At 33.2% G+C, this 72,089-nt stretch overlaps 6 protein-coding genes across 10 annotated transcripts; all 6 read right to left on the bottom strand.

Annotated features, from left to right (window-relative positions):
- Positions 1-38,019: 38,019 nt before the first annotated feature.
- Positions 38,020-39,395, bottom strand: LOC139862352 (uncharacterized). Of its 5 annotated transcripts, none has more exons than XM_071850954.1 (4): positions 39,108-39,395; positions 38,748-39,021; positions 38,493-38,617; positions 38,020-38,393 (listed from the first exon to the last, which is right to left on the bottom strand). In XM_071850954.1, exons 2-4 carry the CDS (start codon positions 38,842-38,844, stop codon positions 38,205-38,207), a joined length of 411 nt encoding a protein of 136 aa, XP_071707055.1. In that variant the 5' UTR covers positions 38,845-39,021; positions 39,108-39,395; the 3' UTR covers positions 38,020-38,204. The 5 variants fall into 5 exon arrangements, with proteins under 5 accessions (XP_071707055.1, XP_071707062.1, XP_071707065.1 ...); XM_071850961.1 differs by having other exon boundaries at positions 38,748-39,011; XM_071850964.1 differs by having other exon boundaries at positions 38,748-38,976.
- Positions 39,396-39,827: 432 nt separating this feature from the next.
- Positions 39,828-40,763, bottom strand: LOC139886372 (transcription factor TGA2.3-like). The gene is made up of 3 exons (XM_071870158.1): positions 40,569-40,763; positions 40,068-40,313; positions 39,828-39,977 (listed from the first exon to the last, which is right to left on the bottom strand). Exons 1-3 carry the CDS (start codon positions 40,761-40,763, stop codon positions 39,828-39,830), a joined length of 591 nt encoding a protein of 196 aa, XP_071726259.1.
- Positions 40,764-42,347: 1,584 nt separating this feature from the next.
- Positions 42,348-43,735, bottom strand: LOC139886361 (uncharacterized). The gene is made up of 6 exons (XM_071870150.1): positions 43,580-43,735; positions 43,204-43,471; positions 43,004-43,100; positions 42,747-42,877; positions 42,526-42,610; positions 42,348-42,429 (listed from the first exon to the last, which is right to left on the bottom strand). The coding sequence occupies exons 1-6, from the start codon at positions 43,733-43,735 to the stop codon at positions 42,348-42,350; spliced, it is 819 nt and encodes a 272-aa protein (XP_071726251.1).
- Positions 43,736-44,148: 413 nt separating this feature from the next.
- LOC139886353 (uncharacterized) lies at positions 44,149-51,266 on the bottom strand. The gene is made up of 14 exons (XM_071870138.1): positions 51,131-51,266; positions 50,823-50,918; positions 50,653-50,745; positions 50,400-50,555; positions 50,095-50,199; positions 49,752-49,949; positions 49,531-49,647; positions 49,309-49,398; positions 49,060-49,194; positions 48,498-48,936; positions 47,409-48,361; positions 46,930-47,284; positions 45,962-46,833; positions 44,149-45,800 (listed from the first exon to the last, which is right to left on the bottom strand). The coding sequence occupies exons 1-14, from the start codon at positions 51,264-51,266 to the stop codon at positions 44,149-44,151; spliced, it is 5,397 nt and encodes a 1,798-aa protein (XP_071726239.1).
- A 1,101-nt stretch (positions 51,267-52,367) lies between these two features.
- LOC139886345 (replication protein A 70 kDa DNA-binding subunit A-like) lies at positions 52,368-55,042 on the bottom strand. The gene is made up of 10 exons (XM_071870128.1): positions 54,887-55,042; positions 54,483-54,753; positions 54,284-54,380; positions 54,003-54,136; positions 53,847-53,931; positions 53,583-53,724; positions 53,304-53,476; positions 53,058-53,178; positions 52,674-52,910; positions 52,368-52,547 (listed from the first exon to the last, which is right to left on the bottom strand). The coding sequence occupies exons 1-10, from the start codon at positions 55,040-55,042 to the stop codon at positions 52,368-52,370; spliced, it is 1,596 nt and encodes a 531-aa protein (XP_071726229.1).
- A 3,050-nt stretch (positions 55,043-58,092) lies between these two features.
- On the bottom strand, positions 58,093-60,507 carry LOC139862343 (uncharacterized). Its single transcript, XM_071850938.1, has 3 exons — positions 60,183-60,507; positions 59,155-59,303; positions 58,093-58,362 (listed from the first exon to the last, which is right to left on the bottom strand). Exons 1-3 carry the CDS (start codon positions 60,366-60,368, stop codon positions 58,224-58,226), a joined length of 474 nt encoding a protein of 157 aa, XP_071707039.1. The 5' UTR covers positions 60,369-60,507; the 3' UTR covers positions 58,093-58,223.
- Between the last annotated feature and the right edge of the window lie 11,582 nt (positions 60,508-72,089).

The raw sequence follows: 72,089 nt of genomic DNA, 5'->3' as shown, positions 1-72,089 counted from the left end.
ACCACTCAAACTTCTTGCCCTTATGAGTCAATGCGGTTAATGGTCGGGCGATCTTAGAGAATCCTTCAATGAATCTCCGGTAGTAACCAGCTAGACCCAAAAATTGCCTAATCTGCGTTGGCGTCTTTGGAGTTTCCCAATTCTTAACCGACTCAATCTTTGCTGGATCGACCTGTATTCCATTGGCCCCTACAACATGGCCAAGAAATTGTACTTCTAGTAACCAAAAGTCACACTTAGAGAACTTTGCATACAACTGCTCTTCTCTAAGCATAGTCAATATCGAACGTAGATGCTGCTCGTGCTCTTCTCTGTTCTTGGAGTACACCAATATATCATCAATGAACACAATGACGAATTTATCTAGGTATGGCTTACACACATGGTTCATGAGGTCCATGAACACTGCTGGTGCGTTCGTCAAACCAAACGACATTACTGTAAACTCATAATGTCCATAACGTGTTCTAAACGCTGTCTTCGGGACATCAGCTTCTTTGACTCTCAATTGATGATACCCAGATCTCAAATCAATCTTCGATTAGCAGCTGGATCCCTGCAACTGAAATTTCCCGTTCATATTGATTAAAAATGTTCCATATTAATTGATTTCGTTGCGAGGTTTTGACCTCTATATGAGACGTTTTTCAAAGACTGCATTCATTTTAAAACAAACCATAACCTTTATTTCATCAATAAAGGTTTAAAAAGCTTTACGTAGATTATCAAATAATGATAATCTAAAATATCATGTTTACACACGACCATTACATAATGGTTTACAGTACAAATATGTTACAACAAAATAAGTTTCTTGAATGCAGTTTTTACACAATATCATACAAGCATGGACTCCAAATCTCGTCCTTATTTAAGTATGCGACAGCGGAAGCTCTTAATAATCACCTGAGAATAAACATGCTTAAAACGTCAACAAAAATGTTGATGAGTTATAGGTTTAACCTATATATATCAAATCATAATAATAGACCACAAGATTTCATATTTCAATACACATCCCATACATAGAGATAAAAATCATTCATATGGTGAACACCTAGTAACCGACATTAACAAGATGCATATATAAGAATATCTCCATCATTCCGGGACACCCTTCGGATATGATATAAATTTTGAAGTACTAAAGCATCCGGTACTTTGGATGGGGTTTGTTAGGCCCAATAGATCTATCTTTAGGATTCGCGTCAATTAGGGTGTCTGTTCCCTAATTCTTAGATTACCAGACTTAATAAAAAGGGCATATTCGATTTCGATAATTCAACCATAGAATGTAGTTTCACGTACTTGTGTCTATTTTGTAAATCATTTATAAAACCTGCATGTATTCTCATCCCAAAAATATTAGATTTTAAAAGTGGGACTATAACTCACTTTCACAGATTTTTACTTCGTCGGAAAGTAAGACTTGGCCACTGGTTGATTCACGAACCTATAACAATATATACATATATATATCAAAGTATGTTCAAAATATATTTACAACACTTTTAATATATTTTGATGTTTTAAGTTTATTAAGTCAGCTGTCCTCGTTAGTAACCTACAACTAGTTGTCCACAGTTAGATGTACAGAAATAAATCGATAAATATTATCTTGAATCAATCCATGACCCAGTGTATACGTATCTCAGTATTGATCATAACTCAAATTATATATATTTTGGAATCAACCTCAATCCTGTATAGCTAACTCCAACATTCACATATAGAGTGTCTATGGTTGTTCCGAAATATATATAGATGTGTCGACATGATAGGTCGAAACATTGTAGACGTGTCTATGGTATCTCAAGATTACATAATATACAATACAAGTTGATTAAGTTATGGTTGGAATAGATTTGTTACCAATTTTCACGTAGCTAAAATGAGAAAAATTATCCAATCTTGTTTTACCCATAACTTCTTCATTTTAAATCCGTTTTGAGTGAATCAAATTGCTATGGTTTCATATTGAACTCTATTTTACGAATATAAAAAGAAAAATTATAGGTTTATAGTCGGAAAAATAAGTTACAAGTCATTTTTGTAAAGGTAGTCATTTCAGTCGAAAGAACGACGTCTAGATGACCATTTTAGAAAACATACTTCCACTTTGAGTTTAACCATAATTTTTGGATATAGTTTCATGTTAATAATAAAAATCATTTTCTCAGAATAACAACTTTTAAATCAAAGTTTATCATAGTTTTTAATTAACTAACCCAAAACAGCCCGCGGTGTTACTACGACGGCGTAAATCCGGTTTTACGGTGTTTTTCGTGTTTCCAGGTTTTAAATCATTAAGTTAGCATATCATATAGATATAGAACATGTGTGTAGTTGATTTTAAAAGTCAAGTTAGAAGGATTAACTTTTGTTTGCGAACAAGTTTAGAATTAACTAAACTATGTTCTAGTGATTACAAGTTTAAACCTTCGAATAAGATAGCTTTATATGTATGAATCGAATGATGTTATGAACATCATTACTACCTTAAGTTCCTTGGATAAACCTACTGGAAAAGAGAAAAATTGATCTAGCTTCAACGGATCCTTGGATGGCTCGAAGTTCTTGAAGCAGAATCATGACACAAAAACAAGTTCAAGTAAGATCATCACTTGAAATAAGATTTTTATAGTTATAGAAATTGAACCAAAGTTTGAATATGATTATTTCCTTGTATTAGAATGATAACCTACTGTAAGAAACAAAGATTTCTTGAGGTTGGATGATCACCTTACAAGATTGGAAGTGAGCTAGCAAACTTGAAAGTATTCTTGATTTTATGTAACTAGAACTTGTAGAATATATGAAGAACACTTAGAACTTGAGGATAGAACTTGAGAGAGATTAATTAGATGAAGAAAATTGAAGAATGAAAGTGTTTGTAGGTGTTTTTGGTCATTGGTGTATGGATTAGATATAAAGGATATGTAATTTTGTTTTCATGTAAATAAGTCATGAATGATTACTCATATTTTTGTAATTTTATGAGATATTTCATGCTAGTTGCCAAATGATGGTTCCCACATGTGTTAGGTGACTCACATGGGCTGCTAAGAGCTGATCATTGGAGTATATATACCAATAGTACATACATCTAAAAGCTGTGTATTGTACGAGTACGAATACGGGAGCATACGAGTAGAATTGTTGATGAAACTGAACGAGGATGTAATTGTAATCATTTTTGTTAAGTAGAAGTATTTTGATAAGTGTATTGAAGTCTTTCAAAAGTGTATAAATACATATTAAAACACTACATGTATATACATTTTAACTGAGTCGTTAAGTCATCGTTAGTCGTTACATGTAAGTGTTGTTTTGAAACCTTTAGGTTAACGATCTTGTTAAATGTTGTTAACCCAATGTTTATAATATCAAATGAGATTTTAAATTATTATATTATCATGATATTATCATGTATGAATATCTCTTAATATGATATATATACATTAAATGTCTTTACAACGATAATCGTTACATATATGTCTTGTTTAAAAATCATTAAGTTAGTAGTCTTGTTTTTACATATGTAGTTCATTGTTAATATACTTAATGATATGTTTACTTATCATAGTATCATGTTAACTATATATATATCCATATATATGTCATCATATAGTTTTTACAAGTTTTAACGTTCGTGAATCACCGGTCAACTTGGGTGGTCAATTGTCTATATGAAACATATTTCAATTAATCAAGTCTTAACAAGTTTGATTGCTTAACATGTTGGAAACATTTAATCATGTAAATATCAATCTCAATTAATATATATAAACATGGAAAAGTTCGGGTCACTACAGTACCTACCCGTTAAATAAATTTCGTCCCGAAATTTTAAGCTGTTGAAGGTGTTGACGAATCTTCTGGAAATAGATGCGGGTATTTCTTCTTCATCTGATCTTCACGCTCCCAGGTGAACTCGGGTCCTCTACGAGCATTCCATCGAACCTTAACAATTGGTATCTTGTTTTGCTTAAGTCTTTTAACCTCACGATCCATTATTTCGATGGGTTCTTCGATGAATTGAAGTTTTTCGTTGATTTGGATTTCATCTAACGGAATAGTGAGATCTTCTTTAGCAAAACATTTCTTCAAATTCGAGACGTGGAAAGTGTTATGTACAGCCGTGAGTTGTTGAGGTAACTCAAGTCGGTAAGCTACTGGTCCGACACGATCAATAATCTTGAATGGTCCAATATACCTTGGATTTAATTTCCCTCGTTTACCAAATCGAACAACGCCTTTCCAAGGTGCAACTTTAAGCATGACCATCTCTCCAATTTCAAATTCTATATCTGTGACAACCCGGAAATTTCCAATCAAATTTAAACTTTATCTTTATATTATTCCGACACGATAAGCAAAGTTTGTTAAGTTAAATCTCAAGAATTTTAAATTGTGTTCATACATTCATTATAACCTCGACCAAATTTAGACGATTCACGAACCGCTATATATAAATAAATATGTATATATATGTATATATATATATATATTATAACTTGAGAATATTAATAAAGTATTAACCGTATAATACTTTACATGATCGTATTTTTTTCAATATGTTTATCGGTAGAATTAGAAGATAATATCAAATTGTTGATTTATCAGATACATTATGATATGATTACGGGTCTATGTTATGAGGTCCACTGTGATTTAAGAAATCTATTCTTTTTGACAACATTCAGAAAATGGTAAAGTGATTTATATGTAAGAACGTGAAGTGTAAATAACTTCGATGTTGGATATCGACAAGTTAAGTAACTCGACATTTTTCATTAAGATGATTTCATACGTTTATTTAACCTTTGAACTTTATCCCATGCTTCACCAACAAACTGTAATTTAAAAACTTGAAACCTATTATGAATATATATGATTCTACTTTTTTAAAACATTTTATGATATAACAATTTCCATTATTTTAACCTTTAAACAAAATGATTCTTAAAAATATATTTGGTTTTGGAAAACAAAATTATTATATTTATTTGATTTAGTTTCAAACGTACAAAAACGTTTTCAGTTTAAAAAGAACTTTATTATTAAAACGTATATAACTTTTATAAATATCTAGAACCACTTTTGACAACTCATTACTTAACCAGTATGATAAAGATAACGATATTTATATTTTATTTTATTAAATATATATAACGATTTAAATTAATATTATATATATTTATACGCGTATTATACGTACATAGTTTTATACTTTTACTATACTTAAACTTTACCTTTACTTTATTTTTACTTTACTTTAACTTTAATAATTCACTTTAATAATTCATACTTTAATAATTCACTTTAATAATTCATACTTTAATAATTCACTTTAATAATTCATACTTTAATAATTCACTTTAATAATTCATACTTTAATAATTCACTTTAATAATTCATACTTTAATAATTCAAAAATCTATTATAAATAAAATTCAATAGGATTTATTAAAGGATTTATTATCGTCGTTCTAGTTTTATCTTATTATTATTATTATTATCTTTATCAATAAAAGGATTTATCATTAAAAATTGTTATTTTTTTTATTATTACTATCGTTATTATCGTTAAAGTTATAATTAGTATTATTATTATTATCCAATTATTATTATTATTATTATTATTATTATTATTATTATTATTATTATTATTATTATTGGTATTATTATTATTATTATCATTATTAATATATATATCATTATTTAAAAATGGTTATTGTTATTGTTATTATTATTATTACTATATTATCATTAAGATAATTATTAGTATTATCGTTAATAATGTTATAGTAACTATCATTATTAATATTAGTATAATTAAAACAAATATTTGTAACACATAATTATTTTGATTACTATTATTATCATTATTACGAACACGATATAAAAGACGATTAAAAGCTATTAAACGAAACGATTAGGAAATAATGGGTAAGAGTATCATGATGAAATTAAATATTATAAGATATTGATTAAGATAAAATTATCGTTCTTATTATTTTTATCATTACTATTATTATTAAAATTATCGTTAGTATTAAAACTATCATTTTAACAAAAATTATCATTTTAATAGAAATGTCATTGTTACTATAAAATATCATTATTATTATTATTATTTTAAATAAAATTATTATTTTAAAGATAACATTAAAAATTATTGTAAATATTAAAGTTATCATAATTAGAATTATCGTTTTATCATAATGTCATCTTAGTAATTATAAATATTGATATTTTTATAATAATAATTATTATTACAAAATAATACAACTTTTACTTACTATCATTATAGATATTATTTTATCAAATAAATATTTGATACAAACATATTTTACTACGTGTAATAACTTACTTTAATAATACGTATCATATTATCTTTATAATATTAAATGAACCCTATAAATTTTATTACTTAATATATATAAAAGTATATTTTATTATATAAATATAATATAAAATTTTATTTATTAATAAATAAATTATATTATTTACTCTAATAAATCTTTTAAAAATATTTAAAAATATAAAACGACGATATTTAAACTATATATTAATCATGTATAAATTTTTGGAAATTATTTTGAGTCAAATTTACTTTTGTTGACTTTTGCATATTAGTCTCGAGCATTAGGATTGTGGTACACTATGACTTGACCTAATTTGTTAGACAAATATTGACCAACACATAAATATATATAATTAATTTAGGTTCGTGAATCCGAGGCCAACCTTGCACTTGTTCAATGACGTTATATGTATTTTTACTACGAAATACAGTATGGTGAGTTTCATTTGCCTTTTTACCCTTTATATTTTTGGGACTGAGAATACATGCGCTTTTATAAATGTTTGACGAAATAGACACAAGTAATTGAAACTACATTCTATGGTTGAATTATCGAAATCGAATATGCCCCTTTTTTATTAAAGTCTGGTAATCTAAGAATTAGGGAACAGACACCCTAATTGACGCGAATCCTAAAGATAGATCTATTGGGCCTAACAAACCCCATCCAAAGTACCGGATGCTTTAGTACTTCGAAATTATATCATGTCCGAAGGAGGATCCCGGAATGATATGGGATATTCTTATATGTATCTAGTTAATGTCGGTTACCAGGTGTTCACCATATGAATGATTATTTTTTGTCTCTATGCATGGGACGTATATTTATGAGAACTGGAAATGAAATTCTTGTGGTCTATTAAAATGATGGAAATAAATGATTATGATAAACTAATGAACTCACCAACCTTTTGGTTGACACTTTAAAGCATGTTTATTCTCAGGTGTTAAAGAAATCTTCCGCTGTGCATTTGCTCATTTTAAAGATATTACTTGGAGTCTTTCATAGCATATTTCGAAGAACGTTGCATTCGAGTCATTGAGTTCATCAAAGATTATTATTAAATCAATTTATAGTTGGATAGTGGATATTATGAAATGGTATGCATGTCTGTCAATTTTTGATGTAAAGAAAGATTGTCTTTTAAAAACAAATGCAATGTTTGTAAAATGTATCATATAGAGGTCAAATACCTCGCAATGTAATCAACTATTGTGAATCGTTTATAATGTATATGAACGGGTCCTTTCAGTTGGTATCAGAGCGGTGGTCTTAGCGAACTAGGTCTGCATTAGTGTGTCTAACTGATAAGTCGTTAGGATGTATTAGTGAGTCTGGACTTCGACCGTGTCTGCATGTCAAAAGTTTTGCTTATCATTTCTAGTCGGAAATCATCTGCTTATCATCCATAGGAAATTACCTGCTTATCATTATTAGTCTAGACACGTCTTGCTACATTAATTGCATGAGTAGTGTATAGACAAACTTCATATCTTAGCGTATCTGCTAAATCATATCTTATCGTATCTGTTACTTTAAACTTTACCTGACATACCCCGCAAATTCCTCCGTAATCTATGAAATCTTTTGATCTCTATATATAGATATCCTATGTAAATAGAATACCACCCGATAGCCGAAAAATCATTTTTATATCGAAAATCCTTTATCCAATCGTACGAAATGGAATTTGTCATCAGTTCAAGTCACTCGGATTCTGAAATGGAATCTCACTCAAGCTCCGAAAGCAGTGTGACCGGAATGGATCAACCAATCAGTCATCACCTATTCTGGATGAATTGGGGATGGGTTCGTAGCCTCCTCAATCATTGGAAACAAGAAGAAGGCGATCCTTTCCATCCACCACATTGCCCTCTTGGCGAAGAACCTGAAGCACTTACCGGCGAACCTGTTCGAGACACCATTTTCTCTCTCATTTCCAGGGTATCTCGTCACGATTATATACTACATCAAATTCTAGATTTTATTTATCCGCTCGTTCCAACCGACAATCATCATGGAATAATAGAAGAAGTTAACGAACTTCGCGCTCGGGTAGTGGCTTTGGAGAATATGGTGCAGAGATTACAAACACCAGCAGCAGCACCAGCAGCATAACCAGTACCACCATCATCAACGCCAACAGTACCATTACCACCTCCAACCACAACCGCCTTGTAAACCTCAACTTCACAATCTGTCCCACGAGCATCAACGTCATACGCACCATAGATACCAAGGAGTACCAACAACAATAACTGACGAAGTATTAATTCATAGCTTCATTGGAGAAACATTCCGTGGCGATTATATAATCTCTAAAGTCTTAGAGATTATCTAATCTAGCCCTAACCATAAATCAGTTAAGCGAACCAAAATGATAGAAGGAAGAGTAGAAACCCTGACAAAAATGGTGTGTGATTAACAAGTTAAACTTGTTTTACCAACAGCATCAACAGTACCGTCAACATCACCAGCATCGTCAGTACAGTCAACATCAGAATCAACAGCACCTATAACATCACAAACTCCGTCAGTTCAAGAATCACTGTGGACATCATTACGAATCAATAACGTGTATATTGTATCAACAAGTTATGAAGAATTAACTCATTCCCTCTGAAGAAATTATATATATATTTATATATATATATATATATATATATATATATATATATATATATATATATATATATATATATATATATATATATATTTGAAATAAAAAATAAATCTTTCCGTGCTAAGCTATTGTGTGAGAATCTTAACTACTCAGTTAATTCATATTACAAATATGCAATAATGTACGTCCCTCACCCGCGACTTAACCATCGTTAACTACAATCTCTGTCTCAATTCAACAAATTCCAATTCCTAATAAATCAAGTATATATTTGATTTTACACTTCATCATTGATGTAACCGAAACTTTTCAGATAACATCATTCGTACTTTGCGAAGTTCACAAGAATTTAACGAAAACCAACATCACATCTCAACAAATAACGAAGTATTGATTCATAATTTCAATATTATTGAAGAAATACTTATGTAACCTCTAAACCTTCAAGGAATTATTCAATTCTAGTTCCAACCGTAAATCGAATGAGTTTAATTTAGTATTAACTCATTAAAATCTATGTTACATCTGAGAAGAATATATACATATATATTTTCATAAAGACTGTAATAAAATTCTTATGTACAAAATATTAATTGTGAAAATTTTTTAACGGGTAGGTAATACTCGAGAGATATATATAAATTCACAATTAATATGTTACATTCTTCGAATCAGATTAAGCAAATTATCAATTATACTTCCTACTTTCACAATAATATACATTCTTTCATAGAAATCAAAACAACCATACTCATTCAAACCCAATTAAGTATTCTGATTTTAAAATCTCAGAATTCAATTCGAGATATAACCGGTACCATTACTTTTAGATTCCTACATCTTTCAAAGCTATACTTTGACTTCAAAAGTGTGTTAGAACATCAAATGTATACAAACGATTACAATCTATGTTCAAACCCTTCGAAAATCTCTGAAGACACTTCAAATAATGAGCAATCGAGATGATGATCCAACCACATATTACCCACAGTTATGTACTTAAAAAGCTCTCGAAACCAAAGTCATAATTCAACACATATCTGTGTCAGATCTTTTGGCATTTATTAGCAAAAATAACCTTGCAATTCCTTTGCAAAGTAGCAAATTATATCACAGCTCCAGCAAGACAACTTCGATTTTTTCATTCGGAGTAGCCTTATCATAATTTTGATATATGTGATTACCCTTTTGTTACCGGAGAACCTTTCATATTCCACCACATTAGCAATAAACTTACCAACAACTTCACTGATCTTGGGCATTCAGAAGAATCTTTATATTTATCGAAACCTCATCATTTACTCATCTGCCTCTTGTAACAAGAATTGTCATACGAATCATTGGGAGTTAGCAATCAGTATTTTGAAATCTCACAGCATGTTGATGCCAACAGTTATACATAACGTCTATTTCCAAGGCTTACATACTTCGAATGTGAAGTTTCTGAAAAACACTCTGAACCGCGAACTAGTTCTCGAAATGCTGATGAAGCAACAAAAATTGTAAATGACCTTTGCAGTAAAAAGTTTGATGATAAAGATTAGTGTATTAACAAAGCTCAGAAATAGAGAAGTTTTGGAACTGGAAAACGGATTGAGCAAAGTATGAAGGAGGCTATGGACAAATCACAAAGACTGAACCTGCCTTCAAAGAATCCAAATGATTCAGTGTCTGCTGAAGTCATTAACGAATACCTTGCTCCTGACACTAAACCCTTACAGACAATATTCTTCATCATCCTCTGATATTAGAAATTCTAAGATATCATCGTATCTTTCATTATAAATATCCTCCATATTTCTGAAGATATTTCCATAACTATTCTTATCTGGAATCATTTATCTCTTTGCGCTATCTGTATTACATCAAAAAGGAAACTGTTTAGTTCCTATACTCTGTAAACCTTTGAGTTTAAAATATGAATGTTTTTGAAGTAGTGTTGGAAACTGAAGCATGAGTTAGTATAATATAATGACACTTGATCAACGTGACTATATTACAGTAATTCATGCTGAGTTTCTAAATGGAACGTGATGATTCACAGATCATAACATCATCATGTGCCATGTTATACGACTCTTGTATTCTATTTAACCTCTAAAATATCAAGAAAATATTTCTTGATGATTCGGCCTTTTCCAAGGTATTCTAGTAATTTGACAAGTCAAGATCGTGCCATCATAATTTCCTTCCTAGAACATTAACAATGTTCATTCCAAAAATCATATTTGTGAATTCTGGACCATTACAAGCGGTGCTTAATCGCAAGAAGAAGAAACGAAAGGACAAAACTCCGAAATAGAAATTGGGGTATAAATTGCAGCAAATAAAAGAGAGCATTAACTGTGGATGACAATGATTATAGAAGATAGAAACAGAGACTTTGAAATATAAGGGAAGATATAAAGCCCAACGACAAACCAAAAATTATAAACCATATATATCGATGCATATAGCAATATAAAGACACGGGAGAACTAGAAACACTATAAACCCAAGAGTATAGTAGAAGTAAATAGATTCTTCCGGCGGTAGATGAAAAAGAAGAATGACCGATATGAAAGTTATAAGTATATCGAGAATCAGAACTGGATGGAGCATATTGATGAATACTTTAAAATATGAGTTGAGGGGAAAGAATAGAAGGTGATGAAACATGACTAGGAACTTAGAAATCAACAGATTTAACTCACACAATGACAGAATAAGTGAATCAAACCCTCTAGTGAATAGGTTAAGCTTTTTGTGATTAATTTAGTCATACCACAACTAAATCAAGTGTGATTAGATCAACACCTAGAGCTATTATTCACCACCAGGGTGATTTGGGTTGAGAGAGAATCGGAGGAGCTCACCAGATCTGAGTGTGTGTAACAAATGAGAGGCTTAACCTAAAAATGAAGAACATAAGACTTTATATACCCCTGCTGTTGACTCACCCGTACGATTCATCCATCACACATATGAGTTGGCTTCATCAGCCGTACGAGTGATCACTCACCCGTGTCTTCTCATTTAGGTTGTAATTGTGACTTAGCTCAGCATCAATCGTGCGTATGAACCTGTCAGCCGTACGAGTGAGGCTTCACTCGGACGTCTGACTAAGTCTAACATAGTCAAACATCCACATCTCGTTCCTGCAGTTGCTGTAACCACATACAAACACGGATAGGATAATAACGAATGATCATGGTGGCCTGTAAACTGTTGTACCTGCAATGGACGTGGGTAGATGTCTAGGGACTTGCATAAAATGCATCAACAGAAGGTGTGAGTTGTAAGAAAAGGAAGGAGGTGAATTTATAAGAAAATCTCCGACAGAACAATTAAAATGGACGATCGCATTTAAAGCGGATCCTAATTCCTTTTGTTACCTGAGAATCAAACCTTATTACAAAGATTTTCTTCAAATCCCTTGAAATCTGGAAATCAATCATATCTACGTCAAATGATAAGATGAATCTACACTTACTCATTTCACTCTTCTATGTTAGCTTCATTCGTACTCTTCATATAAATGGATTGTTTATCCAAATTATTCACTGATGATAAAACTCTAATTTTCAGCCTGTATGCATCATGAAAACATACTTATTATCATTCACGACCTTTCCACTCAAATTTCGGGACGAAATTTCTTTAACGGGTAGGTACTGTGACAACCCGGAAATTTCCAATCAAATTTAAACTTTATCTTTATATTATTCCGACACGATAAGCAAAGTTTGTTAAGTTAAATCTCAAGAATTTTAAATTGTGTTCATACATTCATTATAACCTCGACCAAATTTAGATGATTCACGAACCGTTATATATAAATAAATATGTATATATATATATATATTATAACTTGAGAATATTAATAAAGTATTAAACGTATAATACTTTACATGATCGTATTTGTTTCAATATGTTTATCGGTGGAATTAGAAGATAATATCAAATTGTTGATTTATCAGATACATTATGATATGATTACGGGTCTATGTTATGAGGTCCACTGTGATTTAAGAAATCTATTCTTTTTGACAACATTCGGAAAATGGTAAAGTGATTTATAAGTAAGAACGTGAAGTGTAAATAACTTAGATGTTGGATATCGACAAGTTAAGTAACTCGACATTTTTCATTAAGATGATTTCATACGTTTATTTAACCTTTGAACTTTATCCCATGCTTCACCAACAAAGTGTAATTTGAAAACTTGAAACCTATTATGAATATATATGATTCTACTTTTTTAAAACATTTTATGATATAACGATTTCCATTATTTTAACCTTTAAACAAAATGATTCTTAAAAATATATTTGGTTTTAGAAAACAAAATTATTATATTTATTTGATTTAGTTTCAAACGTACAAAAACGTTTTCAGTTTAAAAAGAACTTTATTATTAAAACGTATATAACTTTTATAAATATCTAGAACCACTTTTGACAACTCATTACTTAACCAGTATGATAAAGATAACGATATTTATATTTTATTTTATTAAATATATATAACGATTTAAATTAATATTATATATATTTATACGCGTATTATACGTACATAGTTTTATACTTTTACTATACTTAAACTTTACCTTTACTTTATTTTTACTTTACTTTAACTTTAATAATTCACTTTAATAATTCATACTTTAATAATTCACTTTAATAATTCATACTTTAATAATTCACTTTAATAATTCATACTTTAATAATTCACTTTAATAATTCATACTTTAATAATTCACTTTAATAATTCATACTTTAATAATTCAAAAATCTATTATAAATAGAATTCAATAGGTTTCATTATTTCATAGAAACTTGAAAATATTTTTCTCTAAACTCTCTCAATCGATTTACATATATATATTTACTCCGTATTATTTCAATATATTATTAGTATACATAAAATATTACGTCAGAGTGTTGTCCGAGTGATTTCGAAATTGTTTTTCGAGTGGGATTGGATTAAGGAAATTATGGGTTATAGCTATGGAGGTGATTGGTATGGTTCATGGGTATGCTCGTGAGGTCAATATAGTGTTTATCATCTCCGTTGCGTCTACGTACCTTTCCTGCAATATTGAATCTCAATATTGATACGTGAGTACTCATAATTTAACTTTTACATACTAATAGTGTATCCCTGACTAGTGCTCGAGTATATAGGATTATGCATGTTTGTACTTTTGATATTGCCTTTAGTTAGGTTATGTTGAATTCTGAATTAGTTATATATGCGACTGAGATAAGGTATAAGATATGCATGTCGTTGGAGAGCTAGCGAAAAATTAAGAACTTTTCATTTAGATATCGAATGATTTCGATGAACAGATTTGAAGTTACAGTCCATCGAATTTTTGTATTATTATTAAAAATGATTATTATTATCGTCGTTATTATCGTCGTTCTAGTTTTATCTTATTATTATTATTATTATCTTTATCAATAAAGGATTTATCATTAAAAATTGTTATTTTTTTTATTATTACTATCGTTATTATCGTTAAAGTTATAATTAGTATTATTATTATTATCCAATTATTATTATTATTATTATTATTATTATTATTATTATTATTATTATTATTATTATTATTATTATTATTATTATTATTATTATTATTATTGGTATTATTATTATTATTATCATTATTAATATATATATCATTATTTAAAAATGGTTATTGTTATTGTTATTATTATTATTACTATATTATCATTAAGATAATTATTAGTATTATCGTTAATAATGTTATAGTAACTATCATTATTAATATTAGTATAATTAAAACAAATATTTGTAACACATAATTATTTTGATTACTATTATTATCATTATTACGAACACGATATAAAAGACGATTAAAAGCTATTAAATGAAATGATTAGGAAATAATGGGTAAGAGTAACATGATGAAATTAAATATTATAAGATATTGATTTAGATAAAATTATCGTTCTTATTATTTTTATCATTACTATTATTATTAAAATTATCGTTAGTATTAAAACTATCATTTTAACAAAAATTATCATTTTAATAGAAATGTCATTGTTACTATAAAATATCATTATTATTATTATTATTATTTTAAATAGAATTATTATTTTAAAGATAACATTAAAAATTATCGTAAATATTAAAGTTATCATAATTAGAATTATCGTTTTATCATAATGTCATCTTAGTAATTATAAATATTGATATTTTTATAATAATAATAATTATTACAAAATAATACAACTTTTACTTACTATCATTATAGATATTATTTTATCAAATAAATATTTGATACAAACATATTTTACTGCGTGTAATAACTTACTTTAATAATAAGTATCATATTATCTTTATAATATTAAATGAACCCTATAAATTTTATTACTTAATATATATAAAAGTATATTTTATTATATAAATATAATATAAAATTTTATTTATTAATAAATAAATTATATTATTTACTCTAATAAATCTTTTAAAAATATTTAAAAATATAAAACGACGATATTTAAACTATATATTAATCATGTATAAATTTTTGGAAATTATTTTGAGTCAAATTTACTTTTGTTGACTTTTGCATATTAGTCTCGAGCATTAGGATTGTGGTACACTATGACTTGACCTAATTTGTTAGACAAATATTGACCAACACATAAATATATATAATTAATTTAGGTTCGTGAATCCGAGGCCAACCTTGCACTTGTTCAATGACGTTATATGTATTTTTACTACGAAATACAGTATGGTGAGTTTCATTTGCCTTTTTACCCTTTATATTTTTGGGACTGAGAATACATGCGCTTTTATAAATGTTTGACGAAATAGACACAAGTAATTGAAACTACATTCTATGGTTGAATTATCGAAATCGAATATGCCCCTTTTTTATTAAAGTCTGGTAATCTAAGAATTAGGGAACAGACACCCTAATTGACGCGAATCCTAAAGATAGATCTATTGGGCCTAACAAACCCCATCCAAAGTACCGGATGCTTTAGTACTTCGAAATTATATCATGTCCGAAGGAGGATCCCGGAATGATAGGGGATATTCTTATATGTATCTAGTTAATGTCGGTTACCAGGTGTTCACCATATGAATGATTATTTTTTGTCTCTATGCATGGGACGTATATTTATGAGAACTGGAAATGAAATTCTTGTGATCTATTAAAATGATGGAAATAAATGATTATGATAAACTAATGAACTCACCAACCTTTTGGTTGACACTTTAAAGCATGTTTATTCTCAGGTGTTAAAGAAATCTTCCGCTGTGCATTTGCTCATTTTAAAGATATTACTTGGAGTCTTTCATAGCATATTTCGAAGAACGTTGCATTCGAGTCATTGAGTTCATCAAAGATTATTATTAAATCAATTTATAGTTGGATAGTGGATATTATGAAATGGTATGCATGCCTGTCAATTTTTGATGTAAAGAAAGATTGTCTTTTAAAAACGAATGCAATGTTTGTAAAATGTATCATATAGAGGTCAAATACCTCGCAATGTAATCAACTATTATGAATCGTTTATAATGTATATGAACGGGTCCTTTCAATATCTTTTCTTTTAATGTCAGCGTAGCTCTTTTGTCGACTTTGGGCGGTTTTCAACCGTTGTTGAATTTGGATGATCTTCTCGGTAGTTTCTTGTATAATCTCCGGACCCGTAATCTGTCTATCCCCCACTTCACTCCAACAAATCGGAGACCTGCACTTTCTACCATAAAGTGCTTCAAACGGTGCCATCTCAATGCTTGAATGGTAGCTGTTGTTGTAGGAAAATTCTGCTAACGGTAGATGTCGATCCCAACTGTTTCCGAAATCAATAACACATGCTCGTAGCATGTCTTCAAGTGTTTGTATCGTCCTTTTACTCTGCCCATCAGTTTGTGGATGATAGGCAGTACTCATGTCTAGACGAGTTCCTAATGCTTGCTGTAATGTCTGCCAGAATCTTGAAATAAATCTACCATCCCTATCAGAGATAATAGAGATTGGTATTCCATGTCTGGAGACGACTTCCTTCAAATACAGTCGTGCTAACTTCTCCATCTTGTCATCTTCTCTTATTGGCAGGAAGTGTGCTGATTTGGTGAGACGATCAACTATTACCCAAATAGTATCAAAACCACTTGCAGTCCTTGGCAATTTAGTGATGAAATCCATGGTAATGTTTTCCCATTTCCATTCCGGGATTTCGGGTTGTTGAAGTAGACCTGATGGTTTCTGATGCTCAGCTTTGACCTTAGAACACGTCAAACATTCTCCTACGTATTTAGCAACATCGGCTTTCATACCCAGCCACCAAAAATGTTTCTTGAGATCCTTGTACATCTTCCCCGTTCCAGGATGTATTGAGTATCTGGTCTTATGAGCTTCTCTAAGTACCATTTCTCTCATATCTCCAAATTTTGGTACCCAAATCCTTTCAGCCCTATACCGGGTTCCGTCTTCCCGAATATTAAGATGCTTCTCCGATCCTTTGGGTATTTCATCCTTTAAATTTCCCTATTTTAAAACTCCTTGTTGCGCCTCCTTTATTTGAGTAGTAAGGTTATTATGAATCATTATATTCATAGATTTTACTCTAATGGGTTCTCTGTCCTTCCTGTTCAAGGCATCGGCTACCACATTTGCCTTCCCCGGGTGGTAACGAATCTCAAAGTCGTAATCATTCAACAATTCAATCCACCTACGCTGCCTCATATTCAGTTGTTTCTGATTAAATATGTGTTGAAGACTTTTGTGGTCGGTATATATAATACTTTTGACCCCATATAAGTAGTGCCTCCAAGTCTTTAATGCAAAAACAACCGCGCCTAATTCCAAATCATGCGTCGTATAATTTTGTTCGTGAATCTTCAATTGTCTAGACGCATAAGCAATCACCTTCGTTCGTTGCATTAATACACAACCGAGACCTTGCTTTGATGCGTCACAATAAATCACAAAATCATCATTCCCTTCAGGCAATGACAATATAGGTGCCGTAGTTAGCTTTTTCTTCAATAACTGAAACGTTTTCTCTTGTTCATCATTCCATTCAAATTTCTTCCCTTTATGCGTTAATGCAGTCAAGGGTTTTACTATTCAGGAAAAGTCTTGGATGAACCTTCTGTAGTAACCAGCTAGTCCTAAAAACTGGCGTATGTGTTTCGGAGTTTTTGGGGTTTCCCACTTTTCAACAGATTCTATCTTTGCCGGATCCACCTTAATACCTTCTTTGTTCACTATGTGACCGAGGAATTGAACTTCTTCCAACCAAAATGCACACTTTGAAAACTTAGCGTACAATTCTTCCTTCCTCAATACTTCTAACACCTTTCTCAAATGTTCACCGTGTTCTTGGTCATTCTTTGAGTAAATAAGTATGTCATCAATGAAAACAATGACAAACTTGTCAAGGTATGGTCCACACACTCAGTTCATAAGGTCCATGAACACAGCTGGTGCATTAATTAAACCAAACGGCATGACCATAAACTCGTAATGACCGTAACGTGTTCTGAAAGCAGTCTTTGGAATATCATCTTCTTTCACCCGCATTTGATGATACCCGGAACGTAAGTCAATCTTTGAATAAATAGAAGAGCCTTGTAGTTGATCAAATAAGTCGTCGATTCTCGTTAGTGGGTAGCGGTTCTTGATGGTAAGTTTGTTCAACTCTCGGTAGTCGATACACAACCTGAATGTACCATCTTTTTTCTTGACAAACAAAACAGGAGCTCCCCACGGTGATGTGCTTGGTCGAATGAAACCACGCTCTAAAAGTTCTTGTAATTGGCTTTGCAGTTCTTTCATCTCTCTGGGTGCGAGTCTGTAAGGAGCACGAGCTATTGGTGCAGCTCCTAGTACAAGATCTATTTGAAATTCAACGGATCGATGTGGGGGTAATCCCGGTAATTCTTTCGGAAATACATCGGGAAATTCTTTTGCAATGGAAACATCATTGATGCTCTTTTCTTCAGTTTGTACTTTCTCGACGTGTGCTAGAACAGCATAGCAACCTTTTCTTATTAGTTTTTGTGCCTTCAATTTACTAATAAGATGTAGCTTCGTGTTGCCCTTTTCTCCGTACACCATTAAGGGTTTTCCTTTTTCTCGTATAATGCGAATTGCATTTTTGTAACAAACGATCTCTGCTTTCACTTCTTTCAACCAGTCCATACCGATTATCACATCAAAACTCCCTAACTCTACTGGTATCAAATCAATCTTAAATGTTTCGCTAACCAGTTTAATTTCTCGATTCCGACATATATTATCTGCTGAAATTAATTTACCATTTGCTAATTTGAGTAAAAATTTACTATCCAAAGGCGTCAATGGACAACTTAATTTAGCACAAAAATCTCTACTCATATAGCTTCTATCCACACCCGAATCAAATAAAACGTAAGCAGATTTATTGTCAATAAGAAACGTACCCGTAACAAGCTCCGGGTCTTCCTGTGCCTCTGCCGCATTAATATTGAAAACTCTTCTGCGGCCTTGTCCATTCGTGTTCTCCTGGTTCGGGAAATTTCTAATAATGTGGCCTGGTTTTCCACATTTATAACAAACTACATTGGCATAACTTGCTCCGACACTACTTGCTCCGCCATTACTCGTTCCGACACCATTTGTTCCTTTCGTTCTATTAACCCCTGGTCCGTAGACCTCACACTTCGCCGCGCTATGGCCATTTCTTTTACACTTGTTGCAAAATTTGGTGTAGAACCCCGAGTGATACTTTTCACACCTTTGGCATAGCTGCTTCTGATTGTTGTTGTTGTTGCGGTTATTATTGTTGTTGGGATGATTGTTGTAGTTGCTGTTGTTGTTGTTGTTGTTATTGTTGTTGGGCCGTTTGTTGTAGTTGCGATTGATGTTGCGATTGTTGGGATAATTGTTGCAATTATTGTTGTAATTGCTGTTGTTGTTGTATTGGTGATTCTTATCACCGTTTTCCTCCCACTTTCTTTTGACTTGCTTCACATTGGCCTCTTCAGCAGTCTGTTCTTTAATTCTTTCTTCAATCTGGTTCACTAGTTTGTGAGCCATTCTACATGCCTGTTGTATGGAGGCGGGCTCGTGTGAACTTATATCTTCTTGGATTCTTTCCGGTAATCCTTTCACAAATGCGTCGATCTTCTCTTCCTCATCTTCGAATGCTCCCGGACACAATAGGCACAATTCTGTGAATCGTCTTTCGTACGTGGTAATATCAAATCCTTGGGTTCGTAACCCTCTAAGTTCTGTCTTGAGCTTATTGACCTCGGTTCTGGGACGGTACTTCTCGTTCATCAAGTGCTTGAATGCTGACCACGGTAGTGCGTACGCATCGTCTTGTCCCACTTGCTCTAGATAGGTATTCCACCATGTTAACGCAGAACCTGTGAAGGTATGCATAGCGTACTTTACTTTGTCCTCTTCAGTACACTTACTTATGGCAAACACCGATTCGACCTTCTCGGTCCACCGTTTCAATCCGATCGGTCCTTCGGTTCCATCAAATTCCAAAGGTTTGCAGGCAGTGAATTCTTTGTAGGTGCATCCTACACGATTTCCTGTACTGCTGGATCCAAGGTTATTGTTGGTATGTAGCGCAGCCTGTACTGCGGCTATGTTTGAAGCTAGAAAAGTACGGAATTCCTCTTCATTCATATTCACGGTATGTCGAGTAGTCGGTGCCATTTCCTTCAAAATAGTCAAATGGAATAAGTTAATCATACAGAATATTAAGAGTAGTTAATAGTATTTCGTAGCATAATATGAACTCATTTATAAAAGCTTTTTCTTCATATTAGCGTTTTATAAGTTTAAAAGTACCTACCCGTTAAGTTCATACTTAGTAGCTAATATACAATTCAACTACTACAATTCTATATGAAAAACTGATTATAATAATATTTCGCGTTCAAACTTTTATACAATATTTTACAAACTTACAATACCGCTTATTTTACATAAGGCATGAAATATAGCACACAATAACTTTGATACAAGATAGTTGTGAAGATAATTCTAGTTAGTACACAAGTCGTTCAGCAAAGGCAATAAAGACACGTAATTCATACGTCCAGAAACAAGTCATGCATTCTGGTTTTACTAGGACTACTTCCCATCCTTGGTCTTGTGGAACATAACCGTTATGGCCGTTGATAAGACAGCGTGTTGTAACGTCGTCAAAGGGACGAGGGTTACGTAATGTCCAACAGTCCCGTAACAATCTAAAAACCTCATTTCTTACCCCAATTACCGACTCCGTCACTTGTGGGAACGTTTTGTTTAATAGTTGTAGGCCGATGTTCTTGTTCTCACTTTGGTGAGAAGCGAACATTACTAATCCGTAAGCATAACATGCTTCTTTATGTTGCATGTTAGCCGCTTTTTCTAAATCACGAAGTCCAATATTCGGATATATTGAGTCAAAATAATTTCTTAACCCATTGCGTAAAATAGCATTTGGGTTCCCCGCAATATATGCGTCAAAGTAAACACATCGTAACTTATGGATTTCCCAATGTGATATCCCCCATCTTTCGAACGAAAGCCTTTTATAAACCATGGCATTCTTGGAACGTTCTTCGAATGTCTTACAAACTGATCTCGCCTTAAATAGTTGTGCCGAAGAATTCTGACCGACTCTAGACAAGATTTCATCAATCATGTCTCCGGGTAGGTCTCTTAAAATATTGGGTTGTCTATCCATTTTGTGTTTTTATACTGTAAAATAGACAAGAGTTAGATTCATAAAAAAAATACTTATTAATACAAGCAATTTTTACATATATCATAAAGCATAAGCACACTATATTACACATATTACACCACACGAATACAACTATCTAATTCCGACTCGCTTGTTTCTTCTTCTTCGATTTTGGTTCGTTTTGCCAAGTTTCTAGGGATATATGATGTTCCCCTAATACGAGCCGTCGTTATCCACATTGGTTTAGAAAAACCTGGTGGTTTAGAGGTTCCCGGGTCATTGTTACAACTTAAGGACTTCGGGGGTTGACGATACATATAAAGTTCATCGGGGTTGGAATTAGATTTCTCTATTTTTATGCCCTTTCCCTTATTATTTTCTTTTGCCTTTTTAAATTCAGTTGGGGTAATTTCTATAACATCATCGGAATTCTCGTCAGAATCCGATTCATCGGAGAATTGGTAATCCTCCCAATATTTTGCTTCCTTAGCGGAAACACCATTGACCATAATTAACCTTGGTCGGTTGGTTGAGGATTTTCTTTTACTTAACCGTTTTATTATTTCCCCCACTGGTTCTATTTCTTCATCCGGTTCCGATTCTTCTTCCGGTTCCGATTCTTCTTCTGGTTCCGACTCTTCTTCTGGTTCCTCTTCGGGAACTTGTGAATCAGTCCACGAATCATTCCAATTTACATTTGACTCTTCATTATTATTAGGTGAGTCAATGGGACTTGTTCTAGAGGTAGACATCTATCACATAATATCAAACGCGTTAAGAGATTAATATATCACATAATATTCACATGTTAAAAATATATAGTTTCCAACAAAATTTGTTAAGCAATCATTTTTCAAGTAAACACGGTCGAAGTCCAGACTTACTAATGCATCCTAACAAACTCGATAAGACACACTAATGCAAAATTCTGGTTCTCTAAGACCAACGCTCTGATATCAACTGAAATGTCCCGTTCTTATTGATTAAAAACGTTCCATATTAATTGATTTCGTTGCGAGGTTTTGACCTCTATATGAGACGTTTTTCAAAGACTGCATTCATTTTAAAACAAACCATAACCTTTATTTCATCAATAAAGGTTTAAAAAGCTTTACGTAGATTATCAAATAATGATAATCTAAAATATCATTTTTACACACGACCATTACATAATGGTTTACAGTACAAATATGTTACAACAAAATAAGTTTTTTGAATGCAGTTTTTACACAATATCATACAAGCATGGACTCCAAATCTCGTCCTTATTTAAGTATGCGACAGCGGAAGCTCTTAATAATCACCTTAGAATAAACATGCTTAAAACGTCAACAAAAATGTTGGTGAGTTATAGGTTTAACCTATATATATCAAATCATAATAATAGACCACAAGATTTCATATTTCAATAAACATCCCATACATAGAGATAAAAATCATTCATATGGTGAACACCTGGTAACCGACATTAACAAGATGCATATATAAGAATATCCCCATCATTTCGGGACACCCTTCGGATATGATATAAATTTTGAAGTACTAAAGCATCCAGTACTTTGGATGGGGTTTGTTAGGCCCAATAGATCTATCTTTAGGATTCCTGTCAATTAGGGTGTCTGTTCCCTAATTCTTAGATTACCAGACTTAATAAAAAGGGCATATTCGATTTCGATAATTCAACCATAGAATGTAGTTTCACGTACTTGTGTCTATTTTGTAAATCATTTATAAAACCTGCATGTATTCTCATCCCAAAAATATTAGATTTTAAAAGTGGGACTATAACTCACTTTCACAGATTTTTACTTCGTCGGGAAGTAAGACTTGGCCACTGGTTGATTCACGAACCTATAACAATATATACATATATATCAAAGTATGTTCAAAATATATTTACAACACTTTTAATATATTTTGATGTTTTAAGTTTATTAAGTCAGATGTCCTCGTTAGTAACCTACAACTAGTTGTCCACAGTTAGATGTACAGAAATAAATCGATAAATATTATCTTGAATCAATCCATGACCTAGTGTATACGTATCTCAGTATTGATCACAACTCAAACTATATATATTTTGGAATCAACCTCAACCCTGTATAGCTAACTCCAACATTCACATATAGAGTGTCTATGGTTGTTCCGAAATATATATAGATGTGTCGACATGATAGGTCGAAACATTGTATACGTGTCTATGGTATCTCAAGATTACATAATATACAATACAAGTTGATTAAGTTATGGTTGGAATAGATTTGTTACCAATTTTCACGTAGCTAAAATGAGAAAAATTATCCAATCTTGTTTTACCCATAACTTCTTCATTTTAAATCCGTTTTGAGTGAATCAAATTGATATGGTTTCATATTGAACTCTATTTTATGAATATAAATAGAAAAAGTATAGGTTTATAGTTGGAAAAATAAGTTACAAGTCATTTTTGTAAAGGTAGTCATTTCAGTCGAAAGAACGACGTCTAGATGACCATTTTAGAAAACATACTTCCACTTTGAGTTTAACCATAATTTTTGGATATAGTTTCATGTTCATAATAAAAATCATTTTCTCAGAATAAGAACTTTTAAATCAAAGTTTATCATAGTTTTTAATTAACTAACCCAAAACAGCCCGCGGTGTTACTACGACGGCGTAAATCCGGTTTTACGGTATTTTTCGTGTTTTCAGGTTTTAAATCATTAAGTTAGCATATCATATAGATATAGAACATGTGTTTAGTTGATTTTAAAAGTCAAGTTAGAAGGATTAACTTTTGTTTGCGAACAAGTTTAGAATTAACTAAACTATGTTCTAGTGATTACAAGTTTAAAACTTCGAATAAGATAGCTTTATATGTATGAATCGAATGATGTTATGAACATCAGTACTACCTTAAGTTCCTTGGATAAACCTACTGGAAAAGAGAAAAATGGATCTATCTTCAATGGATCCTTGGATGGCTCGAAGTTCTTGAAGCAGAATCATGACACGAAAACAAGTTCAAGTAAGATCATCACTTGAAATAAGATTTTTATAGTTATAGAAATTGAACCAAAGTTTGAATATGATTATTTCCTTGTATTAGAATGATAACCTACTATAAGAAACAAAGATTTCTTGAGGTTGGATGATCACCTTACAAGATTGGAAGTGAGCTAGCAAACTTGAAAGTATTCTTGATTTTATGTAACTAGAACTTGTAGAATATATGAAGAACACTTAGAACTTGAAGATAGAACTTGAGAGAGATCAATTAGATGAAGAAAATTGAAGAATGAAAGTGTTTGTAGGTGTTTTTGGTCGTTGGTGTATGGATTAGATATAAAGGATATGTAATTTTGTTTTCATGTAAATAAGTCATGAATGATTACTCATATTTTTGTAATTTTATGAGATATTTCATGCTAATTGCCAAATGATGGTTCCCACATGTGTTAGATGACTCACATGGGCTGCTAAGAGCTGATCATTGGAGTGTATATACCAATAGTACATACATCTAAAAGCTGTATATTGTACGAGTACGAATACGGGTGCATACGAGTAGAATTGTTGATGAAACTGAACGAGGATGTAATTGTAAGCATTTTTGTTAAGTAGAAGTATTTTGATAAGTGTATTGAAGTCTTTCAAAAGTGTATAAATACATATTAAAACACTACATGTATATACATTTTAACTGAGTCGCTAAGTCATCGTTAGTCGTTACATGTAAGTGTTGTTTTGAAACCTTTAGGTTAACGATCTTGTTAAATGTTGTTAAACCAATGTTTATAATATCAAATGAGATTTTAAATTATTATATTATCATGATATTATCATGTATGAATATCTCTTAATATGATATATATATACATTAAATGTCTTTACAACGATAATCGTTACATATATGTCATGTTTAAAAATCATTAAGTTAGTAGTCTTGTTTTTACATATGTAGTTCATTGTTAATATACTTAATGATATGTTTACTTATCATAGTATCATGTTAACTATATATATATATATCCATATATATGTCATCATATAGTTTTTACAAGTTTTAACGTTCGTGAATCACCGGTCAACTTGGGTGGTCAATTGTCTATATGAAACATATTTCAATTAATCAAGTCTTAACAAGTTTGATTGCTTAACATGTTGGAAACATTTAATCATGTAAATATCAATCTCAATTAATATATATAAACATGGAAAAGTTCGGGTCACTACAGCAACTGATCAAATAAGTCATCAATCCTCGGTAGCGGATACCGATTCTTGATTGTCAGCTTGTTCAATTCTCTGTAGTCGATACACAACCTCATCGACCCATCTTTTTTCTTAACAAATAGGACCGGAGCTCCCCAAGGCAAAGAACTCGGTCTAATAAATCCCTTGTCTAACAACTCTTGCAATTGTCTAGACAACTCTTGAAGTTCTGGGGGTGCAAGTCTGTACGGTGCGCGAGCCACTGGTGCCGCTCCTGGCACTAAGTCTATCTGAAACTCAATTTCTCGATGCGGTGGGAGACCAGGTAATTCCTCCGGAAAAACTTCAAGAAATTCCTTAACTATAGGAACATCTTCGGGTCTCCTTTCTTCTGGTACAATTTGGCTTACATGAGCCAAGAATGCGATACATCCCTTTCTCACATACTTCTGGACTTTCAAGTAATTAATGAGATGTAATTGTGAGCCATTCTTCTCACCATAAACCATCATAGGTTCACCGTCAGCAATAGGAATACGAATAGCCTTTAGGTCACAGACCACCTCGACTTTGTTATCAGCTAACCAGTCCATTCCAACCACAAAGTCAAAACTTCCCAGTTTAATAGGTATCACATTAATGCTAAAAGGCTTACTTTCTAACATCAAAGTACAATCACGATAAATCTTATCAGCTCTCATCAAGTTACCATTCCCTAGTTCTATGGAATACACGTTATTTAGGGGAGAAACAGGTTTCTTAACATTGTGACAAATATCCTTTGATATAAAACTTCTATCAGCGCCAGTATCAAACAAAACATAAACAAGTTGATCATCAAGTGAAAACGTACCCGTGACTAGCTTTGGATCATCATGAGCTTCCGCAGAATTGATGTTGAACGCCCTTCCTCGAGCATTTCCATTATTATTCTTAGGACAGTCCTTCTTGAAATGACCTGGCTGTCCACAACCATAACAGTTCTTACCACCATTAGCATTGTTCGCGTTGCTTGCAGTGCTGTTGTTGTTGGTGTTGCCGTTGAGATTAACCTTGCAATCTTTTGACAAATGACCAAACTTCTTACACTTGGCGCAATCCAGCACTTTGCATTCCCCACTATGGTGCTTTCCGCATCTTCCACACAATGGTAGCTTTCCCTTGTAATTCGTGTTGGACGAAGATCCCTTCTCAAAGTTACGGGGCATCTCTTGCTTCCCTCCTCGATTCTGTGCGAGACTCCCAACAATGTTCTCACTTCGTTTTCTTTTTCCATTAACTTCATTCCCTGTAACAGGAACCTCTTTTCCTTCCGATCGGCTAACTTGCTTCATCCTGTTTATCCCCATGTTGATGACTCCGAGTATTGTCTTTGGTTGATGGGAAAGGACAAAACCAAACACTTCCATCGGCAATCCCGACATATACCTCTCGATTGCTCTTTCCGTTGATGAGACCAAATGTGGGCAAAGCAACGATAGTTCCCGGAATCGGGTAGTGTAACTAGCAATGTCGTTTCCAATGACCCTTAGGTTCAGAAGTTCATTTTCCCATCTTATCCGCTCTCGTCGAGGACAGTATTTCTCAATCGTGCAATCAAAACCTGCAGCTATAAGAGCTTCCGTCACACGCTGGTTAACGAGTTCTTCCAATTGAGCCTCGAGCATTTCCGTAGTAAACATGGTCTCCTTCTACACAAACGATACATCGAGGTAAGATCAATGAAAAACAGAGTTACTAAAAATATACTAGCAACGAGTGTTGAAGACTAGTAATTAATAGTACGAAAAGATTCGCTAGTAGTGAGAAGTAGTGTAAGTAGTGATAGTAGTATTAGTAGTAACACTAGTGGTAGTAGTAGTGGTACTAGTGTTATGTAGTGATAGTGGTGATAGTAACACTAAGTAGTAACATTAATGGCAATAGTAGTAGTATAACATAACACAAGTATTATGATCATACAAGTTACTAAATACAAAATATTACCACATGCAATAAAAGATAATAGTTACCAATAGCATAATCCACCATTAATATAAGTATAATTCAAGAGTGATAAACCAAATTCCAAAGTAATAAACCAAACAATAAACATAATGTGCTAATAGCCCGGTTTATAACACCCGGTAAGTCTTATATAATCAATTAAAGAAGGTATGGCGGATGAAAAAGGAAAGAAGCTCATGGTCAACGACCCTTCACTTCCTCTTCTGTCGGGTACGGAAGGCAGGTCCATCAGCCCTCGGCCTATTACGTTCCGCCTCTAACGCAGCAACCCTGGCAGTTAAGGCTGCTATCAATCTCGCCATCTCAACGAACCTTGCTTCAGCCTCGTACGTATAAGTATTTATACCTGTGACTCTTTCCTCCATCCTCTCTAGATCATCGGGGTGCGGATATGTCCTAGCAATATCGCTCAAGGCGTTAACACGATCAACAATATCCCTGTTACGGTTAGTATGAACCAAATCCAATGCATAAAGGTTCACGGGATGGTTAGGTATCCGATGCGGAGCAGGTACTGGTGCTGGGGTTGGAGCATTCACCTCAGCCACACTGGAGTCGCTGTCACTGCTTCCTGAATCCTGTGACATCTAACTCATAGTACAAGAACACAAACAAAGCAGATTAGTCAAGTAAATAACGTTAGTCACAAAGTACTCATGTAATGACCAAGTCCCGGTCGTAGTCTATACTCATCAAGGCGTCCTAATGACCAAATTAGACACACTAATGCAAGTCCTAGTTTCCCTACGAACCGTTAGCTCTGATACCAACTATAACACCCCGCCAAAATACCATCTGACGGCGTGTTAACTTCGATCCCACAGTTAACAGTTACGCCCTCTATATGAGACGTTTAAAGCAATCGCATTTAATTTTATTTAAATTAATAACTTTCAAAAACAAAAGTCAGAGATCCCAAAATAGAAACACTGTTGTGATCGTAACCACAAGCCAACAGTATTTAAACAGTTATAAAAGTTTTAAATGCGAAAGTAAATAATGTTCTTTAAAATCTAATGCTGACTCCATGGCCAGACATGCAGCAAACACAGCGGAAGCATACCTCTTAAGGACCTGAGAATAACAACACGCAAAAACAGGTCAACAAATAATGTTGATGAATCTACAGGTTTAAAGTAACGTAACAATGTCTGAAAAACAGTTATCAGAAAAATAGTTTAATGTCATTGACCACAAGATTCTATCGCAAGCATAAACCGAGCACCTGAATACTAGCATTAACCCGAGTATAAAAACCACTACACCCGACCTTACCTCATAAAATGTTATACATTGTTCAGATGTATTAAATGTTCAAAGTAATTGTGCCTACCAAATGGTATTAAAAGTATTCAAGCTAGAGGCTTTTTGAACAAACTCAATATGCATATGTGTAGTACTCATGTCAATATAAAGCATTTGAAAATGTAAATATAACAGCGTGTATTCTCATCCCTGAAAACATGTAAAAAGCGGGACTGTAGACTCACCTTTGAATAAGCTCGGAATGAAAGACAAATGACTTGTACGGTTTAGACCCGAGTAATGTAACCTAAGTATACGTATGTAGGTTGGTCAATATATGTATCTTATATAAGTGTGGTTTCATAGTGTACGTTGTCTTATTGCTCGACTCGACGCGATTTAAAGTAAAAGTCAACTATATCATGCAAGTCAAACAAAGTCAACCGAAGTCAAACCAAAAGTCAAACTTGGTCAACTAAAGTCAACATCAGTAGGTTCATGTCAAATATTGGTCAATAAGTCAAACCTAAGTCAAACAATACATTTTAGGTCATGAATAATCATTTTCACAATTTCAGTTTATCGTCATGCACCAAATTTATGAACACGTAGCATATTTAGCACATTACCTCATAGTACAAAATTCATTAAAACATGGAAAGCTCCAGATCATAAATAGACTCAAAATCGATTCCAAAAAGTCTGGCCAGGGACTCAAACGACAATTAAAAGTCAGGAATCAGAAGGAATACATTTGGGGTTTGCCAGGTCAGTTTCTGACCGCGCACTGATTTCATTTCGGCTATAACCGGTGTTAGAAACATGAAATTGATACAAGACCAGTGGCCATAGTTCAAGGACAAATCAAAGTAACACATATAAAAAATCTAGCCACTTTTGTTTAGCCAATTTGTACAGTTTATTCGTGCAAGTTGATCATTCAGTTTTCAGTTCAAATCAGAATTCACATAAAGTATGGCTCTATTGTGCCCAATGCATAAGGTTTCAGAGATTGACATAAACTAAAAATAAGTCACATATCATGTTAAGTTTCATTTTCCAGAAGCATACATTCTCAATCAATATACAAAATTCACAAAGTACAAAACCGTGTTCAATTTACAGATTCGATTCCCATTTCGTTAGTCACATTCGCATACGATTATCCGAAGATCTAGATACAATTAGCCTATGATATCTTCATGAAAGATGAAGTACTTTTTGTCTATTTTTCAAATATGCAAAGCTTCAATCACATAAGTTAACACATTTTATCATGCAAGGTTATTTTCATGCAAGTGCTGTATAAAACTACATTTACACTAATTCTAGCACATCTCGGGCTATACATAAGCAAACGACATGATATCCTAGTCTAACTTGAGTGTTTTTAAATTATCTTTCCAGTGATATAAGTCTCACATGCCAATTCGTTTTCTATCAATACCAGATTTCTGATCAAACAACAAAAACACAACGATAATTCAAATCGACATAACTTAATCATACGGAAACGAAATCAAGCGAATCCAAAGCCTAAACTCAATAGTTTTTCGCAAGGAATCTGATTATAACATAATAATTAACATTTGAAAAACTTAATTTTTCTGATCAAACAAATACAAATTCGTTTTTAAACCCTAGCGCATCAAACAATCAAAATAACGATTACAATTAACACGTACGCGTATGGACTTGAGCAATTGACAACCTAACTATGAAACTTTATAAAAATCAGATTTTTAAGAATTAGGGTTCATGCAATTATACCTTTGATCGCTAAATTAAATACACCAACGCATAGAGGAGATCGAGAATTGCAACTTTCGTGTTCAAGGTTTTATCAAAAGATCAAAAATTGAAGGTGATGATGATGGTGATGTTGGGCGACGATGGGGAAGAGCCAGGGAGAGATCGACAGCAGTTTTTGTGTAAGGGTTTACTAATTTTAGGTTAATACTTCTATTTATACTAACCCTAGTTTCACAAATTAGCACATAAGCCCCTAAACTTACAAAAATTGAAACATAAGGGGGTGAGGGGGAGGGGTCGGCCGAATGGGGCCCACCATGGGTTCCCGGGTTCTCGTTTTGCAATTCCGTGTATTCGTGGTCCGTTTTAAGTGTCATTTAGTCGTACCGAAGGCCCGGAACGCTAATCCGATCGTTAAACGCAACCAATCGCTTAATTTATTAAAAACTCAATAAATTAAATATTTTAAAAAGTTAATAATTAATTAAATTAATTATTAAAATAAACCCGAGCGTTTCGCTGCTCAAAAAGCTATTATCAAGATCGTATCGTTTTTATCGTATTTCATTATCCGAAATATTTATTTGAATTAATATCAACCCATATCAATTATTGAAACCCTCCAAAGGTCAAGTACGCATTTAATACACGTAAACACATAAAAGTTAAATAATCGCCGTTAAATAAACTAACGGAAGGTTAACGAAAGTAACGGAAAAATCAGGGTTGTTACAGAATCTACGAACAGGTCATCTTGGTAAAGTTCGTTTGGCTAATGATCATTTGCTTGACATTACAGGGATTGGAGATTTAGAGCTGAAGACCTCTTTGGGCACTAGTTGGACCTTGGAAAATGTCCGAGTTATTTCTGGCCTAAAGAAGAAACTAATCTCTGTTGGACAACTTGATGATCAAGGATATAGTGTGCTATTTGGTGAAGGTCAGTGGAAAGTAATAAAGGGGAACTTAGTAATAGCCAAGGGTAAGAAGAGAGGCACTCTTTATATGGTAGAAGTTCCAGCTAATGAAGTAAATACAGTTTCCAATGATCGAAGCTTAACCAGTCAGTGGCACCAACGTTTAGGTCACATGAGTGACAAAGGAATGAAAATGCTAGTGTCAAATGGTAAAATTCCTGGTTTGAAGAGAGTTAAATCGGACTTTTACGAGTCATGTGTTCTAGGAAAGAAGAAGAAGGTCACCTTTGCAAAAGCAGGCAGAACATTAAAGGCTTAGAAGTTGGAGCTAGTACACACGGATATGTTCGGGCCTACTCATGTTTCTTCATTGGGAGGAGCACGCTATTATGTTACTTTCATCGATGATTCAACACGCAAGGTATGAGTTTACTTTCTTAAAAATAAATCTGATGTATTTGAATCTTTTAAGAAATGGAAATCTGCTGTTGAATTATCTTGTGATTTGAAGGTAAAATGCTTGAAGTCGGATAATGGAGGAGAATACATCAGCACCGAATTCGTTAACTATTGTGCTGATCATGGTATTTGGATGATCAAGACGGTTCCAGGTATTCCACAACAAAACGGAGTTGCATAAAGAATGAATCGTACTTTAAATGAGAGAGCACGTAGCATGAGACTTAATTGTGGGCTACCAAAGACTCTATGGGCTGATGCAGTAAGCACTGCCGCTTATTTGATCAACCGTTCTCCATCAGCTCCGCTTGATTTCAAAATACCCGAAGAAGAATGGAGAGGTAAAGCAATCAGTTATGAGCATCTAAAAATCTTTGGGTGCAGTGCATATGATATTAATAAAGATGGTGACAAACTTGATGCAAAAGCAAAGAAGTACGTGTTCATTGGTTATGGGGGAGATGACATGGGTTACAGGTTATGGGATAACAAGGAAAAACATGTTATCAGAAGTAAACATGCCACCTTCAATGAAGCAGAATTGTACAAGGATTTCAACTCAACACCAAAAGAAAAAGAATCAGTTGAATTTGAGGTTGACACATAGACAACAAGAGAGGATGAAAGGGAAACTCCAGAGTTTGAACTGAAGTTCCAGTGGGAGTTCCTAACAGTGAAAGCTCGGAATCTGATCACGAGCAGACTTCGGAAAGTGGGAGCTCAGATTCTGATGATGAGCAGCCCCCACAGCCCCCACCACAATCAGACCAGTCCAATTGGTTCAGGAGATCTACACGAGTCACAAGACAGCCAGAGAGGTTTAGTCTAACAGTTAACTATCTTCTTTTGACAGAAAATGGGGAACCAGAAAGTTATTCTGAGGCAATGAAGGTGAAAGATTCGTTCCAGTGGGAGCAGGCTATGAAAAGCGAGATGGAATCTTTATTGAAAAATCAAACTTGGAGGTTAACCAAGTTACCACCAGGAAAAAGGGTCTTACAGAATAAATGGGTTTTCAGAGTCAAGGATGAAGGGGATGGTTCTAAACGATACAAAGCAAGATTAGTTGTCAAAGGATTTCAACAAAAGAAAGGAGTCGACTATGCTGAAATCTTTTCTCCAGTAGTTAAGATGACGACTATCATATTGGTTCTAAGTATGGTGGCAACCGAGAAGTTACACTTAGAACAGTTGGATGTTAAAACAGCCTTCCTGCATGGCAACATTGAGGAAGACATTTATATGTCTCAACCAGAGGGGTTTTGTGTCAAAGGAAAGGAGAATCTTGTGTGTAATCTAAAGAAAAGCTTGTATGGTTTGAAACAAGCTCCTAGACAGTGGTACTTGAAATTTGATAATTTCATGGAGAAGACAGGATTCGTGAGAAGTTCTACAGATTATTGCTGTTATTTGAAGAAGTTCAAGAGCTCCTATATTATTTATTGCTGTTATTTGAAGAAGTTCAAGAGCTCCTATATTATATTGCTTCTTTATGTCGATGATATGTTAATTGCAGGTTCTGATATGATTGAAACTAGTGAAATGACCCGTGGAATCACGGGTTTGTTTAAACGAAACAGTTTAATGATATGTTTTAGGTATTAAGTGAACTTAAATGTTAAAGTTATTTAGTTTAATGACCCGGGAAACCTCATAGTCCGACCAAGAAACTCGTCAGCTGAACATTTCATCAAACACTAAAATGCATATTAAACAATCATCATTCAATCATAAGAGATAATATTGGTTGTCATTTTATTTTAAAAATATAAATTAAAAATGTAAATATAAAATTGATTTCCTTATGCCTAACTTTTATACCTCCTCGTACTCAATTCAAAATAATTAAATACAATAATTTAAAATTATTTAATTTTAATAATTAAAATAATTATTAATAAGATTTAATAATAATAATTAATTAATAAGATTTAATTTAATTCAAAATTATTTAGATTAATGACATCACCCACTATGCTTAGATTTTTTTCTTTTTCTTTTTGATTTTTTCTTAACAAAGGAATTAGCCTAATTATGACATCATCATTTTAGCAATATAATAGAAACTATAGATACGCAATTTGAAGAAGCAATTATCTAGAGAATTTGAAATGAAGGATCTCGGGCCAGCTAAGCAGATTCTCGGTATGAGTATATGCAGGAATAAAGATGGGTCAGTTTCTTTATCTCAAGAAAAGTATATTCGCAAGGTTCTTGAAAAGTTCATAATGAATGGTGAGTCTACAAAGCCAAGAAACACACCGTTGGGAAGTCATATAAAACTTTCTAAACATCAGTCTCCTAAAACTGAAGTAGAAAAAGCAGAAATGGCTAAGGTTCCTTATGCATCCGCAGTGGGTAGTCTAATGTACGCTATGGTGTGTACAAGACCTAGTATAGCACATGAAGTTGGGATGGTAAGTCGCTTTATGTCAGCTCCAGGGAAAGAACATTGGGAAGCAGTGAAGTGGATACTGCGGTATTTAAAGGGTACTCCCAAAGTTGGGTTATGTTTCAAGGGCAGGGATAATACTCTCAGGGGTTATTCTGATGCAGATCTGGGTAGATGCAATAATACCTTCAAGAGCACCACCGGGTATGTATTCACTATAGGAGGAACAGCAGTGAGTTGGATGTCTAGGCTTCAAAAGAGCGTTGCTCTATCTACTACTGAAGCAGAATACATGGCCTTGACTGAAGCCAGTAAAGAACTAGTGTGGTTGAAGACATTCATGAGAGAACTGGGTAGCAAACAGACAGAATTTGTCTTATATTGTGATAATGAGAGCGCAATAAAGTTAGCAAAGAATCCAGTCTATCATGCTAAGACGAAGCACATTGGCATGAAGTATCACTTTATCGGAGAACGGATAAGCAATGGAACATTTAATCTGGAGAGCATTCCAGGTTCAAAGAATCCGGCAGATATGTTCACCAAACCAGTAACGCTGGATAAGTTGAAGCTGTGCATAGCTTCAACTGGCCTTCAGGAACATTGAAGAGAAGGCAGGAACTAGAGAGAGATGAGATGAGCTGAGTCTTGCATTGCAGAAGTACAAGAGTGCAGATCGATGTTATTCGAAGCCTCCAAGTGAGAGATTGTTGAGGTGTAGGCTTCGGTATTTAAGCCCAATAAATCGGCCTGGAGTTTACTTGGTGACCAAGTCAGGGTCTGGCCAACCCTAATTGGTTGGGCCGACTTTATTTGTGTTTCTTAGTCTATGTATAGTCTTTCATTGTACATGTATTGTAACACCCTCCAAATTAATAATATACTCTCTAGTTCCAAAGTGGATGTAGGTTTCACCTAGAAATCGAACCACTATAATTCTCGTGTTCTTTTATTCTGTGTTTATATTTTTCGGTTATTGCTTGTTTGTGATTGCTATTCGATTAGGGTTGTTACTCTGATCAAAGGCAGGTTCAAGCCTTAACAACATTTGTAAGGGTGCAAACCAAAGTCTCACATCGGTCATGGGATAAAACAAATGTATGTATATAAGTCTAAGGGGAAGTCCCTATATCACCAATTGGTTTTAGAAAAGGATGGACTTTTGGGCTTATATTGCAGGACATTGTGTTTGGGCTATACGATCCTTACAAAGTGGTATCAGAACTAGGCTATAGCCCCGATGTGGTGGACGGCGCAGTAGGGCGCACCCATGAGCGCACGCAGCGACGTGGCACACCCCTCGGTCTTGGGCAGCGATGAGTGGACCCAGCTCTCGTTCGAGGGGGACCCTGGCACGATGAGTTGATCCTGGAAGCCTTGTATCAAAATCTCCCTGCCCTCCCACCAGGTTGAGAGTTCCGAGTTGGCGGCGGTAAAGGTTGGATCCAGACTATCGTTGGAGGGGAGGCCTAGATGGACTTAGGTTTGAGGGGAGGTTTGTAAGGGTGCAAACCAAAGTCCCACATCGGTCATGGGATAAAACAAACGTATGTATATAAGTCTAAGGGGAAGTACCTCTATCACCAATTGGTTTTAGAAAAGGATGGACTCTTGGGCTTATATTGCAGGACATTTGTTTGGGCTATACGATCTTTACAGAAGGTGGTGGGTGGGTGGGTGGTGGTGATGGGTGGGTGGTGGTGATGGTTAGTGGTTGGTGGTTGTGGTGGATAATGGTGGTGGTGGTGGATAATGGTGGTGGTTGAAGGTGGTGGGTGGGTGGTGGTGGTTGATGGTGGCGGTTGGTGGTGGGGGTAGGTGGGTGGTGGTGGTGGTTGGTGGTGGTTGGTGTTGTGGTGGTGCTTGGTGGTGGTGGCCGGTGGTTAGTGGTTGGTGGTGGTGGGTGGTGGTGCTGGTTGGTGGTTAGTGGTTGTGGTAGGTGGTGGTTGATGGTGGGTGGTTGGTTGGTGGTGGTGGTTGGTGGTGGGTGTCGATGGTGGTAGTTGTGGTTGGTGGTAGGTGGTGGTAGGTGGTGGGTGGTGGTGGTAGGTGGTGGTGGGTGGTGGTGGTAGCGTTGATTGGTGGTGATGGGTGGTAGCGTTGGTTGCGGTGGTTGGTGGTGATGGTGGTTGGTGGTGGTGGGTGGGTGGTTGGTGGTGGTGGGTGGTGGTGGTGGTTGGTGGTTGGTAGGTAGGTGGGTGGTGGTAATGGTGGTGGTGGTGGATAATGGTGGTGGTTGGAGGTGGTGGGTGGTGGTTGGTGATGGTGGGTGGTGGTGGTGGTTGGTGGTGGTGAAGGGTGGTGGTTGTTGGTGTTGTGGTGGTGGTGCTTGGTGGTGGTGGCGGGTGGTGGTTGGTGGTGGTTGATGGTGGTGGGTGGCGGTTCAGGTTGATGGTGGTGGTTGATGGTGGTTGGTGGTGGTTGGTGGTGGTTGATGGTAGTGGTTGGTGGTGGTTAGTAGTGGTAGGTAGTTGTGGTAGGTGGTGGTGGTTGGTGGTGGGTGGTAGGTGTTGATGGTGGTGGTTGGTGGTAGGTGGTGGTTGGTGGTGGTAGGTGGTGGTAAGTGGTGGTGGGTGGTGGGTGGTGGTTGGTGGTAGGTGGAAGTGGTTGGTGGGTGGTTGTGGTGGTGGTGGTGGGTGGTGAGTGGTGGTGGATGGTGGTGTTAAGTTATTAAATATGTAAATGTAAATTAATATGTGTAATCTTTATTAAATGTTAAAGGACAATAATACCCTTATTAATTTCCAACAATATAAATCGCGAAACATGGGAATATGATAGACTAGCACTTGATTTTTAAGATGAATGGTTGATATCGCTTCTCCCGCTTCCCCCCAAAGTGTTACTTACCCATTGAACATGCCTATATATATATATATACTAGGTTTTGAGCCCGTGCGTTGCACGGCTACTCACAAACCGTCATAAAATAGTTATATATAGTTACATAATTTATATTCTATGAGATAAGCTTTAAAGTTGAACTAATAATGATTTACCAAGGAAACAATATATACATATCATCAACTCTGCCTCAAACGTTTGAAATGATGACAGAAGATGTCTATTATAAATAAAATTCAATCCATTAAAATATAACACATTGCTACTTAGTCAAACCAAACCAACAAAGTACCAGTTAGTCTTTTCTTCCCAGTATTCATAATATATCAAGCGTTGTAGAATTAATGAATTTTAATGTTTAACAACTGAACCATTTTAATTTGCCCAACTCAAGTTTATGCAAGACCTTACCATTTTGACCACCAAAAGTCAAACGATCATTCATATTTTTTTATGCATTATTACGGAAAGTTTTGGATCCATAATCAAAAAATGATAAGTGATAGAAATATACGTTCCAATTAGAATTACATCCAATTGACCACATCCAACGCGTGAAGCCTTTTTATTAATTTGTCAACATGACTTATGGTATTTCTAAAACTACAAATACAACCTGTCATTTCATTGGTTTGTTTGGATTTGCGATTTAAGGATTCATGAATTCAGAACATATTCATTTGTTCTTCTTCAAGTACCTATTGTTTGCACTTCGCAGTTGTTGTCTCTCAGTATCGATTGCTTTGAGTGCCTCATTAGCATGTTGGCGTGTGCAATCAAGCTCTTGTTGTAATTCTGACAACTGCAACGAAGCCTGCTTTTACTTTTTGTTGACTTCACGATACTAAGCCTTAAGGTCATCTTTCTCCTAAAAAAGATCTGTAATAACCAATTTGAGTCAATACACAAAGTCTGACATAAAAATAAAAATTAACCGTATATATACAATCTTATTAGTTATCACTGTAAAGGGCCCACAATTAAAATTAGCTTCTGAAATTTTTGGAATCGTTGTTTTGCTCGCTTGTGAAGCCTGTTCAACTTAGAATCAAGCTTGAAGTATTTCGCATCACGTTCTTTTACTTGTTCCCGACTCTTCTGAGCTGTGTCCATAAACAATAGTATACATTTTACCAAGATCAATAAAGTCAGCAAAACCAATAGCATAGAGTGTGCTCATACATTGAAAAGCAAGATACAATAGTCAAAGGATAAATCGGAATTTAATACAACCTTCGGTCAATTTAGCAGCAAGCTCTTGAGACTTTGAATCAGCTTCCGTGAGTATTCTGCTCGAAGATGCTCCAGAGCTGCCTCTGCAGCACTTCATGTTTGTCTTTCTATTACGAGTTCTCTGTTCAAAGCTTCTATTTTTTCATTCAACTCTTTTGAATATTCACAAGTCCCATTTCAGTCAAATGCTTATGCTTGACTCTCTGTATACGTTCTTCAGGTCCTGGAACTAAGACTTCAAATACTCATTTTGAAACTTGAGATCTACCATCATCTTAAATTAGTAAATTCAAATAATAATATTATGGCAAATATTATTCAAATCAATGATCAATGAATGTAACAATATTTGAATCAAACCTGAAAATTATGCTTCCATCGATATCGTTGTACGCTTTGTTTTTAATAAAGAAGATAAAATCATCGTTCCCATGAATTGGTGGAGAAATTAGAATTGCAGATAAGATCATCTATACGATTGATTAGCTGGGATTGAAATCTTTTGATTACAGCCATTGATTTTCCTTATCCGTTGATCAAAGCTGAAAATACATCTTTAATTTTGTTCGATAATTGTGGGTTGTTAGGGTTTGTTTGGGGAAAGAGTTCGTGGTTATTGTTCTGTGTTTATTATTTTTATTATTATTATTTTCTATATTACCGGGTTGTTAGTTTTAATGTTGAGATACTAATACTTTTAATGTAATACGTATTTTTATTTAATAGATGCCTTTTAATCAAAATTAGTCCTAATTTGACACCTGTAATTAACAGTTGTCATTAATTCCGTTTTTAAAGCATTTGATGACAATTAGGCTAATTAACACTCTCTTTTATATATATACTAGCTTAAGACCCGCAAAATTTGCGGGTTTCGGCAATAAAAATTGAAAAAGTATTATATTAGTTAAGAACACATAAATTGTATAGACCAAAATTTTTGTATAAGATTCAAATGATGCAATTCACGTAGAAGAACTAAATAAGCGCGGTAAATAAAGTATTAAAAACATAATGAATATAAGAAATGTTCAAACAAATAATAAAAGACGACAATTGATAGACTAAGTTTGGATAAAGCTAAATTGTTTTGTGACGAGTTTCCCAAAGGTTAGTTAAAGCAACCAATCGATTGAAGTAGTCACTTAGTGTTAACATTGAAGCCGCTTGTTGTTTTTCTTTAAGTATACTTCGTATCTCCTTTAAAGTCTTTTCACGTAGTCGATCACCCTACATAATAGACATAAGAAAAATACATATCAAAGTATTGCAATTTAAACGCATATATTGTAGTTATAAAGTGTATAAGGTTTAGTTTACCTTCTCCATTAAATCTAAGAAAATAGTGAATTTTCCTGTTAAAGATGACATATGACTTGCAAAATTTGTCATAGCACATTCATCACCTTTATTAACAAAATCTTGTCCAGTTAAAGAAGTTGCTATATTTCTTTGCAAATCTTCAAATTCTTTACTAATTTCACCTTCCTCATTCAAGAACTGTTCTTTCAAGTTGTCAAATTTGCTCTTTTGTCCATTTAACATTTCCACATGATTCATTATCAACTGGAAAAAAAAAAAAAATAACAAAGGTTTTAATAATTTAAATTAGATGTAAAAAAGAAAAAAAGATATAAATGTAGAACAAAGCTTTTAAAAAAATTAAATAGATGTATAATATTTAAAATAGTTTTTGAGCACTGTACTTTTCTGGTGTGTTTAATAAATTTCCTTGCTTTTCAAAAAAAAAAAAAAATTAAATAGATGTATAATAGTAAAAAAAGATATAAATGTTTTACAGTTAAATTAAAAACTAATTACCTCGATAACATCAGACGGACGAAATCCACCCATCCACATTATACAGCGTGCCGTATGTGGCATCCAACATCCGTGAATAATATTGAAAATGTCTATTTGTGCTGCTTCTCTCTTCATTTGAAAAAGTTTGTTATAATGTGAAAAAATTTCATCCAGAATGGGAGTAATAGCAGAAGCATTGAACATTGGTCGCATCCTTCTTAATAAATTTGTTATATATTGTTGTAGTTGTTCCAACCAATCCGAATATAATTTTCGAAAGTTCAGTGGATCTTAGTTATATCCATGTGTGTTCGACACCCAAAAAAAAAACAATCAGAAAGGCTCAACATTATAATAAAGAAAATTGTTTACAAATATAATATTGAGCATTAATATGAACTACGTTTAAACTTTACCATTGTTTATAATCTGTTCCCTTATATCCTGCATACATTTTAAGTAATTTATATTAGTTAATATAAAAATAAGTATTGAATAATATACACAACAATATCGATGGGAAGTTTATTTTTGTATTTTTTTTCCTAAATTGTCTGTAAGAAACTTTTTTAAATTACCTTTGAATGATCATCCTTTTGAATTTGAAGTTGTATAGATAGTTCTTGCACCCTTCTTTCCAATCCATTTACGTATGCCTACATTTTAATTATTGAACAACATGCTATTAGGTATTTATATATATACATTTTTTTCTAATGATAAAATACTATCTTGTTGACCGAACATCTAAAATAGAATGAAAAATTATTGATGAAACCAACCTCTTTCCTCAACCTGCATTTGATATTTGCCTCTCTTTGACGTTGTTTTTTCTTCAAAATCTATAGGCAATCAAAGGTATGTAGTTAATAACATTATAAAAATACAACCGTTGTTTCAGAGGTTACCAGGAACGTTTTAATCACTAACCTTTTCCTCCGTATTGATCTTGTTGTCTTTGTTCTTTGGTCCTTCAGTTGATTTATTATCTACCACCAATGGTTTGTTTTTCTTCACCATTTTTGTTTACTACCGCGTTTCAGAATGTGGAAACAAATGTTTATAGCGAAGATTATTTGTATACTGTTATGTTATTTGATCTATTTTAGTTGTAAAGTATTGATAATTATGTAAAAGATTACTAATACGAAAATTAAGGCAATAAATATTATTATGTTGACCAAATTATTGGTTAATTTTAGGTAACAAATATATTAATTAACAACAATTATGATTTGTATATAACTTCCTCCGTAAATATTTGATACACATTTTTTGTTTTTAAAATGATGATTAAGTATGGAAGTATGGATGTTATTTTAGGATCTTTAGGGATCATCGGATAATATTTGTAACTATTTTGAAAATTTGAATTTATTTTCTTTTTAATTGTCCAATGAATGCGTTGATTTCAAAGAATACGTATATTGTAATTTGTGGATACATTCTTAAAAACATTCATTTAGATGGTACATTCCAATTGGACAAATTTTTTTTTTTTTTTGTAGGATTGGGTTGACCTACCGTATAAACATGTTAATGAATGATTCTCTCATAAATAAATTAGATCAATGGAAAGTTAAAACTTGATTTGTTCACAAATTTAAGATGGATAAGAATGAATACCACACAATATAAATATAGCATAAATATAAAGGATCATCTGATTTAAAATAGATAAACGTTTCAGAATAACATAACGATGAGATTATCAAAGCAAAATGTAAAATAAATAATTGAAAATGAAACTTCTTCTATAGGACAACTTTCTTTTGGTCAAACATTGCCTTCAGCGTTCTAATCATCAATAAAAACAACCGCACCATTGTTTTGCTCATTCACACCATCAACAACACCTTCACCTCCTAGGTTTTGAAGACTATAATAATAATTTAAAATTATAAGTAATACGGTTGTTTATGAACTATAAGTGTGTAAATGAAATGATTTGAATTAATATAGTAATATGTCTTACACTGCCGTGTAGTCAACGATAGAGTCGATATGCTCATTGATGAAAAGTCGAGTACCCCAAACGTGGTTAGCAACTACAGGAACACCTATTGGTAACAATTAAATTCAGAAAAAATTAAATTAGAGTTTTAGTTGGATTTAACCTGTTGCAATGGTTGATGGTCTAAAGTATATGAGAACTGAAAATGATAATTTTATAAAGCATTATATAAATGAGATTACCTTGCCACTCTTTAATGAAGCAGTTGTTTAGCAAGCAAATTATTGGAACTGCCTCATGTAAATGAGTTGTAACATAATTATATAGTTGTACCGCATTATGTGACGTAAACGAAACTTTGATCCTATGACCACTGTCACGTATACACACGTCAAATTAATGTTTTTTAAAACTGTGTGATTTAATTGCATACATCAGTAGCATAAAAAGTGTAAGAGTTACAATATGAGTAATCTGTATGGAATGGAGGATAAAATACGTTAAATCTTGCATAGTAAATTGAATAGATTGCATAGGGTGTCCATTCACAAGTGTCACACGCAGGTGTGTTAGTTCCACCAGTTGTCCAACAACATCTAAATTCAAAGAAATAGAAAAAAGTATAATATGTTGTATATAATTGAAAATGTATTTATATGTTGTAATATATTTAAGAAGAAGGAAAATTAGAAATCATACCAAAAGCGCGAGTTGGATATAATGCTGACGAGAGGATGTCGGGGTAATTAACAGGAAAGTATCCGTCATTTGGAAGATTAAATGGTGGACATTGCTCAAGGTTGGTGTGAAGTAGAAACTGGATCTTCCACAAGTTATCTACAAACTTATAATGATCTTTGTATGGAACCACATTAAAGCCCGATATGTCAAAAAAATGACCTTCAACTAAGATTGCTTCAAAGAACGCTATTAAATTCCTATCGATGGTTGCAAGGATTTTATGTCCCTATTTAAATTAAGTTTAAAAAAGCATTTGTAAATTGGATTGTGAAAATGACAAGGCATATATAAAAATATTTATTAGATATATACATTAACTTGTTCTTGATAGTACCTGATGATCAATTAGCACAACCTCCAAAGCAAGTGCATGATCCGGAAACTTCCAAAAGGTTTTTCTCCATACTGCGAAAACCTTGACTCGGACATTAGGATTTATTAATCCAGAATGTAAATTGTTCAAATTAGTGAACTGCACTATATTGTCCATTACGTATATATAGTGCACAAATGAGTGAATGTCTGATGAATAGAAGGTTAGTGGCGTATATATAGTGGGTTGAATGATATTTCTAAAAACTGAAAAGATTTATTTTACTTAATGAGCATATAATTAGCGTACATAGTATAGAATAATTGTATTATTAAAGAAGATTTTATTTTGATTAAGTAAGATAAATACCTACAGATCTAAGTTTCTGGCAGACTGGCACAATAAAAATATTTAAAAGACTGAATATTACACAACCTTAAATTACCCGCCTTGTGATGCATCAAAATCAAATAAACTTTATCTTGTTATCAAACAATGCCAATTACATGTTATCCATGGATAAATCAAAACTCATAATTTGCACATATAAAAAGTTTATAAATAACGAATATAGTTACAAATACTTTAAGCTAAATACGCCTCAACACTTCCTTGTAAACCACATTTTTGGTTGTTTTTGAATCCTTCCCGTCCTCGTCCAATATAACCACCTTCAAACCCTTCTTTGTAGTGACACGAGAAACAGCGACATACAACTGGCCATGAGTGAAGACGGGCTTACGCAGATATAACCCAACATTTGAAAGCGATTGACCCTGACTCTTATTAATTGTCATCGCAAAGCAAACGGATACAGGAAATTGACGTCGTTGAAACTTAACTGCAATTTTCTTGTCTGTAGGTGCAATGATCATCCTCGGTATGTATGTAAGGTTACCGAAACAGTGTCCGGTAATTATACGTGCTTCAATGGTATGTTCTGCCATCCTTTCAACTTGTAATCGTGTACCATTACACAAACCTTTTGATTGGTCAATGTTACGAAGTAACATTATAGGTACTCCTACCTTCAAAGCCAGTCTATGGTTAGGAACACCTGGAACCTTAAGACCATTTAAAATCTCAGGAGAATATACCTGTTGAGCAAAAATATCATTGTCCTCATCGGGGGTTAGACTATCAGAACTATAGTAAACCCTTTCTTCACCAAATAAAGTCGATAAAATATGATCGTTTATCGAGTGTACTTCTTCATTTGTTGTAGCTAAGATTGCTCTGTTCTGGAAAAAATTTGGATCTACTAAATTTTCATGAAGGGAAGGATATGTGGAATTTACTATTGTCTCAACAGGGTTCGAACCTGTTTCAATTAAAATCTCATCAGGAAACTCTACGTCGGCTTCACCATCATTTGGAGTGTTAATCTTTCCCTCTCCAATTTTTAATATCCACTCAGCAAAGTCAGCAATCTCTTTCCTTTCACTGTCCTTGCTATCACATCTAAGGCGCATGTTTTTTGTTAATTTCAAAACCTTACATTTTTGCCATAGATATGATGAATGAAGTGAGGCATCAACTATTTCAGACCTTGTTCCTCTTTGTATCACTGGAAGAATTTGGCGAAAATCACCACCAAAGACAACTACCTTGCCACCAAATGGCTCAGAACTCTTATCCGATTTGATAATGTCTTTCATTGTACGATCAAAAGCCTCGAAACAATGTCTGTGCATCATCGGGGCTTCATCCCAAATGATTAACTTTGCCTGGTTCAATAGCGCAGCAAGTTCACTTTCAGGTTTTATTGAACAATAGGAATCCTCTAGCACGTTAATCGGAATGGCGAACCTTGAATGTGCTGTTCTACCTCCAGTTAAAAGTAATGCAGCTATTCCACTCGAGGCAACATTAATTACTATATCTCCGCGTGATCTTATTGCTGCTGCAAGAGTTTTCCAAACAAAAGTCTTCCCGGTACCTCCGTAACCATATAAGAAAAATAGTTGTGATTCGTCATTATCAATTGAAGCAATGATTGTGTCATAGGCTAGCTTTTGTTCAGATGTCATTGTTGATAAAAAGGATTGATGTTCTTCGCGAAGAGTTTCTTTGTCATATGACAGCTCATCTTGAATCAACATGTTGCACGACTGCTGTATGAACTCATAATCGGGAAATGGCATATTGGTTATGTTTTTTAAAGTTGATCCCGACCTATTTAATTGTTTCTCAATTCTAGCAAGAGCGAGGTTGTGCAAAACATGCTTGAGTGTATCTGGATCTGCCACAAAAAGAATCATAGTTACATAATTTGTCAATAGTACCAACAGTAATATTTTATTTTAATTGACTTTTTCTGATTTGTTCACTTACATGACATCAACCTTTTGAACTAATTTTAAATTTAATGGTACAAATTAAAATATATGATTATGCACTTACCATTAGATCTCAGACGTTCAGGGACTTCATGTGTGAGGTCATCTGATAATAAGTCGCATGTTTGTTGCCACACACGTTCAGGGCATGAGATACTATCAGATGTAATCAATGAAACAAAGAGGTCTCGACATTGTTCACCACAAGCCCATTGATGAACCTCTTTGATCGAAGCAATGTATTCTTTATCGTCCGCTAACAGTCCCATAGCATAGCAAGCATCTTTGTAAGTATGGTATAAAATACCGTTGACAGTGCGTATATCTTCATAACAGGTTGGTCCTTTAACTTTATTGAGCAAGATACGAAGATAGTAAGTCTCACCAGATTTTGGAGGCACAAAATGAATGCGACCGACAGTTCGTTGACTTGTTCGCTTAGTCCACTTCCTTCTATTGCTGTTCCATACGTAATGGCGCGGGAATTCAATGTAAGTATACTGCCTTGCTTCAGAATCATATCTATTAAAGCTCATCCATTCTAAGAATTGTGAAGCTCCAACGGATGGCTTACATAGTACTGAATCCATGTCATCATGAGCATCGAATAAAATGGGTTCTTGGTTTGGCAAATGGAAGGATAGTCGATACACGGCAGGTTGTCTGTATAATATCGGGTAATCGAATAAACGCCATGAAGCCTCACACGCAGAAATATACCGACAGCTAAAATATTCAGCAATTTCATCTCTAGCTTTATCAAATTTCTGGTTGGCATTATTATTCGGGTTTGTTTGAAAAGAGACTGATATCCTATCAGCTCCCTTGTTGATGTATTTAAACAAATATTTAATGGAACCAAGTTGATTGCACCACTCAACGTTTATATGTGCTTGATATTGTTTGAGTAGTGTCTTGTTGAATGCAACTACGTTTCTGCATTTAATGATAAAATTAGTAAATATTTGTTCCAAGTAAAAATAAAAGAGATATATGTAAAAATAATGAGTACCGTGAAAAAATGATAATTACCTGTTGTCAAGCTTTGTTCCTGATTTCATTATAAACCGACCATCATCACGACGCCTATAAACTGGATATCCTTCATTATCAAATCGTGTTTCGTTTGTGAAATCTTTTGGGAATCGCTTTGAGCATTTTCCTTTTTTCATGCAAGCACATGATAGGTGATCTGGTCCGCAAGGTCCATGCATCATAAACTCAGAGACAAGTTCATACAACTCAGGGTCATCATCTTTATCTGGTATTTCAGCACATATGACGTTGTCTATGTCGGAAGCATTAGGTAGGCTGTTTGTTTTATCTATAAATATGCAAATGTGAGCATGAGGAAGACCTCGCTTTTGAAATTCCACCACGTACAATGCTGAAAAGTTTGATTATTTGATTAGATGTTACAAACTTAGTTGTAAGTTACTGAAATAACATAAATATAAATATTAATATCTACACTAAAATTAGGCTGGTAATAAAAAAAAGTTAATAATTACCTCCAATCAATCCACCGAATAATTTTTCTTCTTTGAGTTGGGTCACCAAAGCATCTAGCTTAATTTTAAAAACGCGGGTATTTATGTCAGGTCTGTCTTCCGGTTTAAGATTCTCTGTTTTCATAAATCGCAGAATTTCGGGCCAATTAGGATTGCAAGTGAACGTAATAAAGAGATCCGGATATCCGTATGCCCTAACAATAGCCATTGCATCCATATAATTCTCTCGCATGTACCTTGCACCACCGGTAAATGACGATGGTAGAGTGATTCTCGTGCCCATTATTGATACATCGTAATTTCCTGATTCTTGAGCTTCATATAAAGTGGCTGCCTGTGCAATTCGGAAGGCTTTTTGATTATTCCGTATGTAATTCAGCCTCGTGTTTTCTACCATTGTATACGCGTCTACAATGAACTGTTGTAATAACTGTCTAGACTTTAAGATCAATGAGGTTTCACCAACTCTGACTTGTAAACGATATGCAAAAAACTCGCGTATAGTCAGTTTAATGTGTCCAGACACATCTTCAATTTCTACACCTTTATGCAAAATGTCTGTCCTGTAACCATCTTCGGCATAGGGAAATAATAACGGATACTGAAGTGCTAGATAAGACGGATGTAGCTCGCATATACGTTTCAAATGTTTATCTTGAGTTTCCAAAAGGATGTCCCTTTTATCTGTAGTACCATCAAGATCACCTATTATCAGTGCAGCTACTTCAGTAGTTGTTGGTAAGTTATTACTCCGTCCATCTGTAGTTCTGCTGCCAATTAGCTTCATTTTTATAGGTTCAACTGCATTAATATCAAACCTATCCCTGGCCATTCGGAATTGCTTAACCAAAGGGTTTTTTTCATCCAATAAACCCTTAATTTCAAATACAATTGACGGATCAATAGCTAAGCTTGTTGAATTTTTGGATGCCTTCTTCGAGTTGTGAGCGTTGCTGTTACGAAAGATTATGGTTAGACTTGGTAGTTTTCATATTTCGGATAATTTTTGTATTTAAATAACACAAAGTTTGAGAATTTAAGAATTTTGAATTTTTTGCTTATTATGTAATAAAATGTAACAAATGTTACCTGTAAGCATTGATTCTATTTTCAACTTCATTATTAGTTGCATAGATGTATAACTGACAAAAGCGTGGTTGTTGACCACCTTCTGGTAATAAGCTTCCTGCCAAGTGATAATTTTGACCACACATTCGGTATACGTAAGGAGCTCCACCAGAGTTCACTGAGTGATCTAATTTCCCACCAATTGAAGTAAAACTAAACATCATATTATATTTTCTGATATTTTCAATAAAATGTTTACTTTTCTGTGAATTTCCTGTAAAAAGTTCCCTCAGTAAGGTTGGTGGTTCATTCAAACATGGTAACTCCACCTTTCCTCCTAAACAACATAATGTGTATGACTTTCTACCAAAGCTTTTATTACCACGCATTGCTTCTGATTTCCACAATCGAGCCTTACATGAGGTACAAATATATATAGGATCACCTATGTCTCGATAGTCTGAAAAAATTAGATACAGTATAATTAAAAAAAAAAGAATAATGTTAGTAAAATAAGAAATGTAATAAGTTATCTATATATTTATATTTATATTTATTTGTAGTCTAAATTGATATGATAGACCTTTTGATATTGGAGATTCCTTTTCAGACTCAGTCTGGGAAGAGGAGGGATTATTTAGACTATCACCACATGATCGCAAGGGAATCATTTCTGAATCTGAAAAAGTATATCCGGGTTTTCTTCCTCTTCGTTTAGCTGTCACAGTTTGAAGTAGTATATAGTAATTCATGATTGTCTAAGTTATTTTTTTTTATTATATAGTGTACGTAGTACTATCTGTCAATGATCTGCTGGTATATTTATGCATACCTGGCACGTTGTTGGCATTTGAACTTGATACATTTTGTTGGACTGATGTATTATTTGGTTGTTTTTTGGATCTTGTTCTTTGGTGAGAAACTACAATAATATGATATGTATGAATGATGAATGATTATAAAGTATATTAGTAAAGTATTATATAGAATCACAATATGAACAGCAAATAAAATATAGTTTTACTTAGTTGAGTTGTGTAAAAGAAAAAATAACCTTGGGATGTAGATGGGGGTGCTACTTCCATGGTGTTATTTATATGTACGTTATTTAAAGTATCATTTTTTTTGGGTCTGCCTCTAGACCTTGCGGATGCTTTATTAACTGTATGACCTGAAAAGAAATTGTACACGATGTCAATATGAAGTTGAGGCATACATAGTATGTAGTGTTATGTATAAATATTTGGTTATTATAGGTATGTATATGTGATTAACCTTGAGCAGATGCGGTTGAAACAGTTGGTGATGCAATATTGGACGGTGAATCATTACTTGTGACTTTTTTTTGGATGCTAGGTGAGTTTGAACTTGTAAGCGTTGATTGCATGATTGTGTTATTCATTGGAAGATGTTCTAGTCGTGTCGATGTGTATGTAAGTGGTCTGCCAACTCGAGTCTTTTGTTTAGATGTACCTGTACTAAAATTGGTCAAAATTTGATCAACTTATAAAAAACCAGATGTTGACCAAGATTCAACTTTGTGATTCCTTTATAACTTGCTTAATGTATCATGTAATATGAAATATACTAACTATAGTATTGTAGCATAGCGTCTTACTGATGTCAGCGAGTAATTCTTCGTTGTTGGCATTAGAACTACCAATTTTTATTTCTGGGGTAGAAAACTTTGACCAGAGACCTGAATCAGACACCGTCTTGCCACCTAATATTTATTTAACAATACCAATGAGATAGTTTTTTTTGTTTATAATGTTTTCTACGAATAGACATTTTGGTAAAAGATGTGCATTTATATGAAACAAATATGTGTTCTTGAAAGCTTGATGTGTTGGTTGTTCTCATAAATTAAGTGAGGTATTTAATTTAAAAATCAGCCACAGTATGATACATATTTAATATAACCTGAAATATTAATGTCCTGCGACTCGAAATCTAACTTGAAAGGAAGAACTCCAATGTTGTGAAGATTATATTTTGGCGGGCGCCCAACAGTTTTCCCTTTTTTCGAGTTTGGTTCATTTGATCCTATTGAAGTTGCTGTATTATTGGTTTGTTGAACTGCATGACATAAAAGGAGTTATTAGTATTAGTTAATTGTACAGTAAACACTTTTGTTTCACAGTCTAATTGAGTAAGACGTATGTAAGTAACTAACCGTTAGTGATATCAGCTAATGGTGAACGATTAGTGATGATGCTCGTTGAGTGTTTGCTGGTACAATGTTGATTGTTCTTCGAAAGAGGTGTTCCTGTCATAAAAGTGTGAGTTAACAATCAGTATAGTGGACCGAGCGTTTTCTGAAAATTAGTACGAAATATAATTAACTGGTAGTGATAGTAGAGAGCGGTGAATTGATGGTGACGTTGGTGTTCCTTTGCTTTTTTGCTGACTCACTATGACGGTTGATCTGAAATGATGTTCCTGTTCAACAACAAAAGAAACATGTTAATTTACCAAACAGGTTTTGTAGTACCAGTATTTATAACAAAAAACATCAATACGTTTGATCGATATGTAAGTCAAGGTTCTAGTGTGTGTAGATGATGGTTCAGCAAAATACACAAAAATAGCATGTGTATATAGTTGCCTGTTGATAAAACATAACGAATTATAAAATACTTGTATAGACGAACCATATGTATGTGGATTGTTGGCGTTCGAACTTGACTCAACAGTTGTTATTTCTGAATCTCCACTTAGCAGCTTCTGATTTGATTCGACTTTCCTTTTTCTAATTGCAGGATCTATTTCAATATCGGAATACTCCATTGTAGTTTGAAGTTGGGGTTTGGCTTTAGACGATATCCCAATGGATTGTTCGTCTATGTTGTGATAATACCATATGTGCAAAAAGCGAATATTGTGTTTTGACAATTATTTATCTGTAGAAATTTGTTTAGTGATTTCCAAGATTTCAAATTAGTAGTTTTAGTAAATTAAAAGGTCGATTAGGGTTATTCATTTGGAAGGGCGGTGAAGAGTTTGGGATATCATTTTGAATATTTTGACTAAATGATTTTGAATTTTTGGATTTAGAAAATTTGAATATTTAATTAATATGTTATCATTTTTTTTTAATAAGTCAGAAATACTCCGTAGTTAACAAATCTCCTTAAATTTATCTATGTATTTAAAAGCAACATCATTTTTTTTTTAATAGAGGGATTACTTATTTTGTGTTAATGTATACTCGATATCACTTAAATTTTAACATTGTCATTACCTCACAAATTAAGGGGAATGCTCTTTACAATGAAATAATTTTCCTGATAAAGCTTATTTTGTCCCCTATTTCCCATATATATAAAGTTTACATGACTTTTTGAAATTTGGTTTACATTTTTTTGTTTATATATATCCCACTTTTTTTTCATAGTACAATCATATTCCAAATTTACATGATATTACCATATTCAACTTTAAACCAAAATTGCCATAAACTTTATCATAACTTTAGTGAGCAGTTTATTTTATTGAATTTATGCAGACTATGTGTTGCAGTCATAATAGTAAGTTAGTCACATAATTTTTAGCATATTCAGTTCACAATCAAATTGTGACCAAGTATCATTGACTGGTACCCAATTGTAAAACCATTGACTACTGTAAATCATACAGTATTATGCATCTTAGGGTTACAATAAAATAGAACATATGAACATAATAATATCACTGCAAATAAATTTTATTAGAATCACCAAACGAAGTTTGAATATTTCATAATTAAAAATACAAACAATTGAAAATCACTTAAAGTGAGGTGCCATCAACCAAATGGCAAAAAAACAATAGAACGTAAATTATTGAATATAATTTTAAATTAAAATGCAGATCCCATTGAAAAATACGGCTCAACCCAAAATGGTCTCCCTAGAATTCCTCCAAGCGCGGTATCTTCAACGTTTCTATAGCTCTTGCAGTACCACCAACTGGAGTATCAGAATTGCCATCTTCAATAGGAGACTCGCTCTTTCTCTTGTTATCAACAGTACTTGGTGTCCAGGAACTGTTATTTGCTTCAACATCGGACAGTGGCTCCACCTTCGGTACCTGTTTTGAAGTGAATCATTAACCAATTTAGCAATAGTTATTTTTGAATCGATTGAAAGTTTTGATTCATGAATTATCATGCATTGTATGCCTCAATTTCAAAATTTAATCTTTACTAAATATTACCTTTAAAGTTACTGGTGTTGTGGAAACAGGGGTAGAATCAAGCATTAGATACTCATCTTCCTTCACCCTAAGTTTATCATCCAATGCATTAAGGACTTCAAGCTCATCAGTTACATCATTGACAGTCAGACCCGAGTTTAGAAATTCAAGATTCTTTGTTGTTAACTTAATGATGAAAGCAAACTTCTTATGCTTGAGCTGTTGAATTTCTGCTGGGTAAATAGACGGATCCTCACACTACAATGATAGTGCATTACATTTATTGATTAGTATATTTAACAGTGATTCTTTGATATAATAATAATCAGCTATCATACTGTGTGCAATTATACGAATGATAATTTTGATAAAGTTACAAACAACAGTTCAGTTTAGTTTTCTTACATTTTTCGCACGAGTGTTTAGCCAGTTAACACTTTTATTCAACATGTTTGCCAGTTGAGAATCAAAGAGAACACAGTCGACATTTCCAGTCTTATCTCCAAGCCTTAAAGTTAGACGGATCCTGTTAACATATTACGGTGTCAGAATAATTTCCCAAAATAATTATGAAGCTAAAAACCATTATCATTAATGTAACTTCATATATATTTGAGTTTGTAAACATAAACTTAGGTAGCAGGTGTGTACATTGGGTAAACATCTTCCACTTCGTTGCACTTGACACAGTCCAAGATAACAGTTTCCGTATCAACACAAAACTTTTTGGTAACTTTGTTGTTACATATGCAGCACTTATAGCTATACCAGCCGTCAGTTTCAACAATGCTTAACACCGTGCCACGAATCACAAATGTCGATGCCTAGACAAACAACAAAATGTTGCGTTTTATCGTAATGTAGTATTTAGAAGATGTCGCTTACATTTTTATAGTATACCAGTTTGAGTATAGGCGTAGTTACACAAACCTCTGAGATTAGGCTAGCCTCTTCTAGAACATACGGTGTTGGTTTAGTGAACTTGTCCATATTGGTAGTCAAATTCACACCTATGCTTATAGCAGTCGAATTGTCATCACCAACATTGGCATTGTCTTGATTAGCCGCCAATCTAATTGGTAAGATATTCCATATGATAGGATATATATAACGTTAGTTTATAATTGACCAACTCGAGTATAATTAATTTTTATAATTCCTATCAAATGTAATGTGAGTTAAGTCAAAATTTACTCTGAGTTGTAAAGTTCAATGGGTGCAACAGCCTCATTGATATATACTCGAGTTCCCCACAGCAAGTTACTAACTTGAGGAGCACCTGTTGCATATGTTGTTAATTTAGAAGTTAAAACTCATAAGAATTTTTGGACTCATTATTCAATTACATACCATCCCATTCCTTAACTTTGCAGTTGTGTATGAATACCACAACCTTAGCCTTCATAGCATCATCCAAAGCAGAGACATACTCGTGGAGATGGGTAGCATGACCATTCCAAAGTGCACATCTTATCTTTTGACCACTATTTAGTTCAATAAATACATCGTCAGACATATGCAGTATACATACATGTTTTTCATATGATAAATCAACGACATATGTAACAATGAACGAATACTATTTGAAAAGTTTACTGGGGAATTAAATTAAAAAAAATGCCCATTGTAACCTGTTGTCTTTAAGTTGGAATTCAAGAGATTTAGTGTCGACTCCCTTGCTACGGGTAACACGTATCGGGTGCATCTCCACTAACTTCCCAACAACATCTAGTACATACATGCAAATGTAAGTAGTTAAACACGGGAAAACATATGTCATAAGACATAATAATCATATCAAAACAGGTTAATATTATAAGGAAACCTTACCAACGATATCATTAGACTTTGATCTCCACATTTGGCAAATATCATCATAGCTGACCACCCTAAAAACATCTCGTTCAATAACGAAAGCAGGACTTTTACGTACAATTGATGTACGTGTAAGGTGGATCTTAAACTCATGTTGAATGAGCTTAACATCATCATCGTGTTTGCCCACACGAAAGTTGGACAGCACAAAATGTTCACCTTCTTTGAAGGTGTCTCCAAAGAATGTCATTGCCTGCTTATCAGTAGTCGCTCTGATTTTGAACCCCTGTTAGTATCATTTAGTAACAATTAGGATTACTGGAATTTAATAGCATAAGTATTAGTATGAAACATATAAATACAGTCCATCTAAATATGCACAAGTCTAATTAACAATTGTATGGCAATTGTAAAATTACCTGTTGGTCAACCAGTATCATTTCCAAGGACGATGCATTATTCGGATTCTTCCAGTATGTCTTCCTCCAATTGATATGAACTCTAATGCATATCTTCCAATCGTTAGTCTGGTCGGTAATGAGGTTTAGTGGTGTGAAGTTTTCAACAGTAGCCATTGAATGTTTTTGTTTGTGAGTAATTGGGAATGAATGTTTTGGTATGTATTTCAATGAGAACCAATGGTCATATTTATAGGTAAATATCACACGGTTTGATAGAGTAGAAAAGGCGGGAAATTTTGATTTTACAGGATCAAATAAGTATGGTAATAAATTGTTACTAATGACAGGAGCAATATCGTTGTTAATCAAAAATCCATTCCACGTAATTTGAATTTGACAGGATCAAATAAGTATGGTAATAAATCGTTACTATTTAGTAGTCCGTAGTCAACAATTGCTGTTTTTTAGGATTATCATAAAAAAATTAGCTGTTATCGCGTTATAATCGGACAGTGGCTTAATTTAGCATATCAATTTCAAGTTGACATCCATATTAGACGTGATATTAGGCTCATATGATCAATGATAGATATTTTAAGAATGGATTTTGACCTTCAAATAATAATGTGATTTTTTTTTTATTTCTATTTGTTACTATTTCGGATTAAGATCAACACAAATTTGACGTCTAATTTGTAGAACTGGTTACGTTGTTGAATTATCGTCATAACCCGTAAATAAAATCTGAATAAGATAACAGTCGCTTAACACTATACAGTCATAGACATATAGATATATTTGAAGATTAATCCCATTTAATTGCAGTAAAATTCATGAACTGAAAACACAAGTTTTTTTCAAGAGATTGCAATAACATACCATTAGCATAAATCGTTTGTTTTAAAGAACCATAGTTTATAACAAATTTCAAGATCGTTGACGCTAATCAAGAATCCGACAGTTGCAGACTTAATCATAGAATAAGAAACTACCCCCAAATTCCCGTTCATGCCATAATCGATTTAGGAAGAAAAAAAAAACAGCAAAAAAACACCACAATAACCTTTGCTTCAGGAAGACTTTGATTCGTTCGATATTACTTGTGTCCGCAGGCCTGATTCATTGTAATGGTAATCTAGGTTACCATAATCGTTAGGTAGTATCGAATTGACAGTTGCAATATTAATCGATTGTTGAACATGTTTGAGGGCTGTGTTAATCGATTGTTAAACATGTTTAAGGGTGAGACTGATTCAGGTTTTCAATTTAGGGATATTTTTGAGAGCATTCTAGGGACGGAAAGTATAACGCGAATGAAGAAATGAGGGTGACCCCTGATTTGATTATTTTCTCCCGTATTCGTTTGTAAGGGGAAGGGTATTTAGGGTGTTTACATTAGATCAACATGACTTATTGATCAATAATTAAATTGAATGGTTAGATGATGGGGGTAGTTGTTGTCTTTTAGCTGATCCAATGGATGCAATTAAAGTAAAAAATTTAAGATATCTCAATTAAGCTTTTCTTATAATGTATAGTGTAGATATATATATATATATATATATATATATATATATATATATATATATATATATATATATATATATATATATATATATATATAGGGGCATGATCAATAGGGAAGTAACCAATCGGGGGAAGCAAATTTTTTTTTTCGTTTTTTGAAAAAGCTTTGTTCACGAACATTATAAATTAGATGAAAATATGAACATTTAAAAAAGACACTTCGTGATGAATGTTATTATTTTGGCGGTAACACGATCGACAAAAATAACATTCAAGATAATATTGTTCGTGAAGAATGTTAACGTTTTTTTTCATGTTTTGTGAAGTAAATATTTAGCCCGGAATAAACCCAAAACACCAAACCCTAAACCCTAAACCCTAAACTCTAAACTGTTCGTGTTAAAAACTCAATCTAAATCCTAAATCTAAACCCTAAACCCTAAATTTCTAAACCCTAATATCTAAACCATATAAACCCTAATATCTAAACCCTAATATCTAAAACCTCAACATACGTTCGAAAAACACGATAATTGTTATATATTACTTCTTCGAGCGTTTTTCCGCCAAAATAAAAACATTTATCACAAAGTGTCTTTATTAAATGTTCATATATTCACCCAATCTATAATGTTCGTGAACAAAGTTTTTTCAAAAAACGAAAAAAAAAAAATTTCTTCTCCTCGTTTCCCCCCGATTGGTTACTTCCCTCTTGATCCTACCACTATATATATATATATATATATATATATATATATATATATATATATATATATATATATATATATATATAGGGGCAGGATCAATGGGGAAGTAACCAATCGGGGGGAAGCAAATTTTTTTTTTTCGTTTTTTTTTGAATTTTTTTTTTCCGGCTTCAAGATCACACGAAAATATGAACATTTAGAAGAGACACCTCGTGATGAATGTTATTATTTAGGCGGGAAAACGATCGACAAAAATAACATTCAAGATAATATTGTTCGTGAAGAATATGAACGTTTTTTTTCATGTTTTGTGAAGTAAAATTTAGCCCGATTTAGAGTTTAGGGTTTAGGGTTTAGGATTTAGGGTTTGGTGTTTTGGGTTTATGGAATAAACCCAAAACACCAAACCCTAAACCCTAAACCCTAAACTCTAAACTCTAAACCGTTCGTGTTAAAAACTCAATCTAAATCCTAAATCTAAACCCTAAATCTAAACCCTAAATTTCTAAACCCTAATATCTAAACCCTATAAACCCTAATATCTAAACCCTAATATCTAAGCCCCAATAGCTAAAACCTCAAAATACGCTCGAAAAACACGATAATTGTTATATATTACTTCTTCGAGCATTTTCCCGCCAAAATAAAAACATTTATCACAAATTGTCTCTACTAAATGTTCATATTTTCATCTCATCTATAATGTTCGTGAACAAAGTTTTTTCAAAAAACGGAAAAAAAAAAAGTTTTTGCTTCCCCCGCTTCCCCCCGAATGGTTACTTCCCTCTTGATCCTACCACTATATATATATATATATATATATATATATATATATATATATATATATATATATATATATATATATATTGCATCTTTTTATCTCTTTGGCATAACTTTTTTTTTTTTTTTTCTGTCCAACAGAGGGTAGCCAAATCCTTCTCTTATATTTTTAGGATCATCCACAAAACACAAGGGAAAAAGAGAAATGGACAAAAAGTAAAAGTTAAATATACGCTTTAACCAGTTCCGTACCCTTTAACTTGTCGTCCTCATATGTCAAAATTTATAATGCACATTATATATTCATGGATGGAACTGAACAAGTATCCTTTCTAGACATTTCACTCTTCATCATTGATTCCAAATATCCGAACCTTGTGCATATGAGGAAACTTAGCAACTACCAGCACAAATACCGCCAATGTATTCATGAATAGCATCGGGTTTTGATAGTCGGTTGTATGGGATGCTATCAAGTACCTTTAAAAACATGAAGATAACAATAAATGAGATCACATCAAATAATTTCAGCATTCAAAATCCAATAAACACCAATCAACATATATCCCAGAAGTGTGTAATGTAGCAGCCAATGAAAAAACAGAAAACTTATAAACAAAAAATTACGCGGTTTCTCCCTGTGGTTTAGACTAGATTACGCGTTTGGTCCCTGTACTTTTTTGATGTGGTTAGTTACTGTGGTTTTCAAATATTTGGCGGTTCGTCCCTGTCAGTAACTGACGTTAACTTTCTCTGTTAAGTTCAGACATGTGCAAAGCACGTGACGGTAATTTTGTCTGAATTTAATAAAAAAAGTTAACGTCAGTTACTGACAGGGATTGTAAACCACAGTGCCCAACCACGTCAAAAAAAAGTACAAAGACCAACTGTGTAATCTAGTGTAAACCACAGGGACCAACCACATAATTTTTTCTCTTATAAATAAACATTATCTATGTCAAACCTTACAACTAAATTCAGATGTATTGCAAAACATAGCTAACAGTGTAAACAGACGGTCACAAAACAAGTATACACTTTTTTATAAAAATATCTATTGAATATGACACACTTCTTTTTTGAAAGGAACAGTGTCCCTTTAGGGCAACTATACTAGCAGATAGTAATACATGAGAGGGCCCAGTTACAATATACAGAGATGTATAAGTAACATAACTGTCCTTCAATGAAAATTGTGCATACAATACTAAAAGAAAATGATGATTGTAAGATGACTATGCTAGTAGGGTTAAGAAAAGTTAGAGAGCTTACAGAAGCACAGGTACAACAGTAAGAAACTTCCTGTTGCGAGTGAGCTGCTTGCCACTATCAATTTGCTCCCACCATGTCAACCTGTTGTAGATACCCTGATCATCAGCAAAAGGTGTTCCCTTTTTCCAGTGGAAAAAATGATAAGTAACCTGTTGTGAAGATAAAAACAAAAAAGATCAACACTCAGGTTTACCAAAATACATGACAAATTGCACACCAAGTCATCAAGTATGACTGTATGAACGCAACAAAAATATAATAGAGAATGACAAAATGGCTATAATCTCCCTGGTAGTTTATGGACCTTATTAAGATACTGATCGTCAATGATTGAGGAATGTATGTGTGTGCTAATATGACATAGATGATTGTGAAATATGAGGTAGATGTAAGAGATACCTCATCAAAATTCAAGAGTACACAAGTGTGTGGTTCTTATAAATCTATTTTTTGAAGCATGTCTTGTTGTAGGCAACATAAGAAGAATACATATTTCTAATTTATAATTTATTATATACTAAAGTGACATAGACAGAAGAGAGCAATTTGTCATCAATATGCACCCCTATAACCTTGCAGTAGCACCCAACTCTTCCAATTACATAGTGCCAAAATGGTTCTCACACAATAAGAGTCACAGCTAATATCAATAGTCAATCAGCTCCATGTGAATTAGCTCATAACAGCTTAATACATAAACAACCTCTAATTATAATTGTATAAATATAAATCAAATATCTTACAGACATCAATACTTGATGAGATACTTCACTCATCTGTCTTTGTCACTATATGATAAATGATAAATCAAATATGAACCTAAATACATCAAGGAAACGAGTTCAATTATAACGATCTGTTCACACTCCAAAACCCTAACCTAAATGCCACGACATCAAAATTCACATTAATAACATTTTAAATAAAGCAATTAGTCACCAACACGATCATAATCCATAACCTACTGATCCAATTAGCCCTAAGATAAATCCAAAATTCGAAATGAAATAAATAAAAAAGGAGCATACGAGAGCGTGACAGAGATTAACGGTAGTCCAAGCCATGCCTGGAGAGCAACCGGTGATGGAGAGGACAACGAGCCAAGCGAAGAATAGTATCAGTATATAAGTTGTCCAAACGCCGGGATACATGAACCACTCCGTATTCCGGTTAAGATCCGTTGGCGGTACGGCTTGCACATATAAATTTTTCATTTTGCGAACTGTGATTGTTGAAGGTTCAGTTCTTGTGTATGTATATGTATATTTTGATTTGATGGTGAAGTTGGTGTATGGTCGGTGACGATAATTGGTAACGGCAGATGGTGGTGTGGTGTGGTGTGGTGTGGTGCGTCGAGGTAATTATTAGACTACTGCCAACGCTAAGGTCATTCAGAGCGTCATTTTTCAACTAAGAAAGACATGGTAGGCAGGGACATGTTATTCAACGTCATTTTGAAGATAAAATCCACTTTGTCATTTTAGGGAAGGAAGAGGACGGTGTCTTGTGGGGCTAAGTGGGCCAAGATTGTTTTTCTGAAATATTTTAGTGGACAACATCTAGGGGATGATTCTCACACACTGTTTTTTAATCCTCACACACCCTTTTACCGTATTATTAGGAAGGAGTTCAAGTAAATTGGTGTGTGAGGATCAAAAAACAGTGTGTGAGAATCATCCTCCCAACATCTATGGCCATGGTTGTTTATTATCATTATTTTATTATTATTGGTATTTATTAATTAATTATCGTGGGTCCATTTTTTTGAGAAGTTTTTCATGGTTGGTAGGGTTTAGTCTTTTTAGTCTTTTTTAAAAAAGTGTTGACGTGTCGCTGATGTGGAGTTCAGTCTTTTTAAAAAAACACGTAATGGTTGGTAGTGGTCTTAGCACGTAAAGTTGGACATAAATGTAATGTAAGCGTGTAAGCAATCAAATTTTTTTATAGATATAATATATATATATATATGGTGGGATCATTTTTTGTACATAGGGGTGAAAACTTTTAAGAAATAATTGTGCCTGGTCCCTCCATTTTACCCTAAAAAGCTAACAGCGTCCCTCACGTTTTTTTTTTTTGCTTTCAGCGTCCCTCTATTATCACTTTTTTTGATTACGTGTCCCTCCGTCAGTCAGACGTTAAGTCTCATCACGTGCATGAAACGTGATGGGTATTTTCGTCCTTTTAATTTATTTGTCTTTTTCATTTATTTTAATCTATTTGTCTTTTTCTTTTCTTTTTCATTTATTTTTAATAATTAAACAAACAATTAGTTTGAAGAAACAGACCCTAATAATTAGGAACTCGGGTTTATGTACCCCATATTATATCACATAGATCTAAGATCAATCACATGGTAAACCAAATTAGTCAAAACATAATCCCTTCCTTCGTTCAATCTTGTATCCACAAACACTCGAGAAGCATCAATTGAACTTGAAACTTCATGTGCACATCGAATTAGAATCATATTCATACGTTTGACTTTTTCTCATGAATGTTGACTTCACGAATCTGAGATCCGAGATGATTTTGAATCTGAATTGTTGCATCACGAAGCATGATTGAGTGATCTGAAACCTGAATATATGCTCAATTCATCGTGATATTGACTAAATCATTTCATAGACCTCAATCTTCTCCATAGTCACAAACCGAACAAGTTAATACTAATTTTGTGAAAACTGTCAGTGTTCATCTTCCGTAAATGATTGTCGAACATTCAAATGATGTCAGCCAATAAAATTTTAATTTTTGTCTTAAATTAAAATTAACCGACGACGGTGGCGGTGCGGCGGTGGTTGTTCGATATGATGAAGATGAATCGGAACCCAGATCGAAACCCAGATCGAAACCCAAATCGATGACCCAGATCGAAACCCAAATCGATGACCCAGATCGAAACCCAAAACATGATTGTTGTTGGGACTGTATGATGAAGATGAAGATGAATCGGACTGTATGATAAGTGGTCTTCACATCTTAGTCGTAGATGTAATCTTCACCGGAAAACGCATCAGAACTCCGATGGTGGTGGCCGTTACTGAAGCGATGTCTAGCGTCGGAGTTCAATCGGAGTTCCAGATCTATTTTTTGATAAGAAGAAAATGATACCAAATGGGTGGCTACAAATCGAGGGTTGATCAATACAACAAAGCCCCAATTTAATTTTGAAGATACTTGTCAAACTCATACTCCGTATAACGCTCGAGATAAAAAAAAATGGTAACTTTATCATAAACAATGAGTTATATAAAAACGCATTACTTCGTATTATTTAGTAGACATTTTATGAAATTATTTTGGAGTGCTTTGCCAAAGATAATAAGAAAGAGGTAAACTTAAAAAAAAAAACAATTTATTTTTAGACAGATATATAGCCTCACATGCCTAGCAAATGACTAACTTAAAAAGACAATTTTACCCTCACATGCAATGCACATGTCATGACTTAACCTACATTTTTAACGGGAGATTGACGGAGGGACTCGGTATGCTTAAAAGTGATAATAGAGGGACGCTGAAAGCTAAAAAAAACTTGAGGGACGCTGTTAGCTTTTTGGGGTAAAATGGAGGGACCAATGGCACAATTATTTCAAACTTTTAATGAAAGCATGTATTTGTTATCTTTTTTTTGCAACGGCAGAAATTTTTATTGCTATCAAAATTGTAAATACAAGATATAAGCTTACCAAGATACATCTCACAAGGCTACCGTCTCACATCTCATTCCTACAAGCAGCACTAAGGCTACTGTCACACTAAAAATCTAAACAACATTTATTCTCAAGAATGATACTGTCTCAATTGTTGACAAGAAGGTAACGCCAAAAAAGAAAAAAAAAAAAAAAAAAAAAACGATACCACACTAGATGAACATTTGAGGATTGTGAAGCCAATTACGCCAATCGATTATTTTATTTTTGCATCTCTTCGCGATCCACTCGAAGTTTTTGACTTGGATTTCGTTAATAGCCATTGGTACGTTCCAACTTTTATTTGAAAAAACTTTTTGATTTCGATTCTTCCAAATTAAGTAAGAAGAAGACCAAACTACCGCTTGCCAAATAGATTTCTCTAAAAAAGAGCTCGATTGTCCCGAATCAAGAAAGAGATCCCCGACATTAATGAATGGCACCCCTCCTCAACCCCACCAATCGAATACTTTGCACCATACCTCGAAAGCATATTTACACCAAATTAGAGAGTGATTGACCGTCTCAAATTCCATTTGTTATCTACATTGGCAACATTGTTTCAGGAAAAATAATATAACAGGCTTTTGCTAGGCTGAAATCGGGCCTCATTTGTTTTAGTAGGCTTCTATTTGGAGGTTCATGTTGTGAATATTGCTTTCAGCCCATATAGGCGCATATATGATAGGTGGATAGATTTAAGAGTAATGTTTCAGCCCATGTTGAATTGAACTGCGAAACCCAAGAAATGGTCATTATTTAGTAGGGTTTTAGTATATAAAAGAAAAGAATAATACATCGCTTTAGCATTTTATTTTAGTGCACCTTTTCATCCTCTCCTCCTCTCACCCTCTTACTATTTAACTTTTTTCTTCATTTTTTATCAGATTAATTTAATGCTTCAAAGCATTTTATTAATTCAAAGCATTGAATAATAGGGTTTTACTATTGAATACGTTTTTTTATTTTAATTTTAAATTTATAATCGGATGATGTTCTGGATCACTGTATTTCTTTGTTAGAACCAATTGATCTCTAAAAACGACAATCGGTTGTTCTTTGAACTGACGAGGTTAGCTTTATATGTTGATTTGCTTTACTTGTTAGCTACCGATGTGAAAATTTTATAGATCTATTATAGATCTATTACTATATAATATATCTGATGTGGAATGCATCATATTTAGAGTAAAGAACTTGTAGATCTCTTACGGAGTATATTTAATTATATCTGTAGTTGTAATATTTAATGGTCGGAGTGAAAAACTTTATATATGTTATTATTCAATCTAATAGATCTTATTTTACTTAAATATAATTGCAAAACTTCAAAAAACAATTTCCTTTTAACAGATCTAAGTTAACACGCATATTAAATATTTTATTTATTCTTTTTTTTTTGCCGAGATAATTGCAAAAGTCTTTCACTTTTTTTTATTTGCTGTTTTCACTTCATATGAGGGTCCGGACGTCGGTTATTTTGACATTTTACCAACTTTTTTTGCGTTACTAATTTACATATTATACATATTATCTAATAGATAAAACTAGTGTTCGAACCAACCTTCGCGCCGGGTATTCGGTTTTTAATGTATTTTATTGCGTTTAGTTTGTAAAAATTTTTTGTGGCTAACGATGATATTGTTGAAACGCAACTCGAGTCGAACTAAAAGGTATAACTCGTGAAAGATTTAAATGTTATTTAAAATTAACAATATATATGCATCTTCACGTTTCGCTATTGAGTTGTCGACTTTTAAAAATTTAACGGGTAATTAACGTATATGAAAAGTACCCCAAATATTTAGCGTTTTTTAAAAACGTCCGTTTTGCGTATAGCCAGTGACATTGTGTTTCTAAAATTATTTCGAGTTTAACGATGGTGGCGAAAAAATTTAACTCGTTGCGAGTGCGAAAATATGGCCCGTTGAATATTTGGGTGGAGTTTGTTTAAGATTTTTTATGAGAATGGTTAATTGACACGTTACCCCCTGTTGTGGTGGATTTGATTTTTTTGGATAAAATGTGAGGTGGTTTGTGGATGAATTTAGGGAAAAAAAAAGGAAAAGTCGAAAGTACCTCCCGAACTATTCATTTGGTCTATTTCTTTTTAGAATATAGGTATAATATAATATAATATAATATATTATAATTTGTCTTTCCCGTCATAAATAGTACTATTTGTGTTTTTTTTTTCTTTCAGCGATAAAAGAATCAACTTTTATAAAGAATCAACGCTTCAATGATATCAAAAGATTCGAAAAAAATATTTTTTTACAAAAAATTAACTAACTTTTTTTTTCTTAACTTTCATAAGAGGAACAACCCTTTAGTACTATCAAAAGATGTCGATAAACATTTTTTTTTTACAAAATAGATTAACTAAGTTTAAAAAAAATGAACGTTAAAAGAAACTTTTACAGAAAGAACAACCCTTCAATGTTAGATGTTGAGAAAATTCTTTTTTACAAAATAGATGAAGACTTTTTTTAACTTGCATTTAAAACGGACGCTTGGGCTTCACAACTAATTACCACTTAAAGGACATTTAGATATAGATAGATAAATATAATAAAAGAAAATTCATTAAAAAGCTAAAAATTCATTTTCAATTCAATTTAGTGAAAGTTATATGATTTTCTATAAATTACATTTGTTTATATATATGTATTTTCACAATACATCAATCCACAAACTCTAAAGATCATTAAAGGTTCCTTTAAAGAAGAAATCGATAACATATTTTTGGAGGACTTTCTTTTTTTGTTCTTTATTCACAATCTTGGTATCAACCAAAGTGTTTTGGATCTCTATTTATATAGATTATTTCCATTAGTATCTCGTATCATCGGAAAATTAATTAATCACAATAATCAAACAACTTATTTAAATTTGATAACATGTCCAATAATATGCAAAGAATACGAATTACGTAAGAATGTACACATTCATGTACATATGGTAATATACACATCTAAAAATTGGTAGAGAAAATAGCTGTTAAAAACACTTGAGAGTCACAACACTAAACGATTATTTGATTGTTTTTTGCCAATACTGAATCATAAACAGTAATCTCTAAATAAACACACGATAAGTTCATATCTCATCAATTTAAGTACTAGGAACAGATTTTGTTTAAGCAGATGAATTTACACGTTATCGAGTTACAGTTCCATCTACTTTTGTGAAACTTTAATGCAATAAGCCATATCCTCTTCAGAAGTCAGCGAAATCTAATCATCATCTTCATCACAATAAGTAAGCATGTAAGCTCCGGTAGCCAATTTTAACATATCACTAGTTTTCTTATACACAAAGCAAAAGTCGTTTCGAATAAAGAGATATCAAACATGATCACGTAACTTGAATACTCGCCTTTATGTTCAGAGGAGTTTTACTATTTTGAACCATATTTGTTCGACCTTTCAATTTATTTGTGTCAATTTGAGTACCAGAATTGTTGGTCATTCTCTTACTTGTTAATACCAAGGAAGTTGTCAACCACTTTGGCAAGGACCAACCAATAGAAGGGCAAATACTTTCGGTACTCAAATTGACACAAATGAAGTGGAAGCTAGAACAAATATGGTTGAAACTAGTAAATCTCCTCTCAACATAAAGGCAGAGTATTTAGGTTACATGATTAGGTTTGATATCCCTTTGTCGGAAGCGACTTTTGCTTTCACTTATAAGAAAATTGGTGATAGGTTCAAAGTGGCTACTGGAACTTGCATGCTTGCTTACTGTAAGTGATGATGACTGGATTTCGTCGATTCTGAAGAAGATATGGTTTATCGTATTAGAGTTTTTAAAAGTAGATTGAATTGTAGCCGGATTGTGTATAAATTCATCTGATTAACCAAAATGTGTTTCTAGTACTTAGTTTATGTTGTATGAACTCTTCTCGTATTTTTTATGTAGGAAATATGTATACGAAACTGAAACAAATAAATAAAACACTTACAGATTACTCAAATAAAATAAACGAAAAGTTAAAACGATCTAACCGTAATAGGAGGTTGAACCGGGCTTGTGTTTGACACAATTCCCTTAAACAGATTCTTCGTCTGTTCTCAGGGTACACCGGTCCGAAGCAGCGTACTGCCGGACTTAACACTTGCCTGAAAGGTAACTGATGGAGACCTTATTGTGGCTGAGAGGAAAAATTAATTGAGTTTGTGCTCTAGTTTTTGGTGTATATTTCAACAAAGCCTAAAGGCTTTATTTATAGTGGAGACTAAGGGCATAAGTTTGTTCCCACTTTCGATGTGGGACTACTCCACTTATTAACTTATTTTTTCAAGTTAACTACCAAACTAGCAACTTAGAGACTCGATATCTCATTCACCATTAATTCGTTTTAGACACACTTTAGTTCGTTGTAAAGCCCTCGTTAGAGGCTACAAAACTCATTAACTAGTCATTAATATATATCACTCTATCATATATTAAATTGTGTCCATATATTGATGAAAACTGTTATAATTCAGTAGGCTTATAACTACCTTTAATGGTTATAAGAACAAAGAGAGAAAAAGAGAGAAGAAGGAGAGAAGAAATATTGATATTGATATTTCAAGAGAAATGGTGCACCTTAAATGGTTACCATACATGTCTATTTATAGTATAAAATATTACTATGCAAGAAATATAATAATAATAAAATTAACATCCAATCTAGATATTTTATAACACAATCTAGATATTTTATAACACTCCCCCTTGGATGACAATTTTATTAGAGAATAACTAGTACTGCCTCGTTAAAAACCTTGCTAAAGAAAACTCATTAGGATAAAACTTTAGCTAAGGGAAAAAGAGTGCAGCATAAAGTTGACTCCCCCTCAAGTAGGCAACGCCTGAGTTGTTACATCTTCTGAACATGCCTCATGCCAATATTATGAACGTGTGTTCTGAAAATAGCAGTTAGCAGTGCTTTGGTATAAAGATCAGCAGAGTTGTTGATTGAACGTATCTCATTTTAATCTGGTTGTCTTTTACGATATCTTGAGTATATGAGAAAAATCTGAGGTTTTCATCTGAAACTGTATCATCTAAATCTTTTATGTACAAGTTTGGCCCTCGTGATTTGTCTACAGTCTCCTTCATGGTTTGTTCAAACTGTTGTTTCAGTTCCTATTCCCTTTCAGTCTTTTTCTGAGCCTTACCAATATACCATTCTTTTCCATCAAACTTATGACCGTTAAGACCGTTTATAGCTTTAGCGCCTCTTCAGCATTTATGTTTTGTTCTGTCATTTTTGATACTCTTCTTTCATTTGTATTATGTAAGCTGTATTATCTTCATAGATAGTTGTTACGCTTTTATAGCGTTCTAGTCCACAAGAATCAATAATGATTTGTATCATTGATCTTAACTAAAATCATTCCCGAGTAGCTTCATGTAATGCAATCACTTCGGCATGATTTGATGATGTTGCAACAAGTGTTTGTTTTGAGAACGTCATGATATTGCGGTGCCTCCATTTAGGAATACATATCCAGTTTGAGATTTAGCTTTATGTAGATCGGATAAATAATCTGCATCTGTATAACCAAACAAATCTTGTTTCGAGTTGTTAGAATAAAATAATTATAAATCAGTAGTTCCCCGAAGGTATCAAACTATTTGTTTGATCCCATTCCAATGTCTTTTGGTAGGGGCTGAGCTGAACCTTGTCAACAAATTAACTGCAAAACAAATGTCAGATCTTGTATAATCTATAAGATACATAAGAACCTCAATTGCACTAAAATATAGAACTTTCGATCTGTTAAAATTTTCATGATCTTCGCAGGGATGAAATAGATCAGTGTCAATATTGAGTGATCTAACAACAATGAGTTTGTCTTTAAAAAAAAATGTTTTAAAATCTTTTCGGTATAAGTTGTTTGATCTACAAGTAAACCATTAGGCATATGCTCAATTTGCAATCCAAGGTAATACTTGATTTTTTCAAGATCTTTCATTTCAAAATAATTCTTTAGAAGTTGAATGATTTCATAGATCTCTTTATTTGTTCATATGATGTTAAGAACATTGACATAAACAACTACGATCTCATATCCGAACATTGTTTTTATAAAACATACGTGCAAAATAAGTTTATATTTATACCCTTTTTTTTTATCAAGTAGTCATTTAATCGGTTATACCACATACGTCCCGTTTGTATAAACCCACTTAGAAATCTTTGTGATTTAATGGAATATATTCCCTTGGGTTTTACATTAGATGCTTATGATACCTTAACCCTTTAGGTATATTCATATATATCACTATTAAGTGATCCATACAGATAAGTAGTAACAACATTCATGAGATGCATTTAAATAACTACCAGGTTGATTAAGTATCTAATAAGTAATTGTATCCATTACAGGAGGATAATTTTTCCTCCTAATTCATTTCTGGTCTTTGTGGGAAATATTGAGTTACAAGTCTAGTTTTGCCTTGTAACTTCATTTGCACATTTCTTTTCGGATAAAAATTCATTTGTATCCCATACGTTTCACATCTTTAAAAGTGATAACGATTGATCCGAAAACTTTTCTTTTATCGAGCGATTCTAATTCAGCTCTTATTGCTCCTTTCCATTGAGCTCAATCATGTCCATTTTGTATATTCAATGACAGATTTTAGTTCCAGATCATCATCTTTATTCATGATGTCATTGTAACATTATATGAAAATATCTCATAGAGATTTTAGTTTCATTTCGGTTCCATAATATTGCATAATTTATCGCAATTTTAGTATTTACATTTATCAATATCCTCTGCAGAAGGAATATTGATTTGTGGTTCTTCTTGAACACTTTCTCTTACCTCATTATCAGCTGATTTTCTTTTTCGAGGATTTTTATCTTCGGAACCAATTGATCTTCCACGTTTGATGCGTGGCAAAGACTCAACAGTGACATTATTGCCAGCTTTTGGAATTTCAGTTCGAGCTGGAGCATTTATCGCTGGTATATATGATTTAGTCACTTTTTTATATCTGTAAATGCATAAAGTAATTAATTTGCAAGTTCTTGCATATGCATTATTTTTGAACTTTCGTTTCACATTCTTTTGTGCGAGTTCAATATACCTTAATTGATGTTCACATCATGAAGCATCATTTTATTTTTTATTTTTTATTTCTCCCCCTAATCTAGGGAACAATGTTTTATTAAAATGACAATCAGCAAAACGTGCTGTAAAAACATCACCCATCATGGGTTCAATATATCTTATGATTGAAGATGTTTTATATCCAAAATATATTATCATCTTTCTTTGAAGAACCATTTTATTGTGTTGTGGTGATACAATTGGAACATACACTGCACAACTAATGTTTTAAGGTAGAAAATATTTGGCTCTTGGCCAAAATCAAGTATTAAGTGAAAATATTTACGACTTCCACATGGTATAATGCGACTTAATGTCGCAGCATGTAAATTTACATGTCCACATATAAATATTGAGAGATTTGTACTCATTATCAATTGTCTAGTTATTAGCTGTAAGCGTTTATCTATTGATTCAGCTAAACCAATTTTGTGTATGCACATGAGCAACTGGATGTTCAACAACAATCCCTGTAGATATATAATGATCATTAAATGCTTGAGATGTTAACTCACCAGCATTATCAAGTCTCATCCTTTTAATGGTGTAATCAGAATAATGTGTTCTCAATTTAATAATTTGTGCAAGAAACTTTGCAAATGCCATATTACGGCTTGATAACATACAAATATGAGACCATCCGCTAGATGCGTCTATTAGAACCATGAAATATCAAAATGGTTCACATGATGGATGAATTGGTTCATATATCTTACCTTGAATTCTTTCAAGAAACATTTGTGATTCTTTTTCACAATATACTTTTCATTAATCACCATATGTGCTTTCCATTAATCACCATATGTGTTTTTTTTTATTTTATAAATCACCATATGTGTTTTTTTTTATCATATATCCTTTTCACCATATACGCTTTTAATCATATGCGCTGTGTTTTTCACCATATGCGCTTTTAATCATATGCGATTTTCATCATATGCGTTGTGCTTTTCATCATATTCGCTTTTTATCATATGCGCTTATCATATGCGATGCGCTTTTTATCATATGCGCTTTTTTATGTGAATAGTAAATTAATTAATTTCGTTTTACTATTCATATGAATTAATTTAGATTTACTATTTTGTTAATTGAGTAATATATATATACATCATATACTTGTGACTCCGAAGGCTCAAATGAATTTGACCATATAGTTATACGTTGTACCTTGCACATTAATTTTCAGTAGAAGCTTTAGATGCATATTATTTTCAGTAGAAGCTTTAGATGCACTTTTTTTTTAATCACCAAATACCACAAACACTTTATTTGCGTTTGTTCATAGTCATCAATGAAAACCATTTTCTTTAATTTTATTTTATACAATAAAATTAACGCATCATTATTCTTTTCAAAAATAATAATCTATTGTTATTGTTCACTTGTGCCATGTTTAACAACAAAAGTCAACAACCTCTGTCTTGTTTGTTGTGGCAACCAAAAACAACCTTTGCTTTTGTTACCGAGAATCCAAGACAAAAAAAAACAATTAATTTTTAATTAATCTTTTATCAAAACCATAAATGATTTTATTGATCTACGTTGATATGGCCATAAAGAATTGACGGCTGACCTACTTTTGTAAGTGTATTTCGGCTATCATCCCGAAAACGCACAACGACCTTTTTTTTTTATGAACTATTTGTTTCATATCTAGCTTAGGCAATTATTGTGAACATTTGGTCCCTATAAGAGCATTTATTTTTTAGACTTTTAGTTGATTTGTACTTGTCACAATTAGGGATAGCACCCGCGGGTCGTGGATGCGGATCCATTGGATCCATCACCTTTACCCGCGGATTTTTTTTAAGAGACATCCAATTGAACCCTTGTTCGTTGAAACAATTTGACTATATTTTTACTCCCCATTATTAAACGGGCCATTTTGATGCACACTCTTAAGAAAATAATTTATTTTTTAAGTTTTATTATTCAACCTCCTTTTTTCAACGGTCACGTTTTTAACAAAACATTTGACAAGTTTGGAAAAAAGTTTTTTATTGATTATCATCAAAAGTTTTCTATTGTCACTCTACTGGATGGAATTATGGCATACAACCAAAATTGCAACCCAACACTACATAAGAACAAAAAGGTTGTTTTTAATTAACATATGTAT

This window comes from Rutidosis leptorrhynchoides, chromosome 1 (assembly GCF_046630445.1).
Source record: "Rutidosis leptorrhynchoides isolate AG116_Rl617_1_P2 chromosome 1, CSIRO_AGI_Rlap_v1, whole genome shotgun sequence".
NCBI classification, from domain to species: domain Eukaryota; kingdom Viridiplantae; phylum Streptophyta; class Magnoliopsida; order Asterales; family Asteraceae; genus Rutidosis; species Rutidosis leptorrhynchoides.
Note: the sequence above shows the minus strand (reverse complement) of the source record. Positions and strands in the feature narration are given on the sequence as shown.

Excerpts from the sequence above, each read along its gene's own strand:
- LOC139862352 (XM_071850946.1), bottom strand. The coding sequence starts at position 38,844 with ATGAAGTGCTGCAGAGGCAGCTCTGGAGCATCTTCGAGCAGAATACTC. Across the intron at positions 38,618-38,747 it reads TGCTGCTAAATTGACCGAAG|CTCAGAAGAGTCGGGAACAA; the intron begins GTTGTATTAAAT and ends TTATGGACACAG. Across the intron at positions 38,394-38,492 it reads TTCAGAAGCTAATTTTAATT|ATCTTTTTTAGGAGAAAGAT; the intron begins GTGGGCCCTTTA and ends TGGTTATTACAG.
- LOC139886372 (XM_071870158.1), bottom strand. The coding sequence starts at position 40,763 with ATGCGACCAATGTTCAATGCTTCTGCTATTACTCCCATTCTGGATGAA. Across the intron at positions 40,314-40,568 it reads GTCCGTCTGATGTTATCGAG|TTGATAATGAATCATGTGGA; the intron begins GTAATTAGTTTT and ends TTTTTTTTCCAG. Across the intron at positions 39,978-40,067 it reads TCTTAGATTTAATGGAGAAG|GGTGATCGACTACGTGAAAA; the intron begins GTAAACTAAACC and ends TCTATTATGTAG.
- LOC139886361 (XM_071870150.1), bottom strand. The coding sequence starts at position 43,735 with ATGGACAATATAGTGCAGTTCACTAATTTGAACAATTTACATTCTGGA. Across the intron at positions 43,101-43,203 it reads ATATCCAACTCGCGCTTTTG|ATGTTGTTGGACAACTGGTG; the intron begins GTATGATTTCTA and ends CTTTGAATTTAG. Across the intron at positions 42,878-43,003 it reads TTTACTATGCAAGATTTAAC|TGGTCATAGGATCAAAGTTT; the intron begins GTATTTTATCCT and ends TATACGTGACAG.
- LOC139886353 (XM_071870138.1), bottom strand. The coding sequence starts at position 51,266 with ATGGAGTATTCCGATATTGAAATAGATCCTGCAATTAGAAAAAGGAAA. Across the intron at positions 50,746-50,822 it reads GCTCTCTACTATCACTACCA|GAACACCTCTTTCGAAGAAC; the intron begins GTTAATTATATT and ends CTTTTATGACAG. Across the intron at positions 49,648-49,751 it reads TTCAACCGCATCTGCTCAAG|GTCATACAGTTAATAAAGCA; the intron begins GTTAATCACATA and ends ATTTCTTTTCAG.
- LOC139886345 (XM_071870128.1), bottom strand. The coding sequence starts at position 55,042 with ATGGCTACTGTTGAAAACTTCACACCACTAAACCTCATTACCGACCAG. Across the intron at positions 54,754-54,886 it reads TGATACTGGTTGACCAACAG|GGGTTCAAAATCAGAGCGAC; the intron begins GTAATTTTACAA and ends TGATACTAACAG. Across the intron at positions 53,179-53,303 it reads GTGGAAGATGTTTACCCAAT|GATCCGTCTAACTTTAAGGC; the intron begins GTACACACCTGC and ends ATATGTTAACAG.
- LOC139862343 (XM_071850938.1), bottom strand. The coding sequence starts at position 60,368 with ATGAAAAATTTATATGTGCAAGCCGTACCGCCAACGGATCTTAACCGG. Across the intron at positions 59,304-60,182 it reads TTAATCTCTGTCACGCTCTC|GTTACTTATCATTTTTTCCA; the intron begins GTATGCTCCTTT and ends TCTTCACAACAG. Across the intron at positions 58,363-59,154 it reads ACTGTTGTACCTGTGCTTCT|GTACTTGATAGCATCCCATA; the intron begins GTAAGCTCTCTA and ends ATGTTTTTAAAG.